At 36.2% G+C, this 72,089-nt stretch overlaps 3 protein-coding genes across 9 annotated transcripts; 2 read left to right on the top strand and 1 right to left on the bottom strand.

Annotated features, from left to right (window-relative positions):
- Positions 1–59: 59 nt before the first annotated feature.
- LOC131159344 (transcription factor GTE10-like) lies at positions 60–13,594 on the top strand. 5 transcript variants are annotated; one of them, XM_058114197.1, is made up of 11 exons: positions 60–226; positions 957–2,291; positions 2,408–2,456; positions 2,610–2,765; positions 11,613–11,686; positions 11,808–11,877; positions 12,020–12,100; positions 12,180–12,295; positions 12,400–12,466; positions 12,608–12,738; positions 12,823–13,594. In XM_058114197.1, the coding sequence occupies exons 2-11, from the start codon at positions 975–977 to the stop codon at positions 13,096–13,098; spliced, it is 2,337 nt and encodes a 778-aa protein (XP_057970180.1). In that variant the 5' UTR covers positions 60–226; positions 957–974; the 3' UTR covers positions 13,099–13,594. The 5 variants fall into 5 exon arrangements, with proteins under 5 accessions (XP_057970180.1, XP_057970181.1, XP_057970177.1 ...); XM_058114195.1 differs by having other exon boundaries at positions 62–387; XM_058114199.1 differs by having other exon boundaries at positions 80–226; positions 2,610–2,750.
- A 1,028-nt stretch (positions 13,595–14,622) lies between these two features.
- LOC131159343 (3-oxoacyl-[acyl-carrier-protein] reductase, chloroplastic-like) lies at positions 14,623–39,014 on the top strand. 2 transcript variants are annotated; one of them, XM_058114193.1, is made up of 11 exons: positions 14,623–15,012; positions 15,101–15,243; positions 19,326–19,379; positions 34,613–34,693; positions 34,787–34,832; positions 34,923–35,017; positions 35,108–35,140; positions 37,871–38,005; positions 38,150–38,243; positions 38,511–38,593; positions 38,691–39,014. In XM_058114193.1, exons 1-11 carry the CDS (start codon positions 14,829–14,831, stop codon positions 38,721–38,723), a joined length of 981 nt encoding a protein of 326 aa, XP_057970176.1. In that variant the 5' UTR covers positions 14,623–14,828; the 3' UTR covers positions 38,724–39,014. The 2 variants fall into 2 exon arrangements, with proteins under 2 accessions (XP_057970176.1, XP_057970175.1); XM_058114192.1 differs by having other exon boundaries at positions 14,674–15,012; positions 38,511–39,014.
- A 1,373-nt stretch (positions 39,015–40,387) lies between these two features.
- On the bottom strand, positions 40,388–66,149 carry LOC131159341 (protein PLASTID TRANSCRIPTIONALLY ACTIVE 10). 2 transcript variants are annotated; one of them, XM_058114190.1, is made up of 12 exons: positions 65,340–66,143; positions 64,794–64,853; positions 64,667–64,696; positions 59,587–59,660; positions 55,797–55,878; positions 54,365–54,438; positions 53,856–53,922; positions 44,426–44,518; positions 42,795–42,971; positions 42,669–42,719; positions 41,717–41,868; positions 40,388–40,925 (listed from the first exon to the last, which is right to left on the bottom strand). In XM_058114190.1, exons 1-12 carry the CDS (start codon positions 66,102–66,104, stop codon positions 40,478–40,480), a joined length of 2,073 nt encoding a protein of 690 aa, XP_057970173.1. In that variant the 5' UTR covers positions 66,105–66,143; the 3' UTR covers positions 40,388–40,477. The 2 variants fall into 2 exon arrangements, with proteins under 2 accessions (XP_057970173.1, XP_057970174.1); XM_058114191.1 differs by lacking the exons at positions 55,797–55,878; positions 59,587–59,660 and having other exon boundaries at positions 65,340–66,149.
- Between the last annotated feature and the right edge of the window lie 5,940 nt (positions 66,150–72,089).

The following is a 72,089-nucleotide window of genomic DNA, read 5'->3' as shown; positions in this document are numbered from 1 at the left end:
GCTCGCGGCGGGCGAGTCAGGCACTGGGCCTTTAAGTAGAGGAGCAAACTAACCTAGCCATCTCAGATTTTAGCTCTCTCTCTCTCGCTCGCTTTGGCTTCGTCTCTCTCTCTAAAAAGCCTTCTCCCCCTCTCTCTCATTTTTTTTCTCACTCTGGAAGAGAATTACGAAGGGGTTTCTAGGGTTTCGTACGGCACGCCCAACGGCTCTTCTGCTCGAGATCCAGGTTTTGAATTGGATTCTTGCGAAGGATTTCTAGGGTTTTCAATTGAAGCATTCTTTTAATCGTCGCGATCAGATTTGTTTAGCTTCTTTCTCGGGGTATCTCCGTCGATCTAGGGTTTTCTCTGTGCGGTTTATGCTCGACTCGGCTTAGGATTCGTTCGTGTATATCTTTCTAACACTTATTTGCGTCGTTGAATATATAATTGCCTTTGTTGTGAGGAGTTTTCGACCTGTAGCAACAAAGGAGTTTTCTTTTGAGTTTCTTGAGCGACACAAAAATACGAACTTTTTAGGGGCGTGATCGTTTTACGGTCTTTGGGACTTGCGGGGTTTGCATTGTTTGAACTGAATCAGTGAATGTGTTGGAACTAGGGTTTTTAATATTTTTTTGGATATTTGATTATGCTTCTGTTTGTTTGTCAAAATTGAGAGAAATTATTGAATGATTGTGGAGATTTTGAAGTCGTGCTGCTGGATGTCAAATTGGACTTTATTGTGAGGGAAAATTTTAAATTTGACTCTCAATATTGTGGGGAAGAAGGAAACGGCCGATGCTGATGGGATGCAATGAAAAAAGAAAAATAAAGAATTAAGCGTGATAAAAGATTTGAAATTAACTATACTCTAACGTGAAGGATATATACTGGCATGAATTTATGTTTTTTCCAATCTGGGTGTCTGAAGTTTGAGGTCAGGGTATAAATCTAATTGTCAGAAGTTGACATGTGCAGATATTGGGGGTTGATCTTATGGCACCAACTGTTCCCATAGAGTACACTGGGCAGAAGGAGTCAAGAAAGTGTTCACTATCACAAATGATGGGGAAAACACGGAAATTCTCTAAGGGACATTTGTCCTCTGGATTTGTTCCGGATTACCGTCATGCTGTGGAGACAATGGGGGAATCGGAAGGGTTTGGGAGTTCTGGACGAGTTGAAACGGAGATGACTGCGTCTGAGGATTCCTGTGCCCCTAAAAGGAAGTGCATTAGTTTGAATGCAGATGGATGTGATAATTTTGGTGTCCCCTTACAAGTTCTGTCATTCTCAAAGATGTCACGGTCTGAACGAAGGGATTTAGATTTGAGGTTGAGAACAGAGCTTGAACAGGTTCGGGTCCTTCAGAAGAGAGTTGCTTCGTTGAGCTCAAATGCTGTGGCTTTATCGCCCTCGGGTGATATTCGTAGTTGCAGCAATGGAAAAAAGAGGCCTTCTCAAGAGAGTTTCCAAAGGCCATCTGAAGCAAATACACAAGAGAAGAAACGTGGTCCACCGGCACGTAATGGTCCCAGCACAAAGCGCGGTGTAGCTGGGCGGCTTGATTCAGTGAAGCAGGCTGCATCAGTTACATCTTCAAATCCTATGTTGATGAAACAATGTGAGACATTGCTAAATCGCCTGATGTCACATCAGTATGGCTGGGTTTTCAACACTCCTGTTGATATAGTGAAGTTAAACATTCCTGATTACTTTACTGTCATTAAGCATCCTATGGATTTGGGCACTGTGAAAAGCAAGATTGCCTCAGGTCGATATTCAAGTCCAACAGAGTTCGCTGCAGATGTGAGGCTTACTTTTTCAAATGCATTGACTTATAATCCACCTGGTAATGACGTCCACTTAATGGCTGAGACGCTTAGTAAGTTCTTTGAAGTTAGGTGGAAACCCATAGAGAAAAAGCTTCCTGTAACTGGTGGTGTAGAGTTGGTGCCTTCAACTTCAGTTGTTGACTTAGAAACTGAATCTGCTGCACCACCCCTGAAAAAGAAGAAAACCACGCCATCAGACCATAAAGTCAAGCCCGAGCCTCTTAAAAGGGTCATTACTGATGAGGAGAAGCATGCTTTAAGCACGGAGCTGGAAGCTTTGCTGGGAGAATTGCCGGATAGCATTGTTGATTTCTTAAAGGAGCATAGTTTCAGCGAAAGCCAAACAGGTGAAGATGAGATTGAGATTGACATTGATGCTCTTAGTGATGATACCTTGTTAGCTTTACGGAAGCTTTTAGATGATTATTTGCTGGAGAAACAGAAGAAGCAGGAGAAAGTTGAACCTTGTGAAATGGAGGTCTGTCCGTGTGTGTGTGTGTGTGTGTGTGTTAATGTGTGTGCGCAGCATGCGACTTAGATATCTGCCATGCATATCTAACTGTTGACTTGTGTATATATTTTTTCTGGCTGCAGGTTCTTAACGAGTCTGGATTTAGCAACTCTTCAATGCAACCATGCAAAGGTTATTTTTGCTTTCATTTGAATGCATTATTTACAATGTTGATAGTATTTGAAATGTGGAGGGACTTTGCTCTTTATTTATTTTATTTTTTAAAAATATTTTTGTAGGATACTTTGTTTAGCTTGTTGATTTTCATCCCAAGTATATTTTCAGGCAATGACCCTGTTGACGAGGATGTAGATATTGGTGGCAATGATCCTCCTGTTTCGGGCTACCCTCCAGTGGAGATAGAAAAAGACACAGCTCTTAGGAACAGTAAATATAGTAGTTCAAGTAGCTCCAGCAGCGAATCAGGTTCTTCATCTAGTGGTTTGTGTTTCTGTAATCCTTTCACAAGTTTTCCCCTTAATTTTATTTTTTAAACTTCAAGATGTAGAGCTTTAATTTTTGAAAATTCTTTGGTTATGTTAATAGATTTAAAAGCAGAACTCTGTTAGGAATTAGTTAAGAAATAGTGCAAAGGACACTGACCTCCCTTTAGGTTTAGCAGAAAGATGTGGACCTCCCTTGATGTTTCAGAAATTCTAGACCTCCCCTAAGGTTTTAGAAATCCTACAAAAACCTCCCTTGATAATTGACTTTTGGGATACTTATACCTTTTTTGGCCAAATAGAAGGGGAGATCTCTGTCTTTTTGGTAAACTGGAGGTTGGAAAATTTGACACCTTTTGGGGGGTGGGGGGGGGTTCCCTAGAATTTTTTTTTTAAATATTGGGGCCGTTTCATGCCTTTTCACCTCAAGGGAGTAATGTGTCTTTTACCCTAAAAATATCATGAATCACTCCCACAAGAAAGAGAACATGATTCGGCAATGCTATTCTTTCCCTGCCAACACAATTTTGGAATCATGCTTTTTTCTTTTAAAAATTTTTATCCTATATGACAGGAACATCACTTGAAGACAAACTGCAGGATGTTTTAATAATTCTTTTTATCCAAAGATTGTTGCAGATTAGTCATAATAGGAACTCCCCATAAAGTTAACATGCAGGATATTTTTATGCTGTACAGTCGAAGATTGTCACACGCTAGTCATTTTTTTCTTTCTGTGGCATCATAATACCCCCTTTCATTAAATATGATCTACTTTTGAATGTCTTTCCTCTGTTTTGAATGTTGACTGAATACTAATTTGGCATTAGTAGTCAATTAATTGTTGAACTGAGGAATTCTTTAGTGTCTCATCCCGTATAGATGGGGTTACGCTTGTCCTTTTGGCGGAAGCTTATTGGTTTCTTTCACATCGAAGTTTGGATATAACATCAAAGTTTGGATATAAGACATAAAAATTGAAGGTCAAGATGGGTGAAATACCAAAGTGTTTCTTTTTTTACCTACAGCGTTTTGAACCATTCTTGGCAAATCTAGTTCAAACAAGAGCCTGTGGTATTGGGACCTTTGACGGAAAGTATTTTTCTTGGGTGTGGCTGTGGACTCTACTCAATGCCTCAGTGAGAAGAGTGAAAGTTCAAGCTATAGAAATAACCTTTTCTAATGTGGAGTGGAGTCTTGTATTAGATGTGAACATTTTTTAGGCTGTGAACTCTACCTGCTGAGAAGTCCACTATTTGTTTGATGCATATGCCGAGCTATTCTAATCTTATATTCATGGTTGGTCTTGATTATGAACAATGAACCATCTATTTGGGTGTTGCATAATAAGTTTGAAAGTTGTGGACATGCTTTTGTTGCGGCCTGTGGGTCAGGAGTCCAACTGTGTCTAGATATTGGCATGTTGATTCAATGCATACACAAAATAACATTAAAATAGTATATATTTGTATTTCAATCTTTAATAAGCATGAAAGAATTTTTTTTACTAATCAATTAAAATTTTATAGTTGAAAATCATGCCCCATAGGGGATGGTGCCATATTATAAGGTGCAGTTGCCAGTTACCATGTGTGCAACTCTTAACTTATTTAATTGAAGGCAAATTACAATGATGACAGTTATTATGGAAGTTTGATGTACAATCCAAAATATATGTAGAGTGCACATACACAGGTAGGGGTGTACTCTGTTCTTATTGGTTTTGGTCAAAACTGATAACCGAACTGAAAAAATCGGTTTTCAAAATCTAAAACCGAAATCAAACCATACACCGACGGTTTAGTGTAACCATAAACTGAATTTTTATGGTTTGGTTTGGTTTTACTCGATTTTTAATATAAAACTTATATTTAAAAAAATATAAAATAGATTTGCAAGCCCAAAAGAGCCCAAACCTAAATCAAGCCCTTCTGAATGTAGACAAGGCCTATGGGTTGCCCATCCAGACAACTAGAATGAAGGGCCTTACTCAATGCCAATGATAGGAAGGCTAGATGGGCTTTTATATGGGAAGGGAGGGAGCTTCTATTCTTCCTCCAACCAATGTGGGACAAAGGTTCCCCCAGGCCAAGTCCCCACCCCAACTTCCCCTCCACAACACTTGTCCTACATCACCAAAATGAGAATTTTGAGAGTCATGCATCTTGTATAAATCCCATTCCCACTCCTTCCTTATCCTTGAGCAAGGTCAACAACCCATATTTAATTAGTTAAAAAAATTAATTAATTAAATAAAGTATTAAATGGTTTTAATTTTATAAATGAAGAAATAATATATTTTATAGTTCACATATATACAATATTAAAAATAATCATTTAAAAATTTTGTACGCCCATACCTAGTCCCCCACTCCCAAGGCGGATATATGATATATATATTAATTAATTATATTAATTTATATATTAGTTTTTTATTTAAATCCTTTTTTCGATTTTTTCGGTTCAGTTATGTTTTGAAACCGAAACTAAAAATTTATTTTTTTGAGAACCGAAATAGAAACTGGGGAACCAAAAAACCGAACTGCATTTGATTTTGGTTTGATTTTCGGCAATTTTTCTACACCCTATACACAGGGATATCAGTTCCCTTACATTATATTTAATTAACTCTATATATTTAATCTAACAACATAATTATGAAAAAATGTAGAATTTACTAAACACCATATAATAATAAGAACCTAGATGATAAGAGAACTTATCCTTAATCCTCTTATCAGTCAAATTGATATCTTTACATAATTCATTTTCTCCCTTGTGATGAACAAATACTAATTTCTCCTACATGATGAGCAATTATTAGTATGTACGAACAAGACTGTTTGATACCATTTGAGAAATTGTGGCATTGGCTTTGGTTCTATTATTGTAGAACTAGTACTAAAAAAAGTTAAATAAAAAAATAAAGGGGAATGAAGAGGTAGAAGGAACAGGAGAAGAGAGAGCAGTTAAATTTGATTGGTTAGCTGGGTTGTAGAATTTGGATATGAGTCCTCTACGGTGCTTAGAATTTTTTGGCTTATCACTTGGGAAGCTATGGGTAGAAATTATCAGAGCAAAAAGGCTGTGCTGAAAATTTTCCTTTAGGAGTGGAAGACTATCATTGTTTGTCTGCAAGAGACCAAAATGAAAGTCAATAGACATGCATATTATTAGCTATATGGATGGGGTTGCAGGAGCTGCTGGTTGCATTGTCATTCTTTTATAGATGATGGGGTGGTATTAATGGATGGCTAGGCAAGGAGCTTCTATGTTACTTTCTTGTTTAGAACTTTGGAGGATAATTTTACTTAGTTTTATGAGATTTATAGGCTACGAAGAAACAGTGGAACTTCTACGGAATGAGTGTTTTTAGGCATAAAGGCTATTGAGGATTGCCCTTGGGTCTTGGGAGGTGATTTTAGTTTACTTATTTACTCCCTTGAAAGAAGTGGGGTTCTCCTATAGAAAACTTGTTTGAGGGAACTCTTGATCTTTTTGAATGTAGATGCGCTCTTTGATCTCCCACTTGTAGGTTGATCTTTTGCTTGATCAAGTCTTGGAGGATTCTCCATATATTTAAGGATATTGCTCTAGATTGTGTAGAACAGCAAAACAGGATTCATATTGCTAACCTCAACTAGTGGAATTTTTAGGCTTGGTTGTTTTTTTCAAAATTTCTATTGAAACTTTCCTAGGACAATCCCTGAGCACCGTCCGAATCTTCTTGAGACTTGTATAGTTAGGTAGGCTCCACACCTTTTCTTTGCTTTGGAAACATGTGGCTCAAAATGAAAGATTTAAATATTTTATTTTAATTGGTGGGAAATTTTTCAAGTTAGAATTTTCTTAGCTTCATTGTGGGCAATGAAATTGAAAGCCTTAAGGAAATAATTGAAGGCTTGGAATAGAGATGTTTTTGCAAATGTCCATACTAGGTATCTCTTTTGAGAGAGGTTAACAGTCTTGATGCTCCTCCTTGTTGAACAAACTAAGAAGTTCCTCCCCTTCTATCTCTCTCTTTGTCATCCATAAGGGCAAAATCAGAGAAGTTGCTTAATGGTTGGTGGCCAAGAGATAAGTTTCTTCTTTTGATAACTTTCTTTGTTGCCAAATAGGAAAATACTTAGGGTCATGGGCCCGTGGCATCATGGTCCCATGTGCCAACATTGAGAGGGAAGTGCATGGGGGGCACAACCCCTTTTCTCCTTCTCTGATGTTGCCATGTGGGCCCTTGATGGTCATGGGCCCATGACCCTACAACACTACGGTGCCAAATATTGACTAATAAGAACGAGTGGATCACTATGGATGGAAGGGCGCCATATGGAGTGGGGGGTTTTGAGGTGGACATTTGCTTTTCGTCATTTTGATGGTTCAATGGAGGCAATATATTTTTGGCATGATCTTTTGGTGTGGAGACATCCCTTTGAAGACTCAATATATTTAAACTGCAGCAAATTTAGTGAATTACATTTTATTAAAATGCTTTGGACTAAAAATTTTTGGTGTTTGGGTTGTCTCGTCTTTTTGGAGATGTTCAAACTAAGAATCTCTTTTGAGAGAGGTTAACAGTCTTGATGCTCCTCCTTTGGTGTGACCCATAGGTAGGGGTGTACAAAATTTACCAAAAAATCGAGAATCGGACCGAAACCGAACCGTTTGAAACTTCAGTTGGGTATTTCGGTCTTCGGTTTCACTTAAAAACTGAACCCAAAAACCGAAAACCGATTATAATTTTAAAATGATTATTTTTAATACCATATGTATGTGTGTACTACGAAATATGTTATTTCTTTAATTATATAATTGAAACCATTTAATACTTTATTTTATTAATTAATATTTTTGACTAATTAAATCTAGATTGTTGTTGAACTTGCTCAAGGGAGTGGGAAAGGATTTTATATAAGATGCTTGACTCTCAAAATCCTCATTATGGCGATGTGGGACGAGTGTAGTGGAGTGGAAGATCTGGCAATTAGGTTGGGGACTTGGCCTAGGGGAACCTTTGTCCCACATTGGTTGGAGGAAGAATAGAATCTCCCTCCCTTCCTACATAAAAGTCCATCTAGCATTTCTATCATTGCACCGAGTTAGGCCCTCCATTATAGTTGGCTGGCCACCCTTGGGCCTTGTCTACATTTAGATGGGCTTGATTTAGGTTCGAACTTTTTTGGGCTTGCAAATCTTTTTTATTTTTTTTTAATATAAATTTTTATATTAAAAATTTAGTTGAATTTGAACCGAATTGTAAAAATTCGGTTTACGGTTACACTAAACCGTTGGTGTATGGTTCAATTTTGATTTATATTTTGAAAATCGATTTTTTCAGTTTGGTTATCGGTTTGCGTCAAAATCGAACCAATAAGAATTGAGTAAACCCCTACCCATAGGGGCAAAATCAGAGAAGTTGCTTAATGGTTGTTGGCCTAGAGATAAGTTTTTTCTTTTGATAATTTGTTTTTCCATATACTAGAACACTTGGGATCGTAGGCTCATGGCATCATGGGCCCATGTACCAGCATTAGAGAAGGAAGTGCATGGGGACCACAACTCTTTTCTCCTTCCCTGATGTCGCTATGTGGGCCCTTGATGGTCACGGGCTTGTTACCCCATAGCACTACTGTGCCAAATATGACTAATAATGATGGGTGGATCACTATGGCTAGAAGGGAACCATATGGAGTGGGGGTTTGAGGTGGATAAGAAAGTATGATAGCATATTTGCTTTGCGTCATTTTGATTGGCCGGGGGGGGGGGGGATGGAGGCAATATATTTTTGGCATGATCTTTGGTGTGGAGACATCCTTTTGAAGACTCATTTTCCTAAGTGCTTGAAACAAGGATGTTCCTCTACACGTGAAGTCAATTGAAACTTTTCCTTTGAAAGAGATGTCTAGGGTGGGGCTGAGATTGTTCTCTCTTTTCTTTGATGTGTATTATAGGCCAATTTGGATTTTGAATACTGGTGGCTGTTTCCCGCTAAAATCCTTACCGTAAAGGCCGAGAACAAGTGAATCTTGTTGAAGGAAAGGCTAATTTCCTTGGAAAGTGAGCCAGAATATGGCTGCTCTAACCAAAATAGGTTTTTTTGCTTTGGAAGTAGCTTGGGAAAGGGTCTTAACTCTTGACCATCATTAACATTCAATAAACGTTAATCCTGGCGAAATGATGTTCTCTATGTAAAATGCAGCAGATTCAGTGAATTACATTTTATTAAACTGTTTTGGACTAGAAATTTGTGGTTGGGTTGTCTCTTCTTTGCTTCTCTGTGGCTGTGGCTGGGAGGAACTTTGGGCTTCCAGATGTGTGAATGCTTGTATAGAGAGGAGAAAGCCCTCTCCCTTATCCTTTCCCACCATTTTTTGGGTTGTGTGGTGAAAAATAGGAGAATTTTTGAAGGAGTTGATACAGCTTTCTTGTATTGGTGGCTTAGGTATTTACTTGGGCAAGAGTTCTTGGACGCATACACGATCTTTGATTTTTGGATTACATGTAGGAACTACTCTTTTAATACTTGGTGCCCCTGAAATTCTAGAATTTCTGCTTTAAAAAAATGATGCTGTGGCATCTTAGTTTTCTATTGGCTGCAGCTTTATAGGAATAATCAATCTCTTCAACGCTGCTTCTCAGATTTTTCAAATGAGCGAGTCTGGAATTAAAAATAAGTTTGCCCCTATATCATAAATTCAAAGGACTGCAAGTAAGCCTGTCATTCTAGGGGATTTGTGGTAGGTGATGTGGGGTCTTTCTAACTTAAGAGAAGCCGATGAATTGTTATGATTTGACTGTTCACTTAAACAGCTAGTGGTGTGTACTAAAGGTTATTTGTGCATGCTTGAAATTTCCAGTAATTACAATCTTGAGAAAAAAAATTCTAAGAAGCATATTTTAACAACGTTAAAATGTACTCCCTCCACCTTCCTTCCCTTTTTTAATCTTTGAGAGGGATCTTTCTTGTGGGATTTTCATTTTAGAAGGGATTGAGCGATAAAGAGTTGGGAGGAGTTTAATTCTTTGCAGCGTTAATTCCAATAAGGGTGATGCAAGAATTTGGAATTGAGATTCATCAGGGGATTATTCGCACAAATCTTTCTAAAGTTTTGTGTTCATATATTTGTCTGTGTGGGAGTAGCTCCAAGGATTTGTTTGAAGTCAGTTTAATTCTTGAGTATTTTTTTTTTGTTGGTTTTGGAAGCATATGGACAGGCTGTGGAGGTCTGCCTTTTGTGCTGGAGGGAATTTGCATGGAGAGGAATGCTAGAACATTTTTTGGAAAGAGAGAAGGATCTTTTGGATTGAGAGTGGTATTTGGCTTCACTTTGGGCTTATAGCGCTGGCTGTTTTTCAGGATGGTAATTGAGACTGGGTCACTTTGATAAGATGATGTTGACTTTTCCTTTTCTCTCATCTTTTGAGGACGACTTCTCCGCTTCTGTATTTTTCTCTCCTTGCTATTTTTATTAAAGCTTCTTTTTCTTAACCCACGGCCCTGCCTTTCTTCCCGTACACACACAAGAACAAAGAAAAGAAAAAGTAGCAACATGTTTTCCCATCGTGGATTTGCTTTCAAACTCATTTTATCATACATCTAGAAAAATCCTTTTTTGTTTTTTTTGAAAATTTAAATATAAGTAAACAAGGAATAAAGTTGATTTGAAACAATATACCGAGATAAACTAGGTAGGCTGTTGGGTTGAAGAGAATCTGTATGCATACAATTTATTCACACTAGCAGGCATGCCTCCATGTAGCTGCAGGTGCCTCAAGATTTAGATGAGAGCACACCTTAAACAATATGTCAACCACATTTTTTAGATGTATTCTGAAAGCAGATTTCAAAATTGAGTCGGGCATCTAAGAAAATCAAGAGACCAGACCAGTATACTGCAGAATGAGTTCATGGATTTGAGGTTTCTGGTTTGTAGAAAATTTTGAACTCTCTTTATGAGTTCCCGTATAGATTTGTTGGGAATCTGAATGTTTTGGACTGAAGAAGAAATTCTATTAGATAGGAAATACAAAAAGGCACATAAGAAAGCCTCCTTGGAGCATAAAGAACAAAAAAAGAACAATATCCAAACAGCACTGCTCTATGGTCATGCATAAGGCAGAAAAATATAATCCTTTAAACAACCAGCGGCAAAGGTCCACAATGAGGCCAAGTACTGAATCCTATCCCAAAGCATAGGCAAAGAAATTTTCTTTCCCGTGAGAATATATTGCAATCTGCTACAACCATATGTCCCATAATGTGGGAAAAAGCTCACACTTCCACAATGCTGCATCATCTCTATTCCTCCCAAACCCTGAAAAAGGTTATGGCCAATAGATGCTCCACCAGCTCAAGACCCACCCAGTTCTCTCCAAATGGTCCAAACAAATTATTCCACACCCTTAAAAGGAGCAGCAATGAAGGAACAAATGCGACAGATTTTGAACTACCAAAGCATAAAGATCAAACTTGTTGGGATTCTGAATGTTGAGCATATGTCTTAACAAAATTTTATTTGAAATCTGCCTATAGTTGAGGAAAGTGGCCAATTCTTTTTGATTTCATTTGTTGCTACTGTTAATAACTGCATTATCAGCTTATTTTCTTTGCAAAATTTTCTGTATCCCTTTTTAAGTAGAGGGTCTGCCAGTAGCAACATTTTACAACCTTTCTATAAATTATGGAATTATTTGGATGTTTGTATATATCTTGGTTAAAAATATGAATCTGTTAATTCTTTTCAAGGTTAATCATTGTTATTATCATCCTTATTGGTTTTTGTTCCTCAATTCATTCAAATTGTATTTATTGCTTTAAATTGTATTTATTGCTTTTGTGTTTTTTCAGACTCAGACTCGGCCAGTAGTTCAGGGAGTGAGTCTGATGATGCTGAAGCTTCTGCCCCTGCACATACTGCAAAGGTCTTCATATGACTAAATCCCTGATTCATGTCAATGTTTCTTAGTATTGGTGGTGTTCATGAAAAATGTCATCTCTCTCTCTCTGAGTTGGGGATATTTTCTTTGTTTCTCTCTATGTTAGGAAATCTTAGGTTCTGGAGCAAATGCAAATGAGAAAAGAAGCGGCTTAGCTGATATGGACACTGAAAATCGTGAGTTTTGTGGTTCTATGTTTAATATTTGCATATGGTTGGACTATGACGGAGGGTTGGACTATGATGGAGGATTTGTTCCCACCCCCACCCCTCCATAAAAAAAAGGTCAATATTGATTCGAACTCCTGCCGTTGCACAGAATCTTTAAATGGGTTAGACGAAGTTGAGCAGAATTCTCAGTCCAAGCCGGTTTCGACTGGCACGGATGACCGTCAAGATGGTAAGCATGAAAATCATGAAGAAAGTGTCTGCTGTTAGTTTTGGAGCATCATCTCATCCATCATGCTGTAACATTTTAGGGGAGAGTGCTCCATCTGAGAGGCAAGTCTCCCCCGAAAAGCTCTACCGTGCAGCTTTATTAAGGAGCCGTTTTGCTGACACCATTCTCAAAGCACGGGAGAAGACCCTTGAAAAGGTTTGATACTATTTTGGGATATTGTTGGTTATTCTAGGTTTCCAATTTCTAGCTGTGATCTTAGAATACCATTATTTACAAGTTGCATTATGTGTTGAATACAGGTCGAGAAGTTGGATCCAGAGAAATTAAGGCTTGAAAGGGAGGAGCTTGAGAGGCAGCAAAAAGAAGGTTCAATACTTCTGACATCTGACTTTTATTTTGATGCCCTCTTTTGTCTGATGCATCTATCTGCTTATGGGATTGAAGTGATGGATCCTATTTGTGTTCCTATCCTCTTTCCAATAATGATTTTCCTTGCGGTATGATTAGAAAAAGCTCGGTTACAAGCTGAAGCCAAGGCTGCAGAAGAGGCTCGAAGGAAAGCTGAAGCAGAAGCTGTGGCGGAGGCCAAAAGGAAGCGGGAACTGGAGAGAGAAGCAGCACGACAGGCACTGCTAAAGGTAAAGTGAACATTTATTATTTGTTGCAGAAGCCAATTGCAAGAGTTTACTGTGAATGGTGACCTAAGCTTTGGGCATTTGCAGATGGAAAAGACTGTTGATATTAATGAGAATTCTCAGTTCATGGAAGATTTAGAAATGCTGAGGGCTGCACCTGACGAACAGTTGTCGACCTTCAGAGATGCAACGAGCCCGGATCACTCCTTAAATTGTTTGGGAAGTTTCAAATTTGAAGGAAATGGTAACCCCTTGGAGCAACTTGGATTATACATGAAGGCTGATGACGAGGAGGAGGAAGAAGGGGAGCCCCAAAATGTTCCAGGCCCAGTAAATGATGTTGAGGAAGGAGAAATTGATTGATTGGGTTCGTTTTTCACTATACCGATGCTTCTCTTGAGTGACTATGAGGACTGTTGGCTTACCCATTTCCGCCCCATTTTATTTAATCGGGGCACGATGCCATCCCGTCTCTTGTTTGACCAAGCTTCGAAGTCCTTGGAAAGGGGAAACAAGGGAGAGATTGGGTTAGAAAGGCAACCATTGATGGGCAGGAAGGTTGTGTTCTTTGTATTGGTTTGGGTCTTTGGGATCACTTTTGGTTAAGGAAGAGTTGGGTTTCAGAAGGCTGAACACTAAAATGCTCTATTGAAGCTATATAGGTAGGGGGATAGAGGTAGAATTTATGACGATAGAGAAGGGATTTGCTATTGTGGGTTTCTGACAGTAGAGACATGTACCAATCATATTTTTATTTTTTGATGTAAAAAGAGAGATTCATATTTGTAGCCTAGGGCATTTAGGAACTGCTTGATATTGAGAGTTATCTTAAGAGGAATTTTGTTGGAGGCCAACTATACATATTTTGTCAGTTGAGTATGCATTGATTCAACTAGAAAATATGAACTGAGCTGAGAAACATGAAAAGAATGGCATTTCATCTTCTCCCCCGCACCCCACCCTCTCCCACATGGAGACTCTTTATGTAACTACATGCTTTTTATGGATTGTGCTTGGCCGCACCATCTATCTCTCTCTCTCTCAAGTACCATTTTAGAAAATTCAACTAGAAATGATCCCTAGCCCCTTCCTTCAACACTTCTCCTATGTGGTACACTCTTCTAAGAGTTCTTATGTGGTACGCTCTTCTAAGAGGAGTGATTTTGATTTATTAAATAAAATGTGCTACAGTCATTGAGAGAATTTTACATAAATATTTTTTTGAATTCATGACATAGAATGAGCAAAGAATAATTAATTTAATATTTTATTGTAAAAATATTTGTTCTTATCCGATTTTATATGGCATAAATTTGTGTTGGTGGTTTTTCTTTTTAAATAGATATTTGGCTAGTCAAATGTGGGATTAATGTCAGAAATATAAATTCAAAATCTACACTTAATATAATTTCAAAAGGTTAAATGCAAATAGCATTTTGTTTTGTTTAATTTTATAATATTATCAATTTAGCATCTTAGTCGTATTTTCTTAAACGCACAATTGAAAATTTTTTATTATACAAAAAAACAAATGAATATTAATCCTCTATAACATTCATGAAAAGAATATCATGAGGTTTTGATGTGAGATCCTAATAACTTTTTTAATTAATTTCTAATATTTTGTTCAAAGTTGTGTATGTATTTATAATATCTTTATTACAGTATTATGTATATTATATGCAATCTAATGTAATTTGAAATATAACTTTAATTTTGATCACTAATTTCCTCACTATAAAGAAAATTGTGAACATAATATATAGATATTTTCTCAATTATTTGTGTCTTATCTTAAAATATTGTGACCAAAATTCGTGGTTTAATTTTTTTTTATCGTAAATTTTTATTTATTTATTTAAATTACTAATAATTATCACCTCAATCACCCGGAAATAAGAAATTGCAAATTAATTCTCAACTGCACCCCTACCTAAGAAAAAAAAGACGGGGCGCCACCTCGCTGCTGGCTGGTTCATCGCCTCCTCTCTCTCTCTCTCTCTCTCTCTCAATAGTTTTTACTGGCGACATTCGTTGTTTTTTCTCTCTTTTCTTCTCCGGCCCCGGTCCTCTGGAAACGTTTCGGAGCTTCAATGGCTGCTGCTGCTGCTTCTTCACTCGGTATTCCGGCGAAGTTCTCGCCCTCTGGTGGCACGGTTTGCCCTCAGATCTCTCATTTCCGCCGTTCTTCTCATGTTTCCGCGGCAGCTCGGACGGTTCAGATCAGACCAAGCCTCGGCTCGCATTGCCGTTGGAACGCCTCTTGTGCTTCCACGGGTACTGCATAAATAAATAATATACAAGCAGATCATATACATGTGTTTTGTGTATTTATCGTAATAAAAAAAAAGAGCATATTATGCAGGTTTTAGGGTCCAGGTTGCGTCTGTAGAGCGGGAAAGTGTTGTTGTTGCTCAGAATGTAGAAGCTCCCATCGTTGTAGTCACCGGCGCTTCCAGAGGAATTGGGAAAGCTATTGCGTTGGCTCTAGGAAAAGCTGGGTGTAGGGTTTGTGAATACGACTTCTGTCTTTTATCAGAGCTGTTTGTTTTCAGCTGTTTTTGGGGCTGTTTAAATTATAACGTTGTTCAACGTTTGGTGTCGCCTCTATTTTTCTCATTTATATTCCGTTTGCAGTATGGTGAAGAAATATGCTACTTAGTTATTTACGTTGTTGATTTTCTGTTTTGTTGTTGATTTTTGCCTATTGTGACAGAAAATGACTTTTAATATTCTTAAATACTGAGAGTTCACTTCTATGGATTAAATTATTTGCAGATAATTTTTCATAAAAAGTTAAATAAACTAACCATGCAATTTAGAGTAAAATAAAATAAAATATTAATATAATCTCTAAAATTTTGAAAAAAAATAGTAAGTTATTCAATATATATATATATTACCAATTTCCAATTGTCTTATGCACAAGGATTGTTCTTGGAGTGCTAAAAAGTGAGTTCTAGAAAATTAAACATGTTAGTTTTTTGTTTCTCTTTCTAGTTTTTAGTTTTTCTTTCTAGATTTAGTTTGCATAATTCCTAATAGTGATACCAAATGATCTCTTAGCATTTTATTTTCAATTCAAATAGAGAAACATCTCTCTTAATATTAGGTTGTTTGATAGCTTAGATTATTTAGATTGATGTATGCTGATAGACTTGTTACTACCATTCTCGTGTTTTTAGTTGACTCTTTTGGATATTCCATCCTTTTGAGATTTTGTTAATGTAAATTTGTCTTAATCTATGCATGAGACTCTAGTCATTCCAAATTCTTTTGTGCTGCAGGAATATATCTGTTTGAATCATACATTGGAAAATAGTTTAAGAAAGATTGATTTCGTTGCTTCATTTCTTATATTTGTATGAGTGCATCGACATTTGGTGAACATAATGCATAGTGGAACCTGGAATTTTTGGGTGATTGAGGGTTGGGCATTGCACTTTGATACATACATACATACATACATATCGAAACCTGGAATTTTTGGGTGATTGGGGGTCGGGCGTTGCAGTTTGATACATATACATACATACATACATCATACATACATACATATGCATGCTTGTATACTTATAAATATATTCTTCTTTCAAGGACGAGATCTTCTTATGTAAACATCTTGAGTGCAAAAGGTTTAAATATAGGAATATACTTCTTTAATTTCATGTTTTCTTTTGAATATTCTTCATTCATTTCTTTATTCCATTTCACTCTTAATCCTTTCTATCGGTGTGCCAAAAATCTTAAATTGCCCGATGAATGTTCTATTTAAAATTTTTAATTTGTGGGGTCTAACATTCCATTGCTTTGACCCTTTTGAAACATTTCTTAGCCCATTGGAAGGCAGATCATATTAATTTTTCTTCTAATTATTGTGTCAACAATTTTTGTACTTTTACCTGTAAGTACCCTTATATTCCAAGTTGCTAATCTAATCTTATTCTCCTGAAAGTTGGAGAAATTGGTAAATCAGGTTTTAACTGGAAAAGAAAAACATAAGAATGGGGTAGGAATTATTGTAGACAAAAACTTAAAAGATAGCGTTGTAAATGTAAATATAGTAGGGGATAGAATTATAAAAATCAAGATGATCTTTGGCCAAGCGATAATAAATATCATTAGTGCTTATGCTTTTTAAGTAGGCTTAGCAGAAAATCTTAAGAGACAATTTTGGGAAGATATGGATAGTATTATACAAGGCATATCAGGGACTTAAAAAATATTCATGGGACGAGATCTGAATGGACACGTTGGAAGAGATAATGAAGGTTATGAGAGGATACATGAAGGATATGGATATGGAGACAAAAATGAGCCTGGGGAGATGATCTTAAACTTCACTATGTTATATGATTTTATTACAATGAAATACTTGCTTTAAGAAGAGAGAAGAACACTTAATAACCTTTAAAAGTGGACCAAAAAAAAAAAAGTCAAATAGAATTTTTTCTTTACTAGGAGGGTAGATTGTTTATCATGCAAGGATTGTAAGAACACAATGTAGAGTCTTAGTGTTACATATATGCATTAAAAAATGGAAGAGAAAGGATAAAATAAATTAGTGTAAGAAAATTAGGTGGCGGACCCTAAAGGGAGAAAATATAATAAAATTTAAAGATAAAATAATCAAAGATGGTAATTGGACTATAGATGATGAGATAGATATAAATACTCTTTGGAGTAGGATAGCTAGCTCTATTAAAAAGATAGTTAAAGAAATTTTAGATGAAAGAGATGTATTTAAACTTGCTAGAGTTAGAGAAAGAAAGAGTAAGGACTTAGGTAATGTAAAATGTATAAAAAGTGAGGATGATATTGTCTTGGTTAAGGAAGAAGACATGAAATAAAGATGACGAAGTTACTTTAGCAAGTTGTTTAATGAAAACCAAATAGAAGGCGTAAACATAGAATTGACAAGTTAGGAAAATACTAAAAATATGAGATTTATTTGCAAAATTAGAGTTAACAAAGTTAAGTTTGCACTAAAAAAAATAAAAATGGAAAAACTATATTTGGAAATGCTTAGATGATAATGGAATTATATGGTTAACTAATTTATTTAATACAATTATAAAAACTAAGAAAATTCCAGATGAATGGAGGAAAAACACTTTAATACCTATATACAAAAATAAAGGAGATATTCAAAATTGTAATAACTATCGTGGAATTAAACTTATGAGTTATATAATGAAATTGTGGGAAAGGGTAGTTGAACAAATATTAAGGCTAGAAACGAAAGTCTCAGAAAATCAATTTGGTTTTATGCCTGAGAGATCTACTACAGAAGCTATATAAATGTCAAGATGGTTAATGGAAAAGTTTAGGGAAAAGAAGAGGGACTTGCATATGGTATTTATTGACTTAGAGAAAACATATGATAGGGTACTTAGGGAAGTTCTATGGTAGATTTTGGAAAAAAAGGGTGCATGTAGTAGTTATATTGATGTCATCAAGGATATGTACGATGGAGTAATGACTAGTGTAAAAACTATAGATGCAGAGACTAGAGAATATTCAATTACCATAGGTGTACATCAAGGATTTGCTTTGAGTCCTTATCTTTTTGCTTTAGCGATGGATGAATTGATTAAGAGTGTCCAAAAGAAGGTTCCATGGTGTATGTTGTTTGCAGATGATATTGTATTGATTGATGAAACTAAGGGCGGAGTAGAAGCTAAGATAGAATTATGGAGAGAAGCTTTGGAATCTAGATGCTTTAGGATAAGTAGAAGTAAGATAAAATATATGAAATGTAATTTCAGTAAAAGTAGGAGGAATATTGGAGACAAAGTTAAACTTGATGGCGGAGAAATAGATAGTACTTGTAGATTTCGATACCTTGGATCTATTAAGCAAGTTGAAAGAGAAATTGAAGAGGATGTAATACATAGAGTGAAAACAGGTTGGGTAAAATGGATAAGTGCTTAAAATGTGCTTTGTGATTGTAGAATACCCTCAAAATTAAAAGGGAAGTTTTATAGGATGACAATAAGACCAGCTATGTTGTATGGATCAGAATGTTTGTTGGATGACGAAAAAACAAAATATCCGAAAAGTAAAAGTTGCCGAGCTGAGAATGCTTAAATGGGTGAGTGGTATAACATTAAAAGATAAATTAAGAAATGAACATATTTGTAGTAAGTTAGTTGTAGCTCCTATAGACGATAAGATAAGGGAGGGACGACTCAGATGGTTTGGGCACTTACAACATAGGTCACATAGTGCGCTTGTGAGGAAGAGTGAGTTAGTTACTCTGAGGGGTAGTAGAAGGGATAGGGGGTAGACCTAAAATAACTTGGAATGAGATAGTGATTAAGGATTTAGCAGCCCTGAATTTGTCAAAAGAAATGGTCCATGATCAAATAAATTGGCAAAAAATGATTCATATAGCCGACCCCACCTAGTGGGACTTAAAGCTTGGTGTTGTTGTTGTTGTGCTTGGCTTCCAACATTCCATTGCTTTGACCATTTTCAAACCTTTCTTAGCAAGACACTCTTCTAACCTTATATGTAAGAATCTAAGTTGTAGTTCTTTTCAATTTGAATGAGTTTTTCGATAATTGTGGACTTCCAATCTGTTTCAGGTCCTAGTAAACTATGCAAGGTCATCAAAGGATGCAGAGGAAGTTTCTAATGAGGTACTGGAGTATTGCCTAGTAGTGTCCTTTTAACTCTTTGCCATAAAAAAAAATTGTAGACAATTATGGTGTTTTAAAATGTTTATTGCTTTGATATTTCTCATCATAATCTGATGTCATTTGTATTATGCAGAAGAAATTTCTAGTGGGTACTGGAGTATTGTCTAGGAATGTCCTTTTTTACTTTTTGCCATAAAAAATTTTGTTGACAATTAAGGTGCTTAACATATGTTTATTGCTTTGATATTTCTAATTGTATTATGATGTCAACTGTATTATCAATCATATCATATCTCGACTTCCCTTTTTTATTTTTTTTTTAAAAAGAAAGGAGATTGTTGTGGGGAGTGAGAGGGTCATTGTGTTCCACTTGTAGTTCCGGGATGATATTGTCTTTTACTTGTGTGATGTTAGGGAGTTGTTCATGAATGTTCTAACTACAAATTTTTGACGTGGTGTGTGGTCTGAAAATAAATATGGGTAAAATTGGTATTGGTGCTTTTAACTTGAGTTTGAATAGGTCTTTAGAACTTGCTTCTTTAGTTGATTGTGGCATTTTGGTTGGCCTTTGATTTACTTAAAAGTTCCTTCGTATAGAAATACTAGGCAGTTAGATTCCTTGACGAGCAGCGGCTAAGTCTCTAATTTTCTTCATGGGTGGAAGTGAACCAATGTTCTAGAAGGCTAAGGCATAAGGTGAGGCATTTTAACCCTTAAGAGGCAAGGTGTAAGCCTCAAGTCATTGGGGCATAAGCCTTTGAAGAATTTTATTTTTTAGATAAAAATATGTAAAACAATTACGTATATTTTAAAAATAAAGAAAAAATTAAGAAAATTATAAATATAATATAAATAAGAATTAAATATAATTTACAAACTACTTGTCTGAAATTCAAAAATTGCCAACTAGAATTCATTATTAGTCATGACAGGAGATACCTATAATATTACAAAGTTCAAATTATGTTCAAGATCTAAGATATAGCTCTCTGTTATTTTGGAAAGATTGAGGTCCAGGAGTTTTAGAAATCAACTCATATTATGAAATTCCATTTATATAAGCATGGACTTAAAATTTTCTAGTCAAATCTAACTTGAGAATCACACACCCAAAATGCACAAGCCTCGACTACAAAGGCGCAAAAGGTGTGCCTTTTGTACAAATGTGTAATCCTCAACATGTAATAGGTAAAGCGTTAGCCTTTTTGGGATTTGATATTTTAGATTGAGCCTCAAGGAATTTTAGACACACCCTTCCTTGAGGCCAGTCTTGATTGAGCATTTTTAAAACACTGGGTGGAACCATGCCTTGTTTTCTCCAGGGGATAATCTAATTTACTCCTGTCTTGTGACTATTCCTTTTTATTTTTTAAATTCATGTCTTTGTTAAGGATTGCTGTTAGGTAGCGGGAAGATATGCGAGATTTTATTTAGTCTGAACTGGGTAAGAAGAGGGATCATTTGGTTATTTGGGAGGTTTTCTTTATGCTTATGGTGGTTTCCCTTGGGGGTGAACTCCCTTTGACACAATGCAATAAGAGTAAATTTGGCTTACTGGTTTTTTTTTTTTTTTCTTTCTCTTTTCTTTTTTAAGCATTTAGTTGCTTTGATTTTGTGGACTAGATTGTTTGGCTATTAATTGAGAGTAGGTTTGTCCAGAACTGGCTGAAGGTTTTCTGAGTACTTCTTTTAGCGGGTTTGGGAGGAGTAAGGATGCTACTGCGCATATAGATGTGGTTTTTCTTCTCTGTGGGGAATTGTACTGGAAAGGAATGCCCAAATTTTTAATGGAAGGGGTTTGTATTTATTATTGCTCCTGGATAAATCCAGTTGCTGGCATATCCTTGGGTCTTTTCTGGTATAGGTTGCTTCATGGAGGCTTGTTTTTTGAAATTTCTTACAGGGATCACTCTCAGTGAAACCTTAATGTCTAATGAAAAATGTATAAATAATATATGGACTATGATTATCTATGGATTTTATGATATATCTGTGAAATTACCTTCCAAGGACTGTCGAAAGAATATCTCAACACCCAAGTAACACCCTTTATCCTGCAAGCCAAACTAACTTTTAATAAATTTGTGCAAAAGGGAAGACTCCTCTAAGGGAAAATGCCACATCCATTTATCTGTTAAAGCAATGTTCTTAGATACCAACTTTACAAGTCCAAAATCCCCTCTTTTTAGCTCTACAAACTATCTCCTCACCAGATGATCCCTTTTTTCTCGCAGCACAGACCATAGGAAATATCTCATGACTTTCTAGATACCACTATTGGAATTCTAAAAATAGAGAAGAAATAAAGAAGAATACTAGCAACACATGCCTGAATGAGGGTAATACGCCCAGCTAGATAAAAGAAAGCACACTTCCACATCCAACCTCAGACAGCTTCTCCACCATGGGATCTCAAAACTGAACCAAGCTAGGATGACAACCTAAAGGCAATCAAGTAAATCAGAGGCCAATCAAGAATACAGTGCCCAACTAAAAGAGGACAACTTCAAAGATTTAGATACTCTTAAATTAACACAAGCTATCCCACTCTTCCCCAAATTTATTTTTTAAACCAGAGACCCTCTCAAACAACTGCACAATAGTAGAGGCACATTTGAAAATGACTTTCTATGATCTTCTAAGAAGAAAATAGTGTCATATGCAAGCTGAAGATAAGACGGTACAACCCCCTAACTTCTCGCTCCAATCCCTCTCATACACCCTTTATCTATGACCCTATGACCAGGTTGCTCAAGACATCTACCTCGAGAGAGAGAGAGAGGATCCCCTTGCCTAACCCCCTCAAAGCCCTAAACCATGATTTAAGCTCTTCATTAATGATTAAGACAGAGGCATTAGATAAAACTCCTCATCCAAGCTTGCCACCTTTCACTAAAATCCTTCCTCAAAAAGGATTTTATCAATAAAATTCCAACTTACTCAGTCAAAGCCTTTTCACAGTCTACTTAATAAACAACCCTCTTTTCTCCTTCTACGAACATCCTCAACAACCTTATTTGGTACTAAATAGCATCCAAAATCAGCCTATTCCCCACAAAAGAACTTTGAGCCTTCAAAATGGTACTTCCAATCACAAAATTAAGCTTGTGAGTACTGAGTAGAACCTTTGTAATGATCTTATATGTGGTTGTCTCTAGACTAAGGGTGTGTTTGACAAAATTAAGCATTAAAGCGCTGAATGCTGAATCCAGTTCTTAATCTATGAACCAAAATTAGAACTAAAGTGAACCCTTGAATACTTTGGCAAAGATTAATATGAATATCTTTTTTACTATTTTAACCCTTAAACGTTTTCATGAAAACTTAAGAAAATAAAAAAAAAATGTAAAATTCGAAAATTATTTAAGTACAAAAAAAAACAAACGTATATAATTTTTCATGTTTAAATAAACATCCTATATATTGCATAAAAAGAAAAGAAATACTGAAACATTTAAAAATTGCAGATCCATTCGTCTTCACTCAGATTCTAGAAAAAATTACAGAAAATAATATGAAGTGACAAAAGTTATATCGTTGTCGTTCCGAGGGCTTGATTTTATAACCAACATTGCCATATTCCTAGATTCCGGCAAGAAGAGGAGTTTGTTTCCCACTGAGAATCCTCATCAGCCATTCTCCTGAAATCCCCTGAGATTCTTCCTGCAACCAGAACCCTGTGCGTTGCTGTGTATGGAGGGGAAAGGCATGGCTGTGCATGGAGGAGGCGCATGGAAGCTGTGCATAGAGGAGGTGCATGGAAGCTGTGCATGAAGAAGAGAGGAGAGAAGGGTTTTTGGGTTCTGTGACCAATTTGGTGTTTTTTGTTGGGGGAAGGGCAAATGTGTCCAAATGTGGTTCTAATCTTGTGCTGAACGCGTCAGCATGTGCGGGGATGCTAGTTAGGCTAGAACCAATTCAGAACTTATTCAAATGTTAATTGAACACTACCAGTTCACAGAATATTAGACCATTTAGTGCCCAACCTCTATTTAGAGGCTAATATGTGCAAACAAACTTCCCCTAAGAGGCTGAAAATCTGCAGCTTTGATATACCTATTCTTCTTAGGCACTAAAGTGATGAAGGTTGATTTAACACTTTTTATCGAAATCCCACTTAGAGCTCATTGAAACTCTTCATTCCCCTTGACCATGTCCCAACAATGCTGAAATAAAGTCATACTAAACCCACACTGCACATGTCCATTACACCCTCACTTTGCTACTTTTCTGAAAACAACCAGAAGTCACCATATTTAAAGGAAACATCCATGCTTCATCGAAACAAGAAAATAGAGCATTCCAAAGTTGACTTACCAGCCATCAACATAGGGTTCTCATTGGACACAGGATACAATTATCTAAGATGATGACGTCATAGGTTCTTCTTACATGTAAAAAGTCTTCCAAATTATTATTAAGAGTCAAGGTGCAAATGAACTTGGATATCCAAAGGAGCCATAGCCTTCCAATGATATGATACAAAGGAAAAGAACTAGGGGTTGAAGGTCTCAAGAGGAGCTTGAAGAATCCTCTGGCTAAACCCGAACATCTCCCCTCGTTTGGGGAACAAAAAGAGTCCACTAAACTCACTTAAGCAGTAAGCTCATCAATCTCTGCTTTATTGAGACTCCTAAAAAAGTGGAAGTCCCAAGAAAGAGTGCCCCCTTCTCATGAAATGAATTTGTAATTGGTGCATGATTAACAAAATATTATAAAAAGAAGATGAGGCAACAACAACTCCAACAAAACCTCTACCACCCAAACATCCTTGCAAAATTGAATCCTATTACCTTAGCGGCTTTGAACTGAGTAAAATGAAAGTACAAATGGGCAACCTGAAGGACTCAGCCTGAGAAATGTTGCCTCTTCCTCTAGTACCCCACCCAGTCAAATGAACTCCATAATTCTAATAACATTGCACCTCTGGGAATTAACCTCTAATGGGAACCTCCACAACCATTTTCCAATAAAGAGATGTTTTTAAACACCACCTTATGTCTCCCCTCTACCATACCAAAGGAAATCTCCATAAGCCTCCCTAAAACCCCTACTACACTTTGAAGAACTCTAAAAAGGGATAAAAAAATATATTTGGGAATGTTACGAAGGGAGGCACTAACTAGAGTGATAATACCCCCCTAAAGATAGGGAAGCCTTTTTGTAGCAAACATAGGGTTACCCCCCAAAGGAAGACCTAAATAGGACAAAAGCCACTCTAAAGAATCACAACCAGCTAAAGCCTTGAATCCCTCTTAAGTAACTATGATCCATATTAATGGCAGCTCTCACTTTTGGATATGTTTATCTTCAACCACAAAGTATTTTTAAAAAATTCTCAAAAAGTAAGGTGCTTTTAGAATTTCTTAACATTATCCTACAGAAAAAACTTTAATATCATATAATACCATCGGGCATCTCTGCCTCTCTTTTCCTGCCAATGAATCTCTAATCACTCCTGTGTACTAAGCATACAAAATCAATCTGCTTAACACATCACCTACTAGACTAAACAAGAATAGAGACAAGGGATACTCTAGCCTTGTCCCTTGAGAAACCTTGAACCACTTCCTAGGATGTCCCTTCACAATATCTTTTGAACTCAAAACACCCTTTCATCCATTTCATTCACAAGCTCAAAAACCCTTCTAAAATCATTTATTCCTCCCCCCCCCCCCCCACCCTTCCCTTAAAAAAAAAAAGAGACTCAATTCACCATTTCATGCTCTTTTAAAATCTAATTTTAGAATCATGTTGCCCCTCCTTTTTACATTCTCAACCTTAGCCACCAGTACTTCATCTACAATTTGTGTCTTTAATAAAGGCAGACTAAGCCCTTATCACCATATCCCCCTCAACCTCTCTAAGCCTCTTAGACAATACCTTGGGGGATGTTTGGTATATATATATATATATCCTGTTTTCTGTTTTCTTGAAGAAATGACAACACTTTTGTTTATGTTTTATTTTTTTGTTGTCAATTTCCATGAGAACCAAAAAGCTGATTTTTATAGTTATCAATTGTTGTGGCTATTTGTTGCTAAGTAACTTTAATATCTAGGATGGACTTTTATAGATTATTCTATATATTTTTTTAATTGAAGCTAAAATAAAATGAAAATGTGAATTTAAAATCTAATTAAAATAAATAAATTTATAAAAAAATGATACTTAAAAAATTCATTTTTACTATTTTTCAATCGACATATACATTAGGATTGTTCTTGGAACACAAAAAAATGAGTTTAAAAAGTATAATAACTAAATAAGAAAGGGCAAAAGGGCAACCTAGTGCGCAAAGCTCCCGCGTATGTGGGGTTTGGGGAAGGGGTGGACCATTATGGGTCTATAATACGCAGTCGTACCTTGCATTTTTGCAAGTGGTTGTTTCCACATATCAGGGGTCCTGGTCACACGGCGACAGCTCTTCCATTGTGCCAAGCTCTCCTTCTAATAACTAAATAAAATAATTATAATTAATTTTTATTTCTTAATATAATATTTTAAATTTATATTCTTTTCATTATATTATTTTTTATTGTTATTGTTATTTTTTTTCAATTTGTTTTAGTTTTGAAAATATTAACCAACCATGATGCTTGTTTTTGAGTTTTTAGTTTTTATTTCTGATTTTCATTTCCATGATTTTTTTAAAACTATGAACCTCTTAGTTTAAACCTTGTAAAGACTAGTGACCAGACTAAGAGTCTTAAAATTCCTCACCCTCCTAGATCTCTCCTTAGGAATTAGGGCTATAAAAGCAGAACTCATGCCATCTCCCGCCACCCCATCACAATGAAATTCCCCAAAAAACCTTAGCATCCTCCTGCATGACCTCCCAGCAGTCCTAAAAATTGTTATCACAAAATCACCAGAGCTTGGAGCTTTATCCCATCCATTTCAAATGCCAGTTGCTTAACTTTTTGTGTTTCAAAAGGCCTCTCTAACTAAATAGCAGTACTCCTTCCAATAGGACTCCAATTGAGTCGTTCAAGCATCAATCTATGCTGACGATCCATTGTATATAAAAACTTGTAAAGCTCTCAATCTCTTCTCTATTTTGCTTATGATTTTGCACAAAACAGCTCAAGTCTAACTCCAGCTCCTTAATAAAACTTGTCCCTGTCTTCCAGTAACCACCCTATAAAACAAAGCAGAGTTACATATCCTCTTTTTTATTGCCAACTAATATTCTATCTGAACAAAAGCACCTCCAAATCATTGCAAAGACGAGCCCTTTTAGCCTTTTCGTCTCACCCAATGGTCCACAGTCCCCCAACCTATCCAAGCTTGCAATCTAAAAATTATGTTATTTTTACATTGATCTTTAGAGTTACCGAAGACCTCTTTATTCCATTCGTTCAACTTATTTTTCACGAACTTCATTTTTGTTTGGCTGAAATCTTAAGTTGGTCCCTATACTATAAACAGAAATCTCTTTTAGCCCTTATACTTTTATTAGTACAATTAAGTACTTGTACTTATTGATTTCATGTAGTTGTTTTTGTCATCCTTATTAATTCTAAAAATATTACTGAATCTAATTAAAATTGCTTACATATATAAAATTTTGAATTGGTGTTACATGTCGTATCACTATTATTCATAATAAGCCTAGCACTAGAATAAAATCTCAAGAATTTTTATTCATGATACATGAAGTAATTATGACTTCAAGTGTATAATTAGTATAAAATTATTTGAAAATAATGTACACTTTTTTCATAACTAATAATATTTGAGCCTCAAATGAGCCGACTAATCTCCGAGCGCGGAAGGGCCTTCCATTAATTTCTACTCTCCAATTCATTAAATTAGTTTAGATGACAACTATTAGAGGTTATATGTGTCTTTCAGTATTATTGTTATTGAGTGTGTTAGTACGTTAATTAGTGAAAGTTAGTAAGGGTATTATTGTCATTAGAATAGAATGTATTTAATTTGTATTATAAACAGAGGAAGAGACCTATCTTAAATTTAGGTAATTCATTTTAATCAAATCTTAACATGGTATCAGAGTTGGTTACCAAGAGGTCTTGGGTTCTAGTCTTGTTGCCTGCGTTTTTGTGTGCGTTTAAATAATATTATTGTGTTCCCTATTATGGGTGTTATTTATCATGTGTTTATTGCTCCATGTGTTGTCCGGCTGCACGTGCGGGGGAGTGTTAAAGCTTGATATACATTGTTGGCCCACAACCGAATAGCTTAAGCTTATAGGTAAAGGGGTAATCTAACATGGTATCATAGTGTGATCCAAGCTAAACCCTATTCCCCTCATCCGTTTCTGGAAAACACATTACTGCGGCTGTCCTTCCTAGATCTACCTCCATCTCATATTATTTCACAAACCAACCATGCACCCATAAATAGACCCCCCATGCGTTTCCACACGCCAGCCAAATGCTGGCTGGGCTGACCCCACACGCTGGCGCATGAGTGAAGTTCCGGCCACTTTTTTCTTGTTATTTTCTTATGCCATGCCTTGATTCCTTCTTTAGACTATATTATCAAGCTGTTGAGCCAGTTTTTTACTAAAAAAATTCAACCTTTTTTGACCATGCACTCGTGTGAACTTCTGTTCAGGGTTTGTGAAGGCTTTGTGAGTTTTTTTGGAGCCGTGGCAGTGTTTATATGTTCAGTTGTGAGGCTGTGGCAGTCCTATATCTGTCGGTGAGTTGTTCATCTTGTCTGTAGTTGTGTTGGCGCTTCACATAGTTTGTGATTGTCCGAATTATTGATTGTTCTTCTTGTTTTTGGTGTGGTTGCTGATTTGTGAGTGTTGTGGCAGTGCTATATCCATTGGTGAGTTGTTTACCTCATCCGTCGTTGTGTCGGTGCTTCACATAGTTTGTGATTGTCTTGATTAGTTTTGATTGTTCTTATTGTTTTTGGTGTGGTTGTTGATTTGTGAATTTTGGGATGGAATCTATGAATCCCAAGAATTTGTTTCCTACATCATTGCCACAAATAATGACTCAAAAGTTGGATGGAAAGAACTATGTTCGATGGTCTAAAGCTATTCGGATTTATTTAGTAGGATTAGGGAAATCTGACCACTTGCTCTAATCTAATACTTCAGATGAGAAGAGAAAATACGTGTGGGTTCAGGAAGATGCCTTAATTGTTTCCCTTTTATGGAATTTGATGGAGCCATAGATTGCACCGGATGTGTATGCGTCTAGAAACATGCAAGGAGATTCGAGATTATGTCAAACTTCTATACTCTAGTAACATAACACGTATGTATGATTTATCTTAGGGGTACTTTCAATTAGAACAAGGAGATAGGAGTTAGAAGATTATTTTGGAGAGATGAAGTCTATTCATGAGGAGCTTAATGTCGTGCAACTGTCGACGTTCGTGAGATGGAGAAGCAGAGGGAGTAGATGATAGTTCTTTATGTTCTAGCAGGCTTGAGACCTGAGATCAAGGTAGTTTGATCCCAGATACTTAGTAGCACCGAGCTGCTATCATTTGCCGATGTTTATTCTTGTGTTCTTTGTGCTTTCTTTAGCACACATTCTCTTGCTCTTGCATCTGGCTCTAAGAGGACATCTTTTGCTACACAGGGTGATTCTAGTTCTCTACCAAACAACCACAAAAGTTATCGAGGTGGTTCGAATCGTTGTAGTGGTAGAGATGGACGAGGTAGAGGTACTCCTCGCAAGTGCACTCATTGTGGATGGAATAATCATACTATTGAGCAGTGTTGGGATCTTCATGGCAGACCTTCACGTGTTGCCAATGCAGACATGATTGACTTCACACCTTTGGGGACAGCCAATGCAACCACCACCAACTCCTCATCTTTGGGGTTGAGTGGGGGTGATGTACTGTATCTATGTCAAAGGAAGAGTATTCCAAGTTCTAGCAGAGCGTCACAACAAGCTTCTCTTCCCATTGCATCTCTTGCCTAGACTCACATAGTATGCCTGTCATCCAGTACTTCTCGTCCTAGTCCTTGGGTCGTAGACTCCATTGCCGCTGATCATATCACAGTATACCTAGATTTTTCTCCTCTTCAATATCTTGCAAATTTACCTTGTGTTACTTTTTCTGATGGATCCATTACTTCAATCAAGGAAATTGGGACTATAAATCTCACTTCTTCTATTTCTCTTCCTTCGGTTTTATATATTCCCAAATTTCCTTTCATTCTTATTTCCATTAGAAAAATTACTAAATCCATGAATTGTTAGTAACATTCTTCCCTAATTCTATGGTTATTCAAGATTTGAAGATGAGAAATATGATTGGCGGAGGGCGTGAAGCTAGTGGACTCTTATCACTTTGAGCTGCTATCTCCTTCTACTACTTGCATTGCTGCTGCCACCACACCTTTCCAAATTCATTGTCAACTGGGCAATCATCCTATGCCCACACTCCTTAGCAAAATGGGGTTGCAGAGTGGAAAAATAGACATCTTCTTGAAATCACTCGCATCTTGCTTTATCAAATGCATGTACCTGAAGTGTTTTGGAGTGATGCTGTACCTGCTTGTTATCTGATCAACAAAATGTCATCTTCTGTTCTTAGTGGTAAAATTCCCTACTCCATTCTCTTTCCTAATTCACCTTTATTTTCACCTCCTCCTCGTATATTTTTGGTGTTTGTCCTTTGTTCATCAACTAACTCCAAGGGTGGATAAGTTGGATCTTCGTGCTATAAAATGTGTCTTTTTGGGCTACTCATACACTCAAAAAGGATATCGTTGTTATAGTCCTATGATGCATCGCTTCTTTGTTTCTGCTGATGTTACCTTCTTTGAGTCTACACCTTACTATACCCAGTCACTGAGCGCATTTGAGCTCAATGAGTTTCTTCCTTTGCCTAATTTTCCAGATTTTACGTTGCTGTCCTTGTCCAACCAACCATTTGAGTTTCCATGTAGTTCAAGTCTTTCTCATCGTCTTGATCATCCTAATTTGTAGATGTATTCACGATGGCGACTCCAAGGAAGAGAGTCCTCTCTAGCTTCTACTACCACGCCTTTGGTTTCCTCATTTGATGATCATACTTCCCATGATGTTGATCCTCCTATTGCTGTTCGAAAAGGTAAACGTACATGTACTCAACACTTCATTTTAAACTATGTTTATTATGACTCCTTATCACCCTCCTATTATTGTTTTTGTTACTACTCTTTCATCTACTACCCTTCCTAAATCTGTTTCAGAAGCCTCAGCCCATTCTGAGTGGAGGGATGCTATGGTTGAAAAGATGAACGCCGCTTCACATAATAATGGTACTTGGGGCGTAATACCTCTTTCTCCTGACAAGCCTATGGTTGGTTGTTGTTAGGTTTACACTGTGAAAGTCAACCCTGATGGTTTTGTGGCTTGTATAAAGCTTCTTCTTGTTGCTAAGGGATACACTCAGGTGTATGTTATGGATTCTTTTGATACTTTTTCTCCGGTTGCCAAACTTATATCAGTACGTCTATTAATCTCCTTGACTACTGCTTGTCACTGACCTCTACATCAGTTAGATGGAAAGTATGTTTTCTTGCATGGTGACCTTGAGGAGGAGGTTTATATGGAGCAACCACTTGGGTTTGTTGCTCAGGGGGAGTCGAGCTTAGTGAGTTGGCTTAAGAAGGCTTTATATGGTTTAAAACAATTTCTCGGATTATGGTTTGGTTGTTCAGTGCTGTAGTACTTGAGTTTGATCTTCGACGGTGTTCTATGGATCATTTCATGTTTTATTGTCTACTTCATTAGGTTGGATCCTTCTTGTTGTTTATGTGGATGATATTGTTATTATAGGTGATGATGATAAAGGTATTCAGAGTCTCAAACTTTTTCTACAGACTACTTTTTCTACAAACTAAGTTTCATACCAAAGATTTGGGACCGTTGAAATATTTTTTGGGTATAAAAGTATCTAGATCTCGTATCGGAATTGTTTTGTCATAGAGAAAGTATGTTCTTGATCTGTTGCATGAATTTTTCTTATTGGGATCTAAACCGGTTGATATACCCATAGATCCTAACATCAAGTTAGTGTCGGATATGGGTGATTTGCTACCTAATCTTGGACAATATTGGAGACTTGTAGGAAAGTTGAATTATCTCACTGTCACTCGACTGGATATATCTTTTGCAACAAATGTTGTGAGTCAATTTCTAGATTCTCCGAGGACAAGTCATTGGGACGCAGTAATTCGCATCTTGAGGTACTCAAAGGTGCACATGTGAGAGATCTTTTATATCATGATTAGGGTCACACTTATATTTATGGATATATAGATGTAGATTAGGCTAGATCGCCTTTCGACCGGGGACCCATAACTAGGTACTGTATCTTGGTTGGTGGTAATTTGGTTTCTTGGAAGAGTAAGAAACAGACTATGATGGTAAGGTCAAGTGCTGAATCAGAATACAGAGCTATGGCTCACAGTGCTTGTGAACTTGTTTGATTGAAGAACACGTTGGAAGAATTGGGTATTTCTCATTCTCAGCCTATGGAGTTGATGTGTGACAATCAAATTACTCTTCATATTGCCTCCAACCCTGTCTTTCATGAGTAGACGATTGAAGTTGATTGCTACTTTGTTCAAGATAAACTTTTGCAAAAGCTCATTACAACCGCTTAGGTGAAGTCAGGCATGCAGCTTGCTGATTTGTTTACCAAAGCGTTGGTGGTGCTCATGTTAAATTCATTTGTAACAAGCTAGGAGCATATGACATTTATGCTCTAGCTTTTTATGCTCCTAGCTTGAGGGGGAGTGTTAGAGGTTATATATGTCTTTTAGTATTATTATTATTGAGTGTGTTAGTATGTTAATTAGTGAGAGTTAGTAAGGGTATTATTGTCATTAGAATGTATTTGATTTGTATTATAAATAGAGGAAGTGACCTATCTTCAAGTTAGGTCATTCATTTTAATCAAATCTTAACACAACTATAATTGAATAAAATTAATAAGTATAAGTTCTTAATTGTACAATTTAGAAGTATAGGGACTAAAATAGATTTTAGTTAAAAGTAGAAGTCCTAACTTATCATTTCATTCTTTTTGTTTTATCAATTTAAAACCCTTCCATCCTTGAACCTATCACTCTCCCCTACAAAGCTTAACACTCTACAAAATGGAAGGACACTTTCAAGTTTGAAATGGGACTCTAGTGACTTGGACTAACTAGAACGTCCCGCATAGCTTTTGGAAAGCTAGAAGAGGCATGTCTATGTCTTGAAGCCATCCAAGTGAAATTACCATTGTTCAAGGAGACATCCTTAAGCCCAGTTTCGTCAATGAAAAGATCAAAATTCTTCGTACTATTGGTCACCCTCAATCATCTAACCTATCCTTGGAGCTCTATAACTTTAAAGTCTCCCCCTACCACCTAGCACAAACTACAAAAACAAATAGATTGGCTAAAGCATGGAAGAATGCATCTTGCCAATAGAACTGTATAGGTCCACATATTGACATAAACCATCACTCCTAAAACCCCTAACTTTTGGCAAAAGCGACATATATATATATCTTAACAAGCATAATTTTAAGGTTAGGCAAGTTGCATGATTGCATTGAACTATTGAATTAACAAAACAAAGCATGAATATTCATTGTAGTATTGAAGCTAGTTTTTAGGATTTATATAAGGATTGGAGGAACTGGTTGGGTTGATTTTTGTTGTTTTAGTTTTTATTGAGTTTGTTCCAGATTTTTTAAAGAGATTTCTTATTCTTCCTCGTAAATTATTCCTCTATTAATGATATTTATTTTGCTATTAAAAAAAAAACAAAGATTTACAAGTTGATGCATTAAGTTCATTGTAGGATATATATATATCTATGTATATGTACAATTATAAGTAGTTAGAGCACTGCTAGTCCTCACAAAAAGAATTCTAGGATAAGAAAATATTCTAAATAAATTAACTAACCAAAGCATGATTTGGAAATCTCCTAAAGAATCAACACAAAATATTGCAAAACTAGTGAGCATTAAATATGATTTCAAATATATGCTTAATAAGAAAAAAATATGTTGGATTTGGATGAGAATTCCTAAATGGCCCACTATCATGGTCTTTGGCCCTATTTTGGTGATCTATTGTCCTCTTTAGTCCATTGACCCCACGGTTTTGTCCTATAAAATACACTCATATGGTTGAAGCTCAAACCATCCTTATAAGCCCAAGATTTTTCTAGTACACATTCGATGTGAGAGTGACACTCTGTTGTCGGATCTTTGATGCCCTCGTCAAAGTGCTTTTGTGCAGGGTTCCACATGATAGTACTCGTAGAGTGGTTTTGATACCAAATATTATAGTCTTGGCCCGAACTCCAGTGAGGTATTGCCTGCTTTAGCCTACTCGGCTTACGATTTTGTTCTATAAAAGGTGCCTCACATAGTTGGAGCCCAAATGATCCTTATAAGTCCAAGAGTTTCCTAGTACACATCTGATGTGGGACTATGGCACCTACCTATCCCATTAGGAAGATTAGGATCCATGTTGTACCTGTGGGTTTTTTGAAAACTTTATGGCTATTAAATCCTTACCATCTCATTTCAAGTTATTATAAATCTATGTCTACCTCTTCTACTACCCCTCACAATAACTAATTCGCACTTTTTCACTAGCGCACTCTTTGGCTATGTTGCAGGTGCCCTAACCACTTTAGCCGTCCCTCACTAATATTCTACAAGAGGTAAGCTAGGCGTAGCTCCTGTAGAAGATAAGATCAGGGATGGGTGGTTCTGGTTGTTTAGGCACTTGCAATGTAGGCTAAATAGTGCTCCAGTGAGGAAGAGTGAATTAGTTACTGTGAGGGGTAGTAGAGGGGGTAGGGTAGACCTAAAATAACTTAGAATGAGATAGTGAGTAAGGATTTTAATAGCCATGAGGTTGTCAAAGGAAATTGCTCCATGATTGCTTAATTTGGCGGAAAAGGATTCATGTAGCCGGCCTCACCTAGTGGGACTTAAGGCTTGGTTTGTTGTTACATTTATGACTATGACTTCTATTCTTGGAAGAAAAAGAAGAGATGAGATGAAATAGTGGAAATTCCCTTTTCGGAAAATGATCCAGAAGGGGGAAAAATCAACCAACTTCTTGGAAAGAAAACATTTAAGAATATGAAAGTTGAGATGCCTGTTCTACATTTCAACTTACATGTATGACTTTGGTTTTTGTAATTTATAATGTTCTTTTTGGATGATGAGAATGCCCCTTACCATGCTGGAAGTTACAAGGTTATGAACATTTAGTGTCTCTTTTGCAGATAAAGGCTTGTGGGGGCCAAAGTATTACTTTTGGGGGTGATGTTTCAAAAGAAGAAGATGTACAATCGATGATTAAAACTGTGAGCAAATGCTCTCTGTATTGAAGGAAATAAATTTAGCTATAATACCTGTACTACTTGCAGTATGGCTTCATTGGATTCTCATCTCTGCAGGCGACTGATGCATGGGGAACAGTTGATGTATTGATAAACAATGCAGGTTAGTGACATCCAATTCTTTATGGGATGTTACTTAAATCTGTTAATGCTATTGTGATAGTAAATTAGTAATCTTTGTAATTGTTTTAAGGAATTACACGAGATGGGTTGTTAATGAGAATGAAGAAGTCCCAGTGGCAGGAGGTCATTGATTTGAATCTCACTGGTTTATTTCTCTGCACACAGGTGTGTATGCTGATAGCCTGTGCACTTAGTACTTGTATGTCTGTTAAGTGTTCTTTAATTCACTAAGCAAGACTCTTGCAATTGTTGCAGGCTGTGGCCAAGATTATGATGAAAAAGAAGAAGGTAATAACGTCATTCTGAAGTTATTTTGGCTGTAAATGACAACTAAGTAAACACAATAATATGCAACACCAAGTGCACAAGCTTCCTGTGCCATATCAGGGGTATACAGAGCATGATTTACTCAACCTTACCTTTGCATTCCGGGAGACTCTTGGTTTGACTTAAAATTGTGAACTTTTTAGTGTAACATGCATGCCATTTGATCAAGGTTCACTCTCATGATAGTACATTCCATAAAATTCCAAGGGAAAAAAGATCCTCCAGCTAATAATTGTTCTCATGTGAGTGCACATGCACAAAATAATTCTAGTATTTTGTGCATGTGTGCTTTTGCATGTGATGAGCTCTGTTTAACCCCACTTTCTTCTGTCATCTAGCAACATGCTTACAGTGTTTTGTGCATGCACAACACAATTCTAATATTCAGTGCATTTGTGTGCTTGTAGCATCATGCTTTACTTTCCTGCTTTTGAATTGAGGTCTCTGCGTAATGGTAAACATGAAGAATCGGGTGGTTCATGTGGCTATGGAAAGCAAGAAGAAAATGAAAAGTTGGGTGGACGAAATTGGTGAATGGCCGGTGGCAGGTGATCAGTGGTGTTTTTGGTTCTGGTGCCTCATGGTTTAACCATGCTGGGGAATGCATGGTAATGGGTGTTGTTGATGGCAGGGAGTGCTGTACCGAATTAATGAAGGCTAATCATTATTCTGATTCAAAAATATGGTTGTGGTAGCGATTAAGAATGGAGAATGAGAGTTTTTGGGTCCCAATGGTGGAAGGTGTCTAAGCATGTGGATGGGTGGAAGGGTGCATTATTTTCTTTAGGTGGGCATATCAAACTTAATATTTGTCTATTTTTAGAATTCCTGCTGGAATAGCCAGTAAGATTGATTGAATTTTGAGAGTTTTCTATTGGTTTTGGGTTGGGGAGAAGACGGAACGTTTGGTTAGTTGGGAGGTCGTTTGTAGGTCTAAGAAGGAAAGAAAATGGGGGTCTGAGTCTTGGTAAGTGTGTGTCTTAAAACACGGCTTTAATGGGAAAATAGCTTTGCGGTTTCCCTAAGGGAGAACTCCCTTTAGCACCAGAGTTTTTAAAAGTAAATCATGCTGCTAAATGGTTGGGACTCAAATTTGGGAGTACAATGCTCTTTTGAGAGTCCTTGGAGGTGCATTTCATAGATCAATTATCTCTTTATCCCTTATCCCAAATTTATCTTTGGTTCTTGCATTTGTTTTTGGGAAGCTAATTGGTTGGATGATTCAAAGCTTTTCATTTCCCTTCCTCATTTGTATCGTCTTTCTTTGGTGCGTGATGGTGTCTTTTCTTTTTTGATCTTGAATGGGCAAAGTATCTCATGGGGTTTCCATTTTTTCTAGGTCTTTTAAAGATAGGGAGGTGGAGGATCTCTCTTGTTGTTGTTGTTGGAGGGCTTTTCAGAAAACATTCTTGCATATCATTTTTGAGCATTTGATTCACTTTGACATGTCCTTTATCCTTTACTGTACTATTTAGAAGGCAAAAGCCCCCTTTGCGCTTAATAGAGTTAACACCATTTGTTGCATAGGAGATGGCCTTCAAAAGCTATGAGGCTTTATGTCTGGCTGCATGTCCTCTGTTTTAATACTTGAAGAATCTGCCTCATCTTTTCTTGCATAGTTCTTTATCTTGGAGGGTTTGGAATAAATTGATTGTTTTGGAATTGGAGGAGGATTTGTTGACTATTTCTTGTACAAGTTTTGGTAGGAGTAGAGACCTTGTGGAGATGTGGGATTTTTGCAGTTTTGTGAGTATTTAGTTGGACCAGAGTGCATGTTTTTATGGGAAAGAAGATAACGTGTTCTTTACTTTAGGACAAAATTCATTATTTGGCTTCACGTCGGCCTTCTGCAGCTGGTTGTTTTTATTGGGTTGTGCTGCTCGGTTTTTATGGGAAAGAAAATAACATGTTCTCTTGGCAGGGTCCTTTTTTTTTTTTTTGGTAGTTTCATATCTTTAGTGCTATTTTGTTCTTTGTAGGATTTCTTACTCTGTTTTATATATTTTCTTAATGAAAATTTTCTTCTTCTATAAAAAATAAATAAATTGGAGATTGAGTTCAGCAGTGATGAAAACATGACTAGAGATATTATGGTGGGTGATGATGGTTTTATCAGCAACTGGATTGAAAATGGTGTTGTAGGTTAGTGTTGTGTGGCTGAAAGTGTGGTCTTTCCCCCTCTTTCATTCTTTCTTTTGTTGGGTTTTCAAGGGCAAAATAGTCTCTTGCTCGGGATGGGGCTGGGTTGTTTGAAGGAAAGGCATGCTTTTCTTATGTTTATTTAACATGGTTTGAATTCCATAGGGCTCTATACATAGTGTAAGTGGCAAGCAAACGTCTTTCCATGGAATCTTGGTGCGACCAATGTTGTAATGCCTTTATCCAGGACATTTTTATTTGTTGCACAAACAAGTAGTATATAATCTTAGTTTTGGGACTGAGCAGGACTTTTCAGTCCAGCTAAGTTGAGGCCGTTGCTAACCTAATTGGGCTTATTTAAGCATTTTTTACGCTTTGTTTCTTTTTAGAGAATGGAATAAAAAAGGCAAGTCATTTCCCACGTCCTGATTAATATCAGTTGGACTGTAGGATTCTTCCACTCCCTGATTCCCCACCTGCCCCTCCTTTTTTAGCGCTAAAACTATCCCTTTTTTGCTTCTATATCCTCTCAGTTTACCATCTGTTATGCAGGGAAGAATAATCAATATAGCATCGGTTGTTGGTTTGGTTGGCAATGCCGGGCAAGCCAATTATAGTGCTGCAAAAGCTGGGGTGATTGGCTTTACAAAGAGTGTCGCCAAGGAGTATGCAAGCAGGAACATCAATGTAAGTATTCCAAGATTTCTGCCTTTTTGATTTTATCAAAGACATTTCAAACAGTAAATTTGATTTAGAGGGTGCTGTTAAATAGTTTTATGCTATCAACAAGTTTTATCATAGTTTCTTCAATTAACTTATTCTTTTACACAGGTAAATGCTGTGGCTCCTGGGTTTATTGCGTCTGATATGACATCCAAGCTCGGAGAAGACATTGAAAAGAAAATTCTAGAGACAATTCCACTAGGTAAGTGGTGTACAACTGATTTCTGGTGAAGTGACTTGAATCAGGATGATTTCATCCCCTAGGAGTCATACACAACTGTTCAGTAATTGGCTTGTCACGTTGAGTCCATAAATTATAATAATGCATCCATCATTAGGTTAGGTGTCAAAGTACTTTGATCAGTGATCACATAATAGGTACAGCAGCTATACAAATTGCTAAGGCAACTAGTATAGCAGTGTTTTTCATTTTTATGAAGTGCTAATTTATTTTTACCTCTGGTTACAGGAAGATATGGCCAACCGGAGGAGGTTGCCGGACTAGTTGAATTCTTGGCACTTAATCCTGCAGCCAGCTACATTACTGGACAGGTAAATACCACATTGGACCATATCTTGCTCCGACAAAGAAACATGGCCATTTTTATATTCCCATTGTTCAATTGACACTTCATTTTTCATCCTGCAGGTTTTCACCATTGATGGTGGAATGGTAATGTAGAGTAATTTGAGAACCCCCACAACGCTTATTGCTCTATCTGGACAAAATGTGCTGCATGCAACGCAAGTTCCTGCTCTGATGCTCTATTTGGGGGTTAGTGTTTTTATCATTGGTTATATAATTGAGCGTGAAGAACAAGGATAGAATTCGTCAGTGTCTATCCATTAAAATCAATAGAGCAATGAATAATACTTAACACGAGATGCATAGTTTTAAATAAATTTTGTTTTTTGTCATGAATTGCTAGCTTATCCAGCAATGGAAGATTAACTATAGTGTTTTCTTGCTTTTTCATTGTCTTGTGTCTACTTCCTAATTTTTTTTGGTAGTCGGATTCAATACACCACTAACAAGCTGCAATCAAGGCATAATGGTTATATTTGATTGCAAATTCAATGTTATTGATTATTTGATAAGCAGTTACCAAATCTAATAAATAAATAAAAAGTGGGGCGCGGCTGCGCGCCCGCAACCGGGGGGGGGGGGGGTGGTGTGGTTGGTGGGGGAGCAAATGTTTTTCCACGAGGAACTTAAAATTGATAAGATTCCAAAGAAGCAAAGGGATGCCTTGCAATTACATGCAGTTTATTTATTTATTAAAATGATATCCTCGTCTATTACATACTCCTTATTGGCCAAGTTTCATTATCGGTGAACCTGGGATTTAAATTATGATGAGGATATAAGAAAAGAGATTTGGTCCATGTTTCTATGGTTAACAGGTCACTATTGTATAATAAATACCCAATGAGGACCCAGTACTAGTTATGCTAATAACATCTTCAATCAATTGAGATCTTTTACTGTAAAGGAGTGATTTTGTTTAGGGAAGGGAGCAAAACACAAGGATGAAACATCGTCAATCATAATGCATAAAAATGGAAAACAAAATTTTTTGAAGTCTAAAAGAGTAAATAAATAAACTAAGCTTCTTAACTTTATTCTGTATTTAAATACTACATTTCAGTAACAACAATGGAAGTTTCCCCTAACTTGCTGTATTAGGTCCATATTACCTGCAATCATTTATCCAAATTAATAAAATATCTTATTTGGTTGGTCGCCTCTTATCTTGTTTGAGCATTGTCCATGTTCAACATGACATTATAGTTGATGAATGGCAAATGTAGCAAACAAGGCAATGCTCAAAAAACGATGATGAGTGAAATTGAATTTGTCACGCCATCCTGTCATCTTGTAGTTTTGTTACTCCAGTATCTTCTTAAACTCTATTGGTGCTCCCATCTCACTACCAGTGAGCTCATCTAGTTTATAAATAGAATAGCTTAGACTAACACATGAAAAGTAAGATGGTTATGATAGGGAATAAATACTATTGAATACTCTCCTGAATTTGATAGTGATGAGGCAAAGAAATGCTTCAGAGGCAAGGAAAGTGGTTGGGGGTGTTAAAATGATCGATGTTACCAGAATAGGGCAGCAAGAATAAGCCAATATAGGTGTAATACCCACAATTGGCATACAAGTTCGGGCCAGTTGCCTCGCCCAACTTGACTTTGTGACTTTTACCCTTGAGAAAAGGAGGATAGTTTCAGAATGATAATTATCTAGAGCCCACTTCCATTTTCATCTTCATTCTGGTCTTTCCCCTGAAAATAGAATATCAATCTCAAAGCACAAGAAAATGCTGTTGACAGGCAACATTTGATCAATTTGCTGCATTTGCCATACATAAACTATACTTACTGAACACAAGAAGATATATGGAACAAGTAGTAGAAGTTTTACTCTAACTAGTTCTCAAATATGCCTTCATCTGGCATTCTAGATTCAGTCCCATTAACTGGATGAGCTTCTACATATGAGCTAGGAGCATTAAAACTGCTGATAATAAAGTCATCAAAGTCGTTTAACTCATCATCGTTTTCCTCATTGCTCTGATCTTCATCAGCCTCTTCTGCTTCCTTTTGCATTTCTCTGTAAGCTTGAGCTTCTTTTTCTCTTCGCCTCTGCTGCTTAACAGCGTCTTCATAGGACATCTCATACCAAACAGGGCTGTTTCCCACAATTCTTTTGTTGTGGGCATCTGTCATCCGCTCTTGCATACTCTTTTCTGAGTTCTTTGGTTCTCCCCAGTAGTCATATCGATATAAAGGGTTTGCTGGATCATACTCATCCTTCCAAAAACGGGGATGTAAAAACTTCCCTGGTTCTTGCAATGGGAGACCAAGAGCTTGACGACTGTAAAGTGAAAAAAATTCAGTCAGAAATAGATTGACAAATTAAAAAGGCTATTTTGTTCAAAAATAAATTGGATTGGATGAATTAAAAACTATATGAGAATACAAAACTACAAAAGAACAATTAATGCTCCAAGTTGCAAGTCAAAAAATTTTAACAAATATATATACTCATCAATGAGGCATAACAGAATACTCCAGAAGAGAAACCATTCCACATGTAGAAAAGGAGCCATTTTGAAAATCAAAGAAAAGCTCTTGAGATAGTTTGTTCACAACAGCAGCATGGTAATATCTATAATGAGAGTGCATGGGGGGTTCCATGTCTCTCTCTCCCTAAAAAATGATGCACAGTTAACACTGTGAACTCGACACAATCATGCTGAGAGCCTCAAAGATGTTCTCACATCAAGATACATATGAATTATTGCATAACTTCGCTATTCATGAGCATTTTGAAGGAACAAGAGATATGTTGCCTACGATAGAAGACATGACCGAAAAAAGAGTAATCAGTAAATGATTTATGTAAGACACATTTTATCATAATCATTTGATACACAATAAATCTTGATAATGTCACTCTTGCAGATAGTGAACAACCAACTACATCTCAAATACTATTAAAGATATTTTAAAAATTCATTCTGATGTCAACAATGGGAAATATTGAAGCTCATGGGATGAAACTGAAAATAGCACTTCTGATTTTAAGGCAGATAACTTGAAGGAACCCTCATAAAAGGTTTCTGTACAAGTTGATAATAACAATTACAACACCAATGAGCATACCAGCTGATATCTCTGAGCAGGGCTTCTCTTTCCTCTAACGATCTACGCCACTGGATCAAGTCATACTCATCCATCTCAATATTTCGCCTCAGCTTGGTAACTTTATATGTCTCTCCTCTTTCTTCTGCTTCCCTTCTCAGTTTATTGTGGTGCTGTGTTAAAAGAGAAGAAAAATAAGCTGCAGGAGTGCAACTTTTAAAGACAAAGTTCATCAATGAGTTCAATTACAGTTTTACTTGAATGGCATTTTATATAATTCAGTAGATTCCTGCAACAAATGGACATGTAGACACTGCTCAGAAGTCAGAAGGGGCAAAGTTGTTTATGAAATACAGACATTTCCACTAGCTGCATAAATGAAACAAGTTCACAAGAACATGTTTGTGTTTATATCAGTTTTATGCTTTAAAAAGGAGTGTATAGGTGATAATGCATAAGAAAGTGTAAACACAATGGTAAACATGAAATATTGTGTAGCCAGGATGGAATAAGACAACATTTTCTGAGCTGCACAAGCAGCCAAACAAGGTCCCAACGTACGCATCTCTAGGAGAAAAAAAAATATAAAATAATTAGAACTATAAAAGAAAAAATATAATAGTAATCAGAACAATCAATTTGATTCAATATTTGAACCATTGCAACTTGCAGTTCTGGACGATGTCAAATTTCCTGAGCCAGAGTCTGCAAAAAAACTGCATTGTTCTTGTCCCATAACAACCAAGTATATCATGTACAACCCAATCCACCCACAAATCAAATGAATGTACAAATAATGCCAGCTGATGCTGCCTCATTTTATCAAGTATCGCCGCTTGTTAAGAAACACCATCTTTTTTTGTTCTTTCTTTCTGTCTTTCATATATATATATATATTTTCATGGGAGTACTAAGAAACACCATCTACTATAGAGGTTCACGCATAATATAAGCAGATAGTCGAAGGGCTAACCTCACGTTCCGCAAGAGCAGCTTCCAAGTCAAGTTCTTTAACACTTGTTTTCTGCCAGAGTAAAAAGCAATGTCAGGTAACGGATTAGCATACAAGATAAAGCAATGTCACAAGGAAATAGCCCACCAGAATCACTTTTGGTATTATAGAATTATTATATTTAACTTTTGTATATTCAACGCTGTTTTCTTTGTCAAATTCTTCGTCATCAGTCAACTCTGATAATTTTTTGCCTTCATATTTATCAGGATTAGCTTCCATATCATCAAGAATCAATTGCTCAGCATTATGTAGTTGCCACAACTGCACAGCAAACAAAGATGCACCAAAAATGTCAATAGAGCTTACAAAATTTCCAGGATGATAGATCCGTAGCATTGCCAATCAACCATTAGACAAAAGAGCCTATATTGAGTTTTCTTTCGGGAGAAGTACGCTACTTATGCATGGTCTTCAAATCTTAGTAATTCTACAGTTCTAGGTCTATAACAAGGACACAAGAACAGTTGTCAATGACCACCACTGATCACAAAAATGCTGAAAGATGTTCTTAGTAATGTGATTATGTGTCCATCATCCAGTACAAATATAGTATATATATATATTTGCAACACAGAAAGGCAAGGGTAAGCAAGTTCTAGCTAAAACATAAATCTGTAATCACTCATTCGAACTCTTTCAAATGGAATGGGGTGCTAAGCGTACTCATTTAAAAAATGTGATTGCCAAGTCCTTGTAATAATTACAAAATAATAATTAGTCATATATCAAAGATCACACCAGCCGAAACATAATCCGAACTGGTCTGGTTCTATTAACTATCAGCTAGAAGAGATGCTGCTACAGGCTATTACCCTCACTAACATCCAATGGGACTTCTACCAGAAGTTGCCAACCCTGATCCAAAGCACCACAAGAATGTGTAGACTATAAGCCGCTAAGCAAGGGAGAATCAATAAGGTTCAAGAGCAAGGCGACTATAATAGGGTTACTGATATTATTAGAGATAACACACACGTGCGACACACACGGAGGGAAAGCTGTTGGTTAGACAAACCTAATTAGTCATAACAAGAAGATATGTGGAAATTTGAGGATGTTAACTTGAATCATATTTAAGGGCAAGCTAATCGAGCAGCAGATACACATAAATGTGTCATAATTGCAGTACCAGGACACTAAAGCTGGTATAAATCTCTCCTGGACATTGAAAAATGGATTGTATTGCATGCAATAGAGGAGCACCCACATAACAAATCTCTATTCTAAATTTATTTATTTTTACATTTTTACTATCAGTTAAAAAATGTTAAGGATGTTATGGGTGACGACAGGCACTCGTAAGTTCTACTTTTAAAAAATAGTATCAAGTGTCAAGAGACAAAAACTTGAAAACACTATATGGAGTAGCATGTCAAGGTCGTGAGAAGTGGTGAGTCAACACACATCAATGTAACCTACATGCGTGTACATAAAATCGCATATTAGCAGCAGAAAGGAGGAAATTACTAACAAAAGTTTCCATGAGATTTGGTAAGCCACAAATCCCTGGTCCATTTAGTGCACCCAAATAATCACATGATTCAAAGTACAGATCAACCTTCACGTTCTCCATTTAACATAAGAGCCCATTTCTGAGCAATAGCAAAGTCATGCCAAATGAGTTTTTTCTTTCCATGCATCGTGATATATATTTTGCAACAGTAATATTAGAAGCATCAACATTTTCAAAAAGAGAACAACCATTGTAAAATTACCCTTTCAACATAAGGATGATTAAACAACAAAGCTTCTTCTTCCACTTTTATTCCTGGATCTTTTACAGGAAGAGGAGGTCTTCCGCAATCACGCTGCAAATGGAAAGATCCCCAAAACAAAAGGCATAAGAAATGCAGAAACCATAAACTTCAAAAACAAGAAAAACTTCAGGACCTCCACCAAAATACACAAGCAGGGGGCCTTCAAAATTTTTTTAATGAAATATTCAAGAATTTCAGATTTAGGAATTCTGGAGATCATCTAACACAAGCATCTTTCACTGCAATTATGGTTATAAAAGTAGGAGGAAAATAAAGTTTTGAGTCAATTGTCAAAATCTCTAGTTGGAAATAGGATTGACAAAAGAATCAAAACATAGCATGTGGTTTCATAAAACCATATGATTTGTCCAGATACTAGAAAACCTCAAGCGAAGAGGACAAGATCCACCAATGGACATCCCACCAACAACATTCACAAGTGAAGTTTATGAAACCTAAATATAAGATGGTCAAAATTAACTAATCATTTTAATCATTTGATACAATGTAGCCAATTAGATTTGCATTGAAGGCTCATCAAGTACAACATACCTAATGGTAGATTGTAGATACAATACAAGCCATCTAAGCTCACAATCCAGGTACATATAAGCATGCCATTTACAAAGATCTATAGTACAAATGGTAGGAGCGACATAAGCCCATCACTCTTATGTGAAAAAAAAAGAACAAACAAAACAACTCAAAATATGATAGTTGACATATATGAAGTACGTTTTCTATCTTGGACCTGTCAATGCCCATTTTGACCGGGGTTCCCTCTTTTTCCTTAACCTAGTAGGCTAGAAGGGGTTTCATTACTCCTTTGTTGGTTTTATTTTGGCTTAGTTGAATTTAGAGAGCCTCTCAAAGTTCCAATCGGAGATTTTGAGGCCTTATCCTGATTTGAGTGGGCCTTTCCGGGTTTGTTTAACCCTTTTGTGCGCCCAAACACCCTAGGGGACAAGGAGGTAATTCCTCCCTGCTCCCAAGGGTATTCTAGGGAGCACATTTTTACCCCCTAGCTTTTGCCTATAAATAGGAGTTGGGGTGGGGAAGGCATGTTAAAAGAAGGGGAGGGGAGAGCACATTTTGACTTATAGAGAGATGAGAGATGTTGAAATGTTAGGGAGGGCAATACACGTTAGGAGAGAGAGAGAGACAAGCACAAACTCTTGAACTTGCATTCAAGAACACATATAAGAGAGAAAAAGAGGGAGCACACATGTTGAACATGTATACGCTTGCTTATTGAAGGAGCACTCATGACTAAAGGGAGGTTCAAGAGGACTACCTACTTGTGGATACTAGTTTCTTGTCGAGTTTTCTTATAAGAAATATCTAGAAATAATTGTAACAAGGTAGGGTCTCCCACACTTTTTAATTCACTTTGCCTTTATGCTCGAGTTCAAAATTATTCATATTTTATTTTGCCTTGTGTATCATTCTTGCTTAGTTTGATTATCATGATCTTTGCAAGTATTTGTGAATCCTCTCAATGTTACACGTTGGTTTGATTTTAAGGAGAATGTTGGATTCGTTTGGGGCCTTGGCCAGTTTTGTGTGTAGCCTCAAGTTCGAGGGGTTTTCTTTGTGAGTTGAGGAAGAGTCCATAGCAAATCACTTGGCCGCAAGTAGCCTAGCTACAATAGGCGTGCAAGGGTAGCCGGAGACCGACAAGGGTGGTCATGTGCTCGAGGGCACACAAAGATGGGTTATGGTGGTAGAGGAGACCAACTGCAGGGTGGAAACTAGGGTTTCGAATGAGACCTAATACAGGAAGAAGGAATTCCTGATAGGCTAGTCAACCGCCCTTCCCCTCTACCAAACCCAGTTAACCAAGTCACTTGACCGATCGACTAGTCTACCTTTTTTCTTTTTTCTTATTGTTTTTTTTAGATCTTTTGTATTATTTTAATATATATATATATATATATATATATATATATATATATATATAAAATAAAATAAAATATTTTTTTGATTAAATAAAGTTTCTTTCTCTAGAGAATGTTTTTATTTATTATTATACTAGTAGTATCCTAATGATAAGTGTATCTATTATTAGTACTATATGGTATTACCCCTTTTATCAGTATTATAATAAATATTCCATTCAAAATAAATAAATAAATACTTTGGAAATTCAAAAAATATATATAAATTGAAAATGGTAAAAAATAAAATTAAAATAAAGAAAGGGGAGTCTTTGAATGATTGGTAGGTTTATTTTGGGAAATTGGAGATAAAAACATCTATTTGACTTGTGTTTATTGCCTATCAATTTGCATGAAATCATAATTTATGTCTTGTTTTGCTCCTGTGTTAATCAGTTTCATTTATTGTAAATTAGTTGACTTTGAACATGTCTTTTGGAGCTTAGCTTAGAAATTTGGTGCCTTCGTATGTTGATCTGCGTAATATTCATCCCGACTTATGATGGGCAGTAGAGAGAACTCAACCGTACAATGTATTTCTCTTTTCTCTCCCTAGGCACAGGGCAAGCTTGGGACTCCTCTATTGGGTTTTTTTTTTTTCAAAATGCAACCTTTACAAATTTTTTTTTTTTTTGAGTTTAAGTCGTTTCCTTTTTTGGCAAATGATGAAACCCTACTACCATTTCCAAAATTCCCCATATTTGGAAAACATCCCCATTTTTGGATCCCATATCTAACCAAATGTATTCTTTTTTAAAAAAAAAAAAATCCATCTTCTTCATTGATTGCAAATCAAAAGTCTTCCCAATTATCATTAAATAACATATTTCAATCAACAAACTCCCTCTCAATCAGCATTATATCTTTGATTTCAATCAATGAATTTTTCAGTCAATCACCATTTTACTCTGATTTCAATCTTCAATTTTGAATTTACATCACCATAAATCCTCAATTTCAATTAGTGGATTTTCCACTCAATCACCATTTAATTTGTGATTTCAATCTTGGATTTTAGATCTTCATCACCATAATTCCTAATTTCAATTAGTGGATTTTCTACTCAATCACCATTTAATCTCTTATTTCAATCATGAATTTTGGATCTCCATACCATAAATTCCCCATTTCAATTAGGGGATTTTCATATCAACCACCATTTAACCTTCGATTCCAAATCATCGATTTCAAATCTCTATCGCCACAAATTTTCGATTTCAATCAAAGGATTTTCCTCTCAATCACCATTTAATCTTTGATTTCATTCTTAGATTTTAAATCTCCATCACCATAAATTCTCAATTTCAATCAAGGGATTTTCCTATCATTATTTAATCTTTAATTCTAAATCATAGATTTTGAATCTCCATCACTATAGATCCCTGATTTCAATTGGACCACTCAATCACCATTTAGTCTCTTATTTCAATCTTGGATTTCAAATCTCTACCATCATTAATCCCCGATTTTCAATAAGTGGATTTCCATATCAATCACCATTTCATCTTTGATTCCAAATCACGGATTTCAAATCTTCATCACCATTAATAATCGATCTCAATCGGTGATTTCATATCAATAATCATCAATTTCTGATTTCAATCACAAATGTCACTTTTAATCACTAGATTTTGCATTAATCATTCAATCCCTAATAAAATCAAGAGATTTTATTCTAACCACTTTCAATCCTTGATTTCAAATCAAATCAAGCCTTTCATTTGCCTGCCAATCAAACCCCATCACATCAATCAATTTTAAAAGCCAGCCATCTTTTGCAGCCAAATCCAATATCATCTTGAATTTGATGGCACCCCGTTTTCCATTCTTAAAATATTCTATGGTTGAAATATGATCATCTTTGAACACATCTGTTAATGGTTATTTACTTATTTAGTCATTTAACATTATTATTATTATGCATTAGAGTTTTTATTAGTAATAAGTGCAAGTTAGTAAGGGTATTATGACCATTAGTATTGGGCTTGAAATATATTATAAATAGAGGGAGAGACCAATCATTGATGTTAGGTCTTCCATTTTACCCAATTATTCAATATGATATTAGAAACCGAAACCTTAATTATTACCACCACCATCAAAACCAAAGCCCGGAGCCCAAAATCCACCGCATCTCTACTATCATAGAAGAATTTCCAGCAACGCTATAGCCCTAGAAAATAGCCGGAAGTCAGACTAGTTGCTGGAAACTTTCTGGGTGACACCAGTTCAGGAACACAAAATCTACCATAGATTTTGCAAAAAACAAGACACGGCTGATCTGCCACCCCACTGAAATCCCATCTCTAGGAGGTGTCCCATGCGCCCTCACACACCCGTTGAAGGCTGCTAGGGCCGACCCTATACGCCAGCGCATGAAGCCTACTCAGGCATCCTTTTTTTTTTTTTTACCTGAAATCATCAGCAGTATCCAATCCCTCTATTAACATGTTGATGGAGTTTTTTGTGACGTTTTTTGTCCAAAGATCTCACCTTTTTAAATTGCTCATGTGTGGCACCCAAGGAATGGTTGTTTGATGCTTCGTGAAACTATTTATCAATGGTTATTGAGTTTATTGGGTCCAAAACAATTGGGTTTGCTGTGTTTTTTGATTCAATTCTCTAATTCTTTCCATATACCAAAATATCAAGCAATTGGGCATGTGTCTTGCTCAAAGATCCAATTTTTGTTTTGACCATGCATTCGTGGTAAGTTAGTTGTTGTTCGGTGTTAGTAAAAGTCACTAGTGACTCTTGGAGCAGTGATAGTATTTATAAGATGTTTTTTTGAGAGGTTGTGGCAGTGTTATAAGTTTGTTGGTGATTTGTCCATGGTAGTTTTGGTGGTTCACCTCTCCAATTGTTCCTGTGTGTTGCTTTTTGGAGCTGCGTCTGAATTTCCTGGTGCTGTGGCAGCCTTGTACTAATTTATTTATGACTTGTTCATGGTGGGTCACCTTGTTCGTGGTTGTTTCGATTGTTCCAACAATTAATCTTGTTATCATTAGTCAAGTTTGTGAGTGTTGCGATGGAGTTTGCAATTCCCAAAAGTATGGTTCCCTTGTTAGTCACTTGTTTGAGTGAACTGTGCACTATGACTATAAGAGAGGAGTATTTAATGAAAGACCGTTCCAAGTTGTTTAATATCTTTTGCGCCTTCTGTTCACAAATAATGATTCAAAATTATATGCTATTTAGGATACATTGAAGTTATAATGCTATAATGCAAATGAGTACTTCAATACCCAATTCAGTAACTATATGACTAATTCTAGTATGATCCATTAGTCCTCTTGTGCCCACACTCCACAACAAAATGGAGTTGCAGAGCGGAAAAATAGACATTTTTGTAATCACTCGAATACTATTATATCAAATAAATGTCTCCAAAGTTTTTTAGAGTGATGTTGTGCTCACAACTTACTCTCTCATCAATAAAATGTCATCCTTTGTCCTTGGCGGTAAAATCCCATGCTCAATTATCTTCCCTAAGATTCCTTTGTTCTCCTTTCCTCGTATATTCGGCTATGTGTCCATTGCCCATTAGTTAACTTCAAGAATGGATAAGTTGGATCCTTGTGCTATCGAATATATTTTTCTAGGCTATTCCTATACTCAAAAAGGATATCGATCTCATAGTCCTACTTTACATCGATTCTTTGTCTCTGCTAATGTCACCTTTTTGAGTCTACACCATACTACTCTGAAGTCTCTGATTCCTTGAGTTCTGTTGACCTTGATAAGTCCCTTCCTCTACCTTGCCTTCCAAATCCAAACCTATTATTTGTGCCCAATTCTCCTAAATCATCTAGTTTAAGTCTTTCTTATTGCTTGGATCATCCCAATTTCCAAGTATACACATGGCGACTCAAAGGAGGAGAGCCTCCTCCAGCTTCTATTACTATGTCTCTAGTTCCCTTGTCAGATGATCTTATTTCTCATGATGTTGATCTTCCTATAACTGTTCGGAAAGGTAAACGCACTTGTACCCAACACTCAGTCTCTAATTTTGTTTGTTATGATTTCTAGTCTCCCTTGTATTACTATTTTGTTAGTACTCTGTCTTTCGTTGCTCTTCCAAAATCTATTTTTGAAGCCTTATCCCATTCTAGATGGAGGACTGCGGTGGTTGAAGAGATGTGTGCACTACATCATAATGATACTTGGGATCTGGTACCACTTCCTCCTGATAAGTCTATGGTTGCTTGTCGCTGGGTGTACAATGTGAAAGTCAATCTTGATAATTCTGTGGCTCATTTGAAGGCTCGTCTAGTGGCTAGGGGATATACTGAAGTGTATGGTTTGGATTATTTAGACGCATTATCTCTTATCGCTAAACTCGCCTCAGTACGTTTGTTCATCTCTTTAGTTTCCACTTGTCATTGGTCTTTATATCAGTTAGATGTAAAGAATGTTTTCTTATAATGTGATCTTCATAAGGAGGCATATACAGAGCAACCACCTAGGTTTTTAGCTCAAGGAGATTCAAGCTTAATATGTTGATTTAAGAAATCATTACATGGATTAAAACAATCTCCAAGAACATGGTTTGGCCATTTTAGTGTTGTAGTACTTGAGTTCGGCCTTCGCCAATGTGTAGTAGATTACTTTGTATTTTATCATCATACTCCATTTAGCATGATTTTGCTTATTGTGTATGTGGATGATACTGTGATCACTGGTGACGATGATCGAGGCATCTAGGACCTAAAGCTTTTCCTATAGAGTAAGTTTCGAATCAAGGGCTTGGAACCATTAAAGTACTTCTTAGGTGTAGAAGTATTATCTCGTATAAGAATTATCTTGTCACAAAGGAAGTATGTTTTTTATCTTTTAGATGAGACGAGTATGTTTTTTATCTTTTAGATGAGAGGAGGTTGTTAATTTTTGGTTTAGTTGTGCAAAACGGGCCTCTCAGTTAGGCATTTTGGTAGATCTCATACCTAATCTCATTATTTGGAGACTTTGGACTCGTCGATGTAGAGTTAGGGTAAATCAATTCATGATTCGATGAGAACTGTGTGACTTGATATTAAATATAAGCTGAGATTCATTTCGGACAAGTTGACTAAACGTGCACCTGCTTCTTGCACGGATATTGCAATCCTTCGTGCTTTTGATATTCAAGTAAAAAATGTGAGGGTTCGTCTTCCTCGTGTAGTCAGATGGTGTAAACCTAGGATAGGTTGGGTTAAGTTGAATATGGATGAAAGCTGTAGAGGTAACCCAGGTAATTGTGGTGATGAAGGCGTGATAAGAGATGAAAGAGGATTATTTAAAGCAGTTTTTTTCCTCATCACTGGGTTATAGAACCAAAAATATGGCTAAATTGAAAGCGATTATTATAGGGATTAATCTATGCAAAGATCTCGAATTTGATCAAGTAGAGATTGTTTGTGACTTTGCTTTGTTGGTTCAGCAGATTAATTCTGGGAAGTGTTCGACTTCGAACTTATGAAAATTGTGGGAAAATCTTGTGTTAGCATTGAGAGGCATACATTACAAAGTGAAACATGTTTACAAGGAGGCGAATCAAAGTGCGGATTTCTTTGCCAAGCAAGGTGAATCTGGTATATCTCGATCATATAATTGCCAAGATGAGCTTCCACAGCAAGTCAGAGGAATGATTCGATTGGATTTGTTGGGATTTCCTTCCTTGCACTTGTGATGCTTTGTGCTAGTGTTTGTGAAGGTTGGAGTGGTTGGTTTATTCCTTGAGATCTTCCGAAATTTTGTTTGTTTTCCACTTATAGCTGTTTAGTTCTTATTTATTTGTTTGATTGTTGGTCATTGGTTTATTAGTTTTGAATTAGTTGGCTAAGTCAGTTTTAGATTCTTGGATTTTGATTTTATTTTCCTCAAGTCTCAAGGTTGGAACTACGGTATTCCTCTGTCATAAGTGAGGGGTTTTCTAATAAATATAGGAGATGCCGCCCTCTTTTTTCAAAAAAAAAAAAAAAAAAGAGGTTGTTAGGATCCAAACCTGTTGATGCATCCATGGATCCCAATATTAAGCTAGTATAAAATATAGGTGATTTGTTGCCTAACCTAGTCGGTACAGGAGACTTATTTTGGAAAGTTGAATTATCTCATAGTCATTCAACCAAATATATCCTTTGCAATAAGTGCTATGAGTCAATTTCTCGATTCTATGAGAACAAGTAACTGAGTTACAATAATTTGAATTTTAAGATATCTCAAAGGTGCACCAAGGAGAGGTCTCTCATATTAGGGTCAAGGTCACACTCATATTCAGGGATACACAGATGCAGATTATGTCAAATCACCTTTTGACTGAAGATCCACAACCGGATATTGTATCTTTATGGTGGTAATTTGGTGTCTTGGACGAGTAAGAAACAAACTGTGATTGCCAGGTCAAGTGCTAAGTTTGAGTATAGGGTTATGGTGCACACTACATGTGAACTTGTTTGATTGAAGAACATGTTGAAAGAACTAGATTTCCACATTCTCACCCTATGGAATTGATATATAATAATTGAGTTTCTATTCATATTTTCTCTAACCCGATCTTCCATGAGCAAACAATGAATTGAAGTTGATTGCCACTTCATTTGGGAGAAACTTGTACAGAAGATCATTGCAACCACTCACATAAAGTTTGAGTTTCAACATGCTAATTTATTCACTAAAGCCTTCAGAGGTGCCCGCGTGAAATTCATTTGTAACAAGTGGAGCATATTATATATATGCTCCAGCTTGAGGGGGAGTGTAAATGGTTATTCATTCATTTAGCATTATTATTATGGGTCAAGAGTTTTTATAAGTAATAAGTATTGTACTTGACATATATTATAAATAGATAGAGAGACTTATCATTGATATTAGGTTTTCTTAAGGCCAACTCTTTTTCAAAGAAAAGTATATCAGAGTGTCTAACTTTGTTGTTTGGGCCTCTTGGACAAAGATATTTCATTGAATGATCAAAAAAGGGAATTCTTTTTTCTTCCTTTTTCTTTGTGTTCAAGGCACATACACATACTTAGCAGTAACCATCTTAAAATGGGGCGTCAATAGGAATACTGATTGACTGATATTCCTTAGAAAGGTAGGTTAATCACCCTCTCTACGCATAAGTGTACTCCCAAACCTTTTTATCTGATTCGCAGATCTCTTAAGATTTTTTCCTTCATTTTCCCTTTTAAAAGAAAATAAAGGTGGCGACTCCACTTTTTCAATCATTCTTGTCTTATAAATATAGTCTTTGTTTTCCTCTTGTTTTTCTTGTTTGAGGATTGCCATGCAACTCCCATTTGTCGATACTCCCGGATAGAATCCGTTGTCAACAAGACCATTGAAGCAATAATGTAAGTAACAACATTCTCTAATGTAACACTCGAGTATCTGCCCGCCACCCAAAAAAGAAACAAAAGTTTGCGTGTGAAAATATACAAAATCTTGCATTTTCCAAAAATTAAAAAGGTACTTACACGTAATTCGTCTGGATTTGTATCTTCATCACGATGAAATATTGGAGGGAATTCAAACCTATTGAAGCTGCAAGCATGCAGACAAACAAACAAAACTGTATAAGCAAGCCTGTAAAAAACAATTTTAACCACCACCATTAACTCATATTAACCTTGCCCCATAAACTAAGGCTCTGTTCGTTTTCATGAAAAACACCTCATGGCAGAAAACATTTACCACAAAAATATTGTCTTGAAAAAATATCATATTTGTTCAGAAAATAAGACGGAAATTGTTTCCCACTGTTTTGCAGAGAACTATGCTCACTGAGTTCAGGAAACAACTTTTACTTTGTTAAAGCTGACAGTCTTTTTCTGTTGACCAAATAAGTTATTTTCCCCAACAAAAAATTTTGGAGGACCCAACGTCTGGAAAATAAAGAAATATATATTTTTTAAAAGGTCATTTTCATGAAACAAACAGATTATAAAAGATCTCAAAACGGTAGTAAAGTCACATATTTACATACATCAGGTGGTCTATATTTGGATCAACAAAACGCATTTCAATAGGAAACCGAAACCGGTAAGGATCTCGCTTCGCCTGCAAAATATAAAGTACTCAAAAATTTTAACCTAAATGATCACTAAAATATGCATACTTAATGAACTCAAGAAACATAAAACTCTGCAGGGAGTTGGGTTAGGAAAAACACACTTTCCACCTGCCCCTAGATTTTCAATTCCAAACTTTCTAGTTGGTTCCCCACATATCAATCCCCATTAACAAAACATAAAAACAAATTTATCCTCGATTGCTAAAATAATTATTTCAAACTAATCACTCTTTGCTGAATAATGTCTCCGCTGTTCAACTACAAATAATAACAATAATAATGATACGATTTTTCCCAAAGCTACCACTAAATCAAGGTCCTATTATTATATTCTCTTATCAAATATTCAAATTGTCTTGCAAACCAAAAATTAAGAAATTGAAGGAATACACGTCATAGCTGCTGTGCATTCACAGCACATGTTTGTGGCACCAGAAATATTTTTAAGTAATGGAGCACGTGCCCAATTCCTAAGTGCGTGAATATGTAAGCAGGAGGGGGGTGTACATGAATATATATATATATATATAAACCACTCATCTCATATTATGCTGCTAATAGTAATACAATGAATATGTGAACGCTCAGCAGGATGTCTGGTTCCATTAACATAAAACATCTTAAAGCCTCCAGACACAGCTAAGTGTCAACATCAACATATGGTGACTGGCTAATTGGTCATTGTGCCTGTCAACATCTACACACGCACAATGACCAATAAATAATAAGGTAGAGTGATTTGATTAAGGACGAATTTGTCAGGACAAGTAAAACAGGGTGGAGGCCATAAGAAATAAAATTTAATTTGACATATGCGAGGGCCTAAATCAAGTTGAATGGAAGAAAGGATCAACTTTGGTGTAATGATCGTGAACTCGTGATGCATGACCACTCCAGGAACAGATGTAAATAAATGAACCAACTCAAAGTGTCTATTGTAGCCCACTGTACAGTTAAAAGTTTGTATAAGATTCTAATAGAATTGGGAAACTTTGACACCAAACAGATTGTTGTTTGCTTCTAGAACAAAACAATAACTCTTAAATTTGACATCTGATGAATAAAATCTCAATATTTGTACAATCTGGAGAGATTATAACTTTTAAAAGAGCCTTCATTTGGACAGGACAAGACAGATTCAATATTTCTTAGGAAATGGCTAACCCTCAGTCATATTTTACTTAAAATTTCTTCCACAGTGATTTTATTTCTCTTCCTAATCTGCTTCCACATGCCAAATATAGCATGTTAAATAATGCCAAATATTGCCGCTGTTTACTTATTAAATTTATTTTTTAAAAATGCATTAAAAATAGCCTAATCAACATTGTGTTATGTCACTCACCAAAATTTCAACAATGACCAGCATACCAACTTTTATGTGATGGCGAATCCAATACCAGTCATTACCTTTTATGGGAACCCACCTGAAATGCACCAAGATATATGAATCTATCATGGAGATCGTCAGGTAAATATTTATCTATAAATCCTTTGCACAAAATAAAAACTGACACATGTTTCAACTAATACCAAAACCAAATCAAGTCAGAGCCTCCCAGTAACCACTTTGTTTGGCAATTAAGCAATTACTATGGTAATTAGAACACAACTTGCACATCGAGAGGTTTCAAAGGAAGCAAACAGATACACATGTTCCATTCAAAAAGATAAAGTGTACAAATGACACACATGGAATTTCTTTTGTCACAATCAACACATCCACCTATTTGAAAAAATCATGTCACAGGCCTTGCCTAGGATGAGGTCTTCCTAAGAAGAGCAGTTCAAGTTAAATTTTTTCAAGTGAAGTTAATGCTTCCCATATTACAGGCACAAACTACTACAACTATAGTTTCCTCGTGTTAGATTACCACTTTACCTAAAAGCTTAAGCTATTAAGTTGTAAACTAACAATGCATATCAAGCTTTAACACTCCCCGGCATGTGCAGCTTGGCAGCACGTGGAGAGATAAACAGGTAATAAGTGACATCCATTACAGGGAATAAATAATTTTTTAAACACCACACAGTAAATGCAGACAAGAAGACTAGAACCCAGGACCCCCTGGTGACATGCTCTTATACCATGTTAGATTACCACTTCATCTAAAAGCTTAAACTATGAGGTTGTAGGCCAACAATGTGCATCAAGCTTTAACACCTTGCTTTGGAAAGAGTTAGCAGTGCTCAGGCTTTTGAAACAATAACCAAGCTGCTAACTTGCTAAGTGATTTTTTTCATAAACTCTAAACCTTGTAAAACTTCGTTCTACTTGAAGTCAAGGCGGCAGAGCAGGGCAGTTATGGAAAAAGTAAATAAATGAATTATAGCTTGTAACTCATTGTGATTAGATAGTGTTCATCAAATTTTGACAAATAAAAAAACTAAATAAAAATGATGGCTTGTAACAGCAAGCTCATTTGAAAATTACGTGCCGGTCTGCAATCATAGAAGTTTTTTTCTTCTATGATTTATTTTTCCTTTTCAGCTCTCAGGGAAAAAAAGAAAAGAAAAAAGAATTAAAAAAACTGGAAGTTTCAAATTTTTTTCCATTTTTATTCATTCTTTCATAAAGCAAATAGGGCTAAACCAATTCATTTCATTTTTTTGCATACACAAGAAAAATGTTGCGTACTCAGCATGCTAAGCTTAGTAAATAGATAAATTACACACAGAATTCATTTTTTCTTGATGTAAACTTTTTGAGAAGAATATAACTATAATTTGGACTAGCAATGCTAACTTTGGCAAACAGATAGATAACAGACAAGATCTATTTTTTCTCAACGTAACTTTTTGTGGACCATAAAATAACTATAATTTTACCTGTTGTACTACCAATGACAGCCTCACAAATAAAAAAATAAAAAAAGAAAAAGAAAAATCAATGACAACCTTAATTGGGTATTCATCTTCACAATCTAGTCTCCAACCCCCTAGTTATAAATCTTGGCTCTGGTACAGTTTCTAATCTGCTGCTGAAAAGGATTTTTTTTTTTTCCTTTTTTTTTTCGTTTTGAGGATAAAGCAAACACTGAAGAGAAGTTTTACTCATCATTAATTGAGTGGCAAAAGCAGAAGGAACCACACCACTCCTATCTATGGTGTTTGATTGCTATTTTGTCAGAAAACAGAAAAAGATTCATTAATGAAAGGAAAAAAGAAAAATTTCAGTGTAATCCAGACAAGGCATACTTCAAAATAATGAAAAAAAAAAATTACATCAACGCCACCATCCAATCCTGTAAACATCGGACAGCAAAAGACCCCCCAAAACCGCAAAAGAATAAGCCCAAAACTAAGCAAGAAGAGTAACTTTCTCCCAAAGCAAATTTGGAGAAGTTTCTGGTTCTTAAAAATACCAGCATTCCAATTAAGGTATTCAATTGCTGTTAGTTCCCTATAAGAATCATAATAGATAGAAGGAAAGGAAGATACAAGTTCCCTATGTTCATGTCTGCCACATAGGTGAAGAAAGGTTATATACTTTAGTCTCCTCGTTCATGCCTCTCACCCGAGAGGCACTTCACTAAAGGAAAAAGAAAGAGTGTTGAGTTAAAGAAGGATTCTAGCAGCGGGATTCTTTTGAACCGAAGCTCGCCTAGAAGGCTCACGCGATTGCTCCTGTGCCTCTTTTGTCTTGTTTGTGCCTCTCACCCGAGAGGCATGAGCGAGGTTATATACCACAGATACCAGAATGATAGCTAGATACAAAAAACAAAGAAATATTGTCCAAAAGATATAGAGAGCTTCTCTGTGATTTCAAACTGAGGGGGAAGGTGCGGAGGGATTATAAATAAAACTAAAAGGAAATCTCAGCAAAACTGGAATAAAAGATGCAGAAAAAGGTCCAAAGAAGCAAAAATGTTTATTACCATTATTCAAAAATATTGAAAAGACTTCCTTTTAAATAAAAAATAGACGGAAATGCATTTAACGATTCTCATTAGCAAGCTTTAAAAAATGGTGGAGGTCCATGTAACAATATCGCAGTGTAAATGTTGTGGCTTGTGGCCATTGTAGATGTTATGTAACAGGTAGCTGTCGCAGCATCTATAAATCCTTTCTTTGCAATGGCAAAGATGTAGAAACACACAGATTCACATGTTTTAACCCCACAAGGTTAGATACTAATGTATTAAATGAATGTTAGCAAATCTCAATCAACCTACATGTGATATATATTACAAGTCTGCAACTACAACTATTGAATGCTACCTTGGATATCTGGTTGCTATTGGTGAGAAATGTTCTGTATTGGATACTTTTGCAAATATTTTTATAAGTGCAATTTAAACTAAAAATCATAAATATAATTTATAATAAACATGATAACTGTCCACAATTCAGAGTTTGTAACTTCATCCTCTGGAAACATGCCTCATGGTTCATAGTAAATCACCTGACAGCAAATCAAACATGGTACAATAACATAAGCACATAAGCATCTCTCTGACTTTGAGAGCTGATACTAGGGCTACCAACAATTCCTTCATTAAGTAAAGAACCCATATTATGTTCATCTCTAGTTTGCCCTCTTTATTATGCAGTTGGGGAAAAAAAAGATGAAGGATATTGAGATCGGGGAAGCAGTGTTATGTATCATATCCTACTTGGAATTGTGCTAGTGGCAGTGGTGGACAAGAAGGATATGGACGAGGAGGGTATGCAGGAACAAGGTATTAAGCAGGGGGGGGGGGGGGGTGAGGGTGAGGGTAATTATATGCCATAATTGTATAGGCTGAATGGCTTGAAAAATAGGGCGGATATCCATGTGTCCCATTGCACTAATAGAGGATGAATCTCCAATGCCAAGATCTGCAAAACTTTGCCTGATACCATGGGGGTTCTAAAAAGTTACACACTCCCGTCTACTTCTTGTTGAACCACTTGCCCCAGTAAACTGTTCCCCAGGAACTCACAAAGAACATTAATATTCACCAGTGAAACACATTTTTTATCAAGACTAAAAAATAATTTTCCCGTTATTTGTAGCTCAGATTACCACTTGGATCATAACCTTTCCCTTTAGCTTGAAACTGAATGTTCAATCCATAATCTCACATTCCTAAAATAGTGATTCACCCTTTCAATGACATTGACAAAATACAAGCATCAGGAATAATACTTACCCCTCATAAACACCTCCAATGTCGACAAATGCACCTTGATAAAGATGTAAAGTAGTTACTTTCCCCACACAAATCTGCACATATATTTCTCAGAAAGTTAACTGGTTATACAGGAGTGAGCATACTGCAGACCTATGTATTAGTTGTATGTGTTTAGAAGCATTTTCAAAAGACATGAAATTTAAAAAAATTGAAATGTGGTAATTTTAATGAGAAAGGGTACAGGAAGAATTAGTTAGAAGGTGTTAACTCCTAGTTATTACAAGTGCAAAGTGCACAAAGGTGCAAAGTGGATCTGCTGATCTGGAGCCTATGTGCAAGGCACAAGTGTGCACTCTCAGAGAGGCAAGAGCCTTAAGGTACATGTTTGCTACAATTTCATCAAAGCTCTTTCCTGTTCAAATAAAGCAAGTGGTTAGGAACAAAAATAGCCAAGGAAGCAAGTCATGCCCCCATCTATCATGGCATTCTGCCACTATTCTCTATGGAAAACAATAGATTCGCTCAATCTATCCTAGAGTGGGTTTTCGGGGGTATCCCACCAAAGGGAGTTGTTAGCACCAGAGGAGCCCATGGGTAGGCTTGATACACATGGGTGAACACCAACTTGACCCAAAAGTTTAAGCCTATTGGATCTTAGACCTAACCATGTATATAAACACCCATCATCCACTCAAATTTTCCAATGTGGGACAAACACACAAATGTAATTCTCAACAATCTCCCCCTCACTTGTGAATTCCAACCGCTCCCCCTTAAACGGAAATTGTCCCCCTTATGGGAGTAAGCTCAATTCTCCAACAGTTGCTCAAGTGGGTCTTATCACTAACGCCTTACATGCGTCAAATTGCATTCCGCATACTTCCGAACCAATCCTACCTCTCACATCTTGACCCTATTCGATTCCATCTCCAGCCTAAATGATCCTTATTGGACTCGGCCACACACTTGGTCCTCCAACTGTTAGCACATCAGGAAAATTAGTTTTACATCTCGACTTTTTATGATGTCGCTCACCCAAAGTTACGAACCGTCGGCTCTAATACCACTTGTTAGCACCGGAAGAGCCTATGGGTGAGCTTGATACACATGGGTGAACACCAACTTAACCCAAAAGTTTAAACCTATTGGGTCTTGGGCCCAACCACGTATATAAGCACCCATCATCCACTCAAATTTTCCAATGTGGGACAAACTCACAAGTAAAATTCTCAACAGGAGTGACATGAATCCGCATACACACACAAACATATACACACTTATCCTAGCTAGACATCCACAAAGGACAAGCATATTAGCCTGACGACTGAGTTTGGTTGATAGTCATATTTAATATGCTGCATTGGTGGCAAATGAGGTAGTTGAGGATGTTAGGAACGAAAAAGGCTTGGTCTTTAGGTTAGATTTTAAAGCCTATGACACCACAAAATGGAATTTTTTGGATAGGGCTTTGTGTAGGAAGGGCTTTGGGTTGAAATGAAGAGGTTGGTCTATGACTTGCCTTCTGCTCCATTCTCTGCGAGACTTCATTTTTATGGTCTATGGTAGCGCATAAAGGCGATCTTTTAAAAATGTACTTACCTTAGACGTTGCTTCTAGTTTAGTTTTTCTTGCCAATTGTGGTGTTTCGGATGGCCTATGACATGCCTATGTATTTTGTTAGGTGGTAATCCTTGATCAATCTGTTCTGTGATCCTGCTGCCACTAGGGTTTCTAGGCCCGGATAGTTGGATCAGAGTTTTTTCTCTTTGGTTGGCAGGATTACTTTGATCCAAGCTTCTCTGAGTTTCTCTTTCTGTGGTTCCCCTTTACTTTGTATCCCTTTATAAAAATTCCTATCACAATTGCTGCTTGGTTGGAGCATGTGATGACAGCTTTTCTTTGGTTAAGGGTGGGAGAGTGGAGGGGTCATTTATTGGGTTGGGATGTGTGTGTAGGTCTAAGGCTGATCGAATGTTGAGTCTTGGTAACTTGGTGTCTACGGAGAACATCACTCTTTAAGTGGTTGTCACATTTCCACTTAGAAGTTAAGTCTCTTTGGCATAGAGTCAATAGAATTTAGAAGTAAATTTGGTTTCTAGGCAGATGAGATGGCTGTAGAGCTAGTAGAGCTAGACATTGAAGCCCTTAGATATTCATTTCACATATTTAAACCTTGAGTCTTGGTAACTTGGTGTCTACAAAGAACATCACTATTTTAAGTGGTTGTCGCATTTCCACTTAGAAGTTAAGTCTCTTTGGCATAGAATAATTTGAATTTAGAAGTAAATTTGGTTTCTAGGAAGATGAGATGGCTGTAGAGCTAGACATTGAAGCCCTTAGAAATTCATTTCACATATTTAAACCTTGTTCCTTCCTTACATTAAATGTAAGGTGTCTGATGGTTCTCTCATTCATTTTTTCAGGAATAGACTTGGTTGTTGCTTTTCCTTCTATTCTTCGCCTTATCACTACTCGCAATGTGTTTATTCCTATGAGTATGTGTCCTAGAATTTTCATTTTGCATAAACCTTAATGACCCAGAGGTGGGAAAATTTTCTTTTTTGCCTAATTTGTTAGTTTTTTTTCCCAGCCTTCTTCTAGAAAGGATTAGAGGATCAAGGTTTTGGATGATTGAAGAGTGTTTTCTCTTTTTATTCACATTTGATTTGCTCTTCTATTCCTTTGGCCCTGGTTAATCGCATATGGAATGTCAAAATACCCTAAAAAATCAAGGCTTTTGTTTGGTTAGTCACCCTTAATAGGGTTAGCACAAACAATTCCCCGCAGAGAACATATAAGGCTCTATCTCCCAAAGTTGCATGATGCATTATAGAAGCAATGAATTTCATTGTCATTTATTCTTACGTTGTTCCCCAGGCTGGACTTCATTCGGATTCTTCGTTAGTGCTGGGTGTGTTGTAGTTAGATTTCTTGTTGAAAGCGTAAATATGCTATCCTATCATATTATGCCTGTGTGCAGTATGTGATGTTTTAATGTACTTGGTTGGAGAAGAATGCTTGTGTTTCCAATGGCCGATCTATGCCTCTTCATTTGCTTCAGGACTGAATTGTCTGCCATAGTTCTTTGGCGGGGCTTTTTCAGATTTTCAGTGGGTCTGGTTGGCTTTGTCAATTTGAGTTCTCACTGTATCTATCACTTTCTCTTATTTTCCTTTTTAATTCCTCATGTTTTTTAGGAAGATGACTTAGCTTCCTTATTAAACTCATACTTTTTTCTCTCTTATTTAATGCACTTTCTTTAAAATAAAAAAAAATACAGCACCCAATATCCTTAAAATTCAAAAAACATAAAAACTAAAGCCTACAAAAACTTTGGCCAAATTTTTGGATATCAGGAGTGGCCAAACTGAAAACAATACACAATTTTATTTTTTCAATTTTTCTGACAAAATTCCAGAAATTTTTAAAATATTTGGCTGAAATTTGAGTTTTAAAATCTAGAAACTTGGGGGGGGGGGGGGGGAAGAAAAAGAAAATTTTGTAGATTTCAATTTTGGTTCTTATTCACAATCATATATTCTAACATATCCCAAAGTATTCACTTATAATCTCCATAATTTACTATAAGTTTCCATAGTTTCTTTAAATCAAAATCAAAGTTTCCAAACTTTCCATAACTCAAGACCCTCGGATTCTCCATCAAAATTGAAATTTTAGTCCTTGGTCTTAACAATGCTACTTAAGCCCTAAGGCTGTCAATCTTAAAAGAATTGTGATCCCCATCAGGCCGTCATCATCAAGAAGAGGATAATCTTGAACGAACGCACAAACAAGTTTCTCTTCATTCATATTTAACTAACTTGATTCAGGGTAATTCCATATAATAGCAATGCAGTGCAGTATAATAATTAGGAATAACAGGCTGTAAAAACAATGTAAAATAACTGAATATAAAAAAGAACAAAAGACATCGACTTCCTCCAAGGTTTGGAAAAAAAATGCACACCAAATCACACAACCTCTTAGGAATAACAGGCTGTAAAAACAATGTAAAATAATTGAATATAAAAAAGAACAAAATACATTGACTTATTCCAAGAGTTGGGGAAAAAAAAAAAATACGCACGCCAAATCCCACAAACCTCTACTAAGGTTTGGACAAAAAGCGTGGACCTTTCAAAAATCATATAGGCCTCCCTTGACATTTGATTTTTGCAACATTTATATCCCCTCCTTGCCTTTTCTTTGCCAAAATATTAGGATAGATTTGTGTCTTTTTGCCAAATCTCAAGGGAGGCATGTGAAATTTTCAAAACCTCATGGAACACCCAAGTCTTTTTGTCAAATGTTAGTGAGATTTTTGAGACCTCAAGGGAAGTCTAGTTCTTTTCACCAAACCTCAGGGGATGCCTTTTTCTTTTTCCTATAAAAAAACCTAAATGATGCATGCTTTTTAAGCACATGCCTGGGCGAAGAGACATGTGCCTCAGCAAAGTCACTTCACCCAAAGGGAGCAAAGTCACAGGGCCTTGTGCCTTGAACCTGTGTGCACCATTGAAAACCATCATACATTTAACTCACAGTGATGCTCGTTAAAAAAGCTGAATGCAGTGCAAATTTAATGTCACCATCAGTCCAACGAATATTCATCACAAGGTACTCCGTACCAATGGTAATATAAATGACAGAACATACAGGTGGTTTGGTTGGCTTGCTAATCTAAATAAATTAGTCAGCCAAAGGCACTTATTCAGTAGAACCAGTGCAGTTAAAATGTCTCAATAATCAATATGAAGATGCCAAGTGCCAGTTCCTAGAATCCGAAAACAATGGTTAATCAAGGTTGAAGGACACCAAAATTGTGCCCACTGTTCACTTAAAATCCAATGTGTTTTATACTGATAATGGTTCAGAAAACGCCATCTTTAGATAAACAACACATTCAAGAGAGGCTTATTCTTAGTCCATGCATACACATGGGACATTGTGATACTCAATATTTGGCCTACATAGTACATGCAGAAGTGTGTCCAAGCTAGTGCACGCCTGAATCATTAACAACAGTTTCTTTTTTTTTTTTTTTTTTCCTTTTTTGGAGTGAGGAAAAGAGATAGAAAGAGGGAGGGGGGTAACTTACTTGTCCAGGATAGTAAAAAGGAAGCTCATACTGCACAGAGAATTAAGATCAGTGAGATTATTTTTCCAAGAACCATATCTACTTTACAAAATTACAAACCAGAAATAGAAATATATCATCCTCCTACCATGCCTTCTTCATAATCCTTGCCTCTTTTCCTCCTACCAGGATGGTAATCTTGATCATACTGTATAGACATAAATAATTTGCACATTAGTCAACTACTCTGATGCAATGAAATTTGGACATTACTCGTTACTGGAGGTCTTTTGCATGGCTTTAATTTTGCAAGTTAACAGCATATGATGTTGTTGCCTCAATCCAACTTTCCCAACTTGTTGCATTTTAGGCTGCATTTAGCTCATTCATAACACCCAATATTTTATTATACAGTTAAATATTACCAGCTTTTTGGTCCTGGAATTACTCAGCAAAATATGTACGATATTAATGCAAAAGTTTAAGAACTCAAGGTGAATCTTCAATTCTTATTTTTACCAAATTGGAGCTTCCTCAATTGAATTCATACCTCTGTTTAGTTCTATGGATGTTAGAACAACGGTATAGTGCTAGCATTTAAATATAAACGAATGAATTCTCTTCTTCTATCACTTATATATATAACAGACGCTGCAAAAATATAAATCCAGAGAGAGAGAGAGATTTTGAAAACCTTATAGGACTCCTCCTCCAACCTATCCTTATTGTATTCAACCCACTCCTTATACTGCTCCAGAAACACCTTATACCTATCCAAACACAAATCATCAGTGTTCGTGCTCGCCTTCTCCACATCCTCCATATTAATAACCGCCGGTATCTTATGCGCTTCGCGTATAAGCTCCAGCTCCTTCCGATCAACCTCCCACCCCCTCGGCGGCCAATCTCTCGGAGGCACGAGCCGAACCACCAACGGCCCGTCCCACGTCGTCTTCAGCGGCTCCGGAATCTCTCCCTTTATCTCGAATTGCTTCGCGTAGAATTCATCCTCTGTTAATCCCATTTCCTCCATCTTCTTCCTCCTGTATTTGGGGCTCATCATCCTGAATGCCTCGATGGCCTCCTGCGACTTCAGCGGTACTTCTTCTCCCTCATTCAGACTCGCCCTCGCGAAACGGCCCTCGGGAGTAAGGATTTCTTCCCAGGGAGCCCAGCCGCGCTCGATCCAATTGCGGCGCCGAGCTTCTTCTTCAGTCTCTTTGTCTTTGCGGGCGTATTTCTCGAAGAGGTCCTGGTAGTCATCGTCGACGGGGTACTCGTCGGAGCTGAAGGACTTGACGGCGAAATCGCCGGAAAAGGGCGGGGTTCCGGAGAGAGGACGCCTTGGGAGGTGGAGGGCGGGGCTAATGGTGCTGTGAGGTCTGTAGGGTTTTTGCAGGGTTTTGAGATGTGAAGGAAAGAAGAAGAGATTGGGCTTGGGTGGCTGAAGGATTTGCATCTCTGCTACTTACTGAGTGAGAAGAGAAGAGGGAGGGAGTGAGAATACCTTGGCTTTGTTTAGATTTTTACAATTGGATAAAGGTGACGTGGATTTTTATTTTACTTTTTTATATGTGAGGTGGATTTAAAAAAAATAAAAAAACATGTACTTTAGTCACTCAATTAATATATTAGAATAATGAATCTATTGTTATAAAATGATGCATAAATTAATAATAAAATAAATAAAGACAAGTAGAAAATAAATGGAGACGAGACCAAATTTTATGTGGTTTAGATATACTTACTTTACGGACGAATTGGATCAAAACTTAACTATTTCGGGAAAAATTATAAAGTGATGTGAAACTAACCTTATACAAGATATATATCTCACCTTTTCTTTCTTCTTCTATCTTTCTTTCTTCTTTTCTTCTTTATCTACTCCACTTTTCCTTTTCACATACAATTACTTATTCTCACACTTTACTCCTCCTTTTATAGGCATGTGGAAGAGTAGATAAGGTTTCATTTAATAAGAGATAAGAGAGAAGATGGAGATAAGATAGATGGGATAGAGACAACCACATGATGATAATCATCCATTTATAACACTCCCCCTTAACTGTCACTCATATATTGCTAAGATCTTTAAGATGCATTATTTCGATAAGATGAACTAATTTCTTGGAATATAGGGATACTTACGGGTAAAAGCATGGAATTTGTGGATACAATGATTAGAAGAAGAATTAATATAATTTGCCTTTAAGAAACTAAGTGGGTGGGAGAGAAAATTAGAGAAATCGATAAATCAGGTTTTAAACTTTGGTACATTGGAAAAGAAAAACATAAGAATGGAGTAGGCATTATTATAGACAAAAACTTAAAAGATAGCGTTGTGGATGTAATTAGAGTAAGGGATAGAATTGTAAAAATCAAAATGGTATTAGAACAAGAGATAATAAATATCATTAGTGCTTATGTTCCTCAAGTTGGCTTAGCAGAAAATCTCAAGAGACAATTTTGGGAAGATATGGATAGTATTATACAAGGCATACCAGGGACTGAAAAAATATTTATAGGAGGAGATCTGAATGGACACGTTGGAAGAGATAATAAAAATTATGAAAGGATACATAGAGGATATGGATATGGAGACAAAAATGAGTCTGGGGAGATGATCTTAGACTTTGCTATGTCATATGATTTTAGTATAATGAATACTTGCTTTAAGAAGAGAGAAGAACACTTAATAACCTTTAAAAGTGAACAAAATAGAAGTCAAATAGATTTTTTTTTAACTAGGAGGGTAGATCGTGTATCATGCAAGGATTGTAAAGTTATTCCAGGTGAAAGTCTAACCACACAACATAAAGTCTTAGTGTTAGATATATGCATTAAAAAATGGAAGAAAAAAGATAAAATAAACCAGTGTAGGAGAACTAGATGGTGGAACCTAAAAGGAGAAAATATAATAAAATTTAAAGATAAAATGATCAAAGATGGGGATTGGACCTTAGAGGATGGGATAGATTCAAATACTCTTTGGAATAGATTAGCTAGCTCTATTAAAAAGATAGCAAAAGAGATTTTAGGCGAATCAAGGGGAAGATTCTCAAATAGCAAAGAAAGTTGGTGGGATAAAGATGTACAAAAAATCATAAAGACAAAAAGAATTTGGTATAAAATATGGCAAAAATGTAGAAACAGCGATAACTTTGAAAAATATAAGGAGGCAAGAAAAGATGCAAAAAGGGCTGTTAGTGAACCTAAATATAGATCATTTAATAGTTTGTATGATAGATTAGGTACAAAAGAAGGGGAAAGATATATATTTAAACTTGCTAAAGTTAGAGAAAGGAAGAACAAGGACTTAGGAAATGTAAAATGTATAAAAAGTGAGGATGATATTGTCTTAGTTAAGGATGAAGATATTAAAGAAAGATGGCGAAGTTACTTTAGTAAGTTGTTTAACGAAAACCAAATAGAAGGCTTAAATTTAGAATTGTCAAATGAGGAAAAGACTAAAAATATAAGATTTATTCGAAAAATTAGAGTTAACGAAGTTAAGTTTGCACTAAAAAAGATGAAAAATGGGAAAGCTATGGGACCAGATAACATCCCAATTGAAGTTTGGAAATGCTTGGGTGATAACGGAATTATATGGTTAACTAATTTATTTAATACAATTGTAAAAACTAAGAAAATGCCAGATGAATGGAGAAAAAGTACTTTAATACCTATATACAAAAATAAAGGAGATATCCAAAATTGTAATAACTATCGTGGAATTAAACTTATGAGTCATACGATGAAACTATGGGAAAGAGTAGTTGAACAAAGATTAAGGTTAGAAACGAAGATCTCAGAAAATCAATTTGGTTTTATGCTTGGGAGATCTACCACAGAAGCTATTTATCTTTTAAGAAGATTAATGGAAAAGTTTAGAGAAAAGAAGAGGGACTTGCATATGATATTTATTGACCTTGAGAAAGCATATGATAGGATACCTAGGGAAGTTCTATGGTGGGTTTTAGAAAAAAATGGTGTATGTTGTAGGTATACCGATGTCATTAAGGATATGTACGATGGAGTAATGACTAGTGTAAAGACTATAGATGGAGAAACTAGAGAATTTCCAATTACCATAGGTGTACATCAAGGATCTGCTTTGAGTCCTTATCTTTTTGCTTTAGTGATGGACCAATTGACTAAAAGTATTCAAAAGGAGGTTCCATGGTGTATGTTGTTTGCAGATGATATTGTATTAATTGACGAAACTAGGGATGGAGTAGAGGCTGAGTTAGAATTATGGAGAGAAGCTTTGGAATCTAGAGGCTTTAAGATAAGTAGAAATAAAACAGAATATATGAAATTTAATTTTAGTAATGATAGGAGGAATATTGGAGACAAAGTTAAACTTGATGATGAAGAAATAAATAGCACTTGTAGATTTCGATACCTTGGATCTATTATGCAAGCTGAAGGAGAAATTGAAGATGATGTAATGCATAGAGTTAAAGCAGGTTGGGTAAAATGGAGAAGTTCTTCAAGTGTTCTATGTGATCGTAGAATACCCTTAAAATTGAAAGGGAAGTTTTATAGGACAACTATAAGACCAGCTATGCTATATGGATCAGATTGTTGGGCGACGAAGAAACATAATATCCAAAAAGTAAAAGTTGCCGAGATGAGGATGCTTAGATGGATGAGTGGTATAACATTGAAAGATAAATTAAGGAATGAACATATTCGTGGTAAGTTAGGTGTAGCTCCTATAGAAGATAAGATAAGGGAAGGACGACTCAGATGGTATGGACACTTGCAACGTAGGCCTTATAGTGCACCTGTGAGGAAGAGTGACTTAGTTACTGTGGGGGGCAGTAGAAGGGGTAGGAGTAGACCTAAAATAACTTGGGAGGAGATAGTGAGTAAGGATTTAATATCTTTGAATTTATCGAAAGAAACGGTCCATGATCGCATAAATTGGCGGAAAAGAATTCATATAGCCGACTCCACTTAGTGGGACTAAGGCTTGGTTTTGTTGTTGTTGTTGTAGGAACGGAGTAGAGGTTGAGTTAGAATTATGGAGAGAAGTTTTGGAATTTAGAGGTTTTAGGATAAGTAAAAATAAGATAAGAATATATGAAATGTAATTTTAGTAATGATAGGAGGAATATTGAAGACAAAGTTAAACTTGATGATGAAGAAATAAATAGCACTTGTAGATTTCGATACCTTGGATCTATTATGCAAGTTGAAGGAGAAATTGAAGATGATGTAATGCGTAGAGTTAAAGTAGGTTGGGTAAAATGGAGAAGTGTTTCAAGTGTGCTTTATAATCGTAGAATACCCTTAAAATTGAAAGGGAAGTTTTATAGGATAGCTATAAGACCAACTATGCTATATGGATCGGAATGTTGGGCGACGAAGAAACATAATATTCAAAAAGTAAAAGTTTCCAAAATGAGAATGCTTAGATGGATGAGTGATATAACATTGAAAGATAAATTAAGGAATGAACATATTCGTGGTAAGTTAGGTGTAATTCTTGTAGAAGATAAGATAAGGGAGGGACGACTTAGATGGTATGGACACTTGCAATGTAGGCTACATAGTGCACATGTGAGGAAGAGTGATTTAGTTACCATGGGGGGTAGTAGAGGGGTAAGGGTAAACCTAAAATAACTTGGGAGGAGATAGTGAGTAAGGATTTAATATCCTTGAATCTATCAAAAGAAATGATCCATGATCGCATAAATTGGTGGAAAAGGATTCATATAGCCGACCCCACCTAGTGGGACTAAGGCTTGGTTTTGTTGTTGTTGTTGTTGTAGTAGCCAAAGTTTTGGTGAACAAATCTATTAGATTATCTCTTGATCGGATCTGTTGAACATATATATCACCATTGTTTTGAAGTTCATGTGTATAGAAGAATTTTGGAGAGATATGCTTTGTTCTGTCACCATTTATGTATTTTCCTCTTAGTTGAGCTATACATGTAGCATTGTTTTCATATAAAACTATTGGAATATCCTTTATTTATTGAAGACCACAATTTGTTTGGAAATGAGAAATCATTGATTTGAGTCATACGCATTATCTACTAGCTTCATGGATAACTAGTAATTCAGAATGATTGGATCGATGATGTTGATGTAATCGTCTGCTTTACTGATTTCCAAGAAACAACAGTTTTTCCATAAAGAAATACATATCTAGTTTGAGATTTAGCATTGTGAGGATCAGATAGATATCCAACATCTGTATATCATACTAATTGAGATTTGGAATCAAATGAGTAGAATAGACCTAAATCAGATGTACCTCTCAAATAGTGCAGAAGGTGCTAAATTCCATTCCAGTGCATCGAGTAGGAGCAGAGTTGTATCTAGCTAGTAGATTTACAGCAAATGTAATGTCGAGTCTTGTACAATTGGTCAGATACATTAGAGAGTTGATAACACTTAAATATGATATTTCAAGACTAAGTAATTCCTCCCCCTCATCATGAGGTTGAAATGGATCTTTCTTAACATCAAGTGATTGCACCATCATTGGAGATCTCAAATGATGAACTTTGTCCATATAGAATTGCCTTAATACCTTTTCGGTATATTTAGATTGATGAACAAGAATTTCACCATTTACATGTTCAATCTGTAGGCCAAGACAATATTTTGTCTTTCCTAAATCTTTCATCTCAAATTCCGTCATTTAATAATTAACAACTTTAGTGAGCTCTTCAGGAGTCCCAATTAAATTCAAATCATCAACATAAATAACAATTATAACAAATCCGGATTCTGATCTTTTAATAAAAAGGCATGGATAAATTGGATCATTTATGAATCCCTCTTTCACAAGGTACTTACTACATGCGTCCAGATTGCTTTAGTCCATATAAAGAACATTGGAGTTTAATCGAATATAATTTTCTGGGTTTTGCTTCAGAAAATTTAAATCCTTCAGGGATTTTCATATAAATTTCAATATCCAACGATCCATAGAGGTATGTTGTTACTACATCCATAAGATGCATGCTCAGTCGTTCAGCGACTGCTAGTCCAATTAAGAATCTGAAAGTGATTCCATCCATTACAGGAGAATATGTCTCCTCATAATCAATTATGGATTTTTGCGAGAAACCTTGTACCACAAGCCTTACTTTATATTGAGTAATTTCATTATTTTCATTTCGCTTGCGTATAAATACCCATTTGTATCCAACAGGCTGGACATCTTTTGGTGCCTGGACTATAGGTCCAAAATTCTCTTTTTGATAGAGTTTAATTCTGATGTGATAGTCTCTTTCCATTTTGTTCAATCACTTCTATATCGACATTCATTAATTGATTTAGGTTCAGGATCCTCATTACTTATGGTAATTTCAGTAACTACTGCATTTGCAAATGTGTTGTTGACAATAATTTTATTTCTATCCCACATTTCTCCTGTATAATGAATTGAGATCTCATTATTATTTCCAAATATTTGTCCC

This window comes from Malania oleifera, chromosome 7, assembly GCF_029873635.1.
Source record: "Malania oleifera isolate guangnan ecotype guangnan chromosome 7, ASM2987363v1, whole genome shotgun sequence".
Taxonomy (NCBI): domain Eukaryota; kingdom Viridiplantae; phylum Streptophyta; class Magnoliopsida; order Santalales; family Ximeniaceae; genus Malania; species Malania oleifera.
This window is presented reverse-complemented; position numbering and strand designations above follow the sequence as displayed.

Excerpts from the sequence above, each read along its gene's own strand:
- LOC131159343 (XM_058114192.1), top strand. The coding sequence starts at position 14,829 with ATGGCTGCTGCTGCTGCTTCTTCACTCGGTATTCCGGCGAAGTTCTCG. Across the intron at positions 15,013-15,100 it reads CGCCTCTTGTGCTTCCACGG|GTTTTAGGGTCCAGGTTGCG; the intron begins GTACTGCATAAA and ends CATATTATGCAG. Across the intron at positions 35,141-37,870 it reads TTATGATGAAAAAGAAGAAG|GGAAGAATAATCAATATAGC; the intron begins GTAATAACGTCA and ends TCTGTTATGCAG.
- LOC131159344 (XM_058114197.1), top strand. The coding sequence starts at position 975 with ATGGCACCAACTGTTCCCATAGAGTACACTGGGCAGAAGGAGTCAAGA. Across the intron at positions 2,292-2,407 it reads TTGAACCTTGTGAAATGGAG|GTTCTTAACGAGTCTGGATT; the intron begins GTCTGTCCGTGT and ends TTCTGGCTGCAG. Across the intron at positions 2,766-11,612 it reads ATCAGGTTCTTCATCTAGTG|ACTCAGACTCGGCCAGTAGT; the intron begins GTTTGTGTTTCT and ends GTGTTTTTTCAG.
- LOC131159341 (XM_058114190.1), bottom strand. The coding sequence starts at position 66,104 with ATGCAAATCCTTCAGCCACCCAAGCCCAATCTCTTCTTCTTTCCTTCA. Across the intron at positions 54,439-55,796 it reads TGGTCATTGTTGAAATTTTG|GCGAAGCGAGATCCTTACCG; the intron begins GTGAGTGACATA and ends TATATTTTGCAG. Across the intron at positions 53,923-54,364 it reads CCAAATATAGACCACCTGAT|CTTCAATAGGTTTGAATTCC; the intron begins GTATGTAAATAT and ends GCATGCTTGCAG.